This window comes from Macaca mulatta, chromosome 10 (genome assembly GCF_049350105.2).
Source record: "Macaca mulatta isolate MMU2019108-1 chromosome 10, T2T-MMU8v2.0, whole genome shotgun sequence".
Lineage (NCBI taxonomy): Eukaryota > Metazoa > Chordata > Mammalia > Primates > Cercopithecidae > Macaca > Macaca mulatta.
The window spans coordinates 85,981,585-86,052,359 of NC_133415.1; the positions used below are offsets into that span (position 1 = coordinate 85,981,585).

At 46.0% G+C, this 70,775-nt stretch overlaps 3 protein-coding genes across 8 annotated transcripts; all 3 read left to right on the forward strand.

Annotated features, from left to right (window-relative positions):
• Positions 1-5,021: 5,021 nt before the first annotated feature.
• Positions 5,022-21,999, forward strand: BPIFA4 (BPI fold containing family A, member 4). 4 transcript variants are annotated; one of them, XM_077948056.1, is made up of 10 exons: positions 5,059-5,156; positions 7,005-7,059; positions 9,669-9,784; positions 10,788-10,935; positions 12,997-13,101; positions 14,006-14,155; positions 16,648-16,729; positions 17,373-17,436; positions 19,269-19,348; positions 21,576-21,999. In XM_077948056.1, the coding sequence occupies exons 3-9, from the start codon at positions 9,685-9,687 to the stop codon at positions 19,307-19,309; spliced, it is 690 nt and encodes a 229-aa protein (XP_077804182.1). In that variant the 5' UTR covers positions 5,059-5,156; positions 7,005-7,059; positions 9,669-9,684; the 3' UTR covers positions 19,310-19,348; positions 21,576-21,999.
• A 102-nt stretch (positions 22,000-22,101) lies between these two features.
• On the forward strand, positions 22,102-39,160 carry BPIFA3 (BPI fold containing family A member 3). 3 transcript variants are annotated; one of them, XM_077948606.1, is made up of 8 exons: positions 22,102-22,400; positions 22,674-29,104; positions 35,187-35,337; positions 35,732-35,839; positions 36,475-36,624; positions 37,763-37,847; positions 38,284-38,347; positions 38,892-39,160. In XM_077948606.1, the coding sequence occupies exons 2-8, from the start codon at positions 28,981-28,983 to the stop codon at positions 38,969-38,971; spliced, it is 762 nt and encodes a 253-aa protein (XP_077804732.1). In that variant the 5' UTR covers positions 22,102-22,400; positions 22,674-28,980; the 3' UTR covers positions 38,972-39,160.
• An 8,206-nt stretch (positions 39,161-47,366) lies between these two features.
• Positions 47,367-54,650, forward strand: BPIFA1 (BPI fold containing family A member 1). The gene is made up of 9 exons (XM_077952233.1): positions 47,367-47,421; positions 49,107-49,281; positions 49,450-49,606; positions 51,169-51,276; positions 51,608-51,760; positions 52,781-52,865; positions 53,452-53,515; positions 53,904-53,979; positions 54,469-54,650. Exons 2-8 carry the CDS (start codon positions 49,122-49,124, stop codon positions 53,942-53,944), a joined length of 768 nt encoding a protein of 255 aa, XP_077808359.1. The 5' UTR covers positions 47,367-47,421; positions 49,107-49,121; the 3' UTR covers positions 53,945-53,979; positions 54,469-54,650.
• Positions 54,651-70,775: the final 16,125 nt, after the last annotated feature.

Sequence of the window (70,775 nt, forward strand, 5' to 3'; positions counted from 1 at the left end):
GACCTCAAGTGATCCACCGCCTCGGCCTCCCATAGGGCTGGGATTACAGGCCTGAGCCACCTCGCCCAGGTTCTCTTTTTCTAAACATGCCTCACATAGAGTGTCTCCAAATGCAGCTATGTAAAAGAGAACCAAAACTTGAGTGACTGCTCTGAATAGCTATGAGGAATTCTTTGTAAGAACCGCTGAAGGCAATCTGATTTAAATGCGAAGAGGCAGCTAGGTATTTAAAGTTTCCCCAGATATCTTCACCTAAGTGATACCTCCCTTCCTAAGGCTGACCAAGGCCGGTTGATCCTTTTAAATTAAAAATAAAATGTCCCATGTAAAGGCTGGAGGAGTGTTTTATCAGAATGCCTTGCCTTTCTGAGGTTCCTTTCTATTAGGTCGAAGGTCTATGCTCCAGGAGGAGAGAAAGCCCTCTTCATAGGAATGCTGAAGGGATAGCAGGAACTGAGCTGATTCCAGGCTTCACTGCAATTTTATATGCCTGTTGGTCAGTTTCTTTTAGGGCATTCTATATTTTGCATTCTGATGTACCTAAGAGTTAAACAGTTGTTAAAAAGATCATGCTTGTGAGTATTCCTCTCTCATTTTGTACAATTAACCAAACAAACAAACAAGGCCTACGAAGCCCTGTATTTGCCTTTTTTTTTTCTTTTTTCTTTTTTTTTTGAGATGGAGCCTTGCTCTGTCACCAGACTGGAGTGCAGGGGCACCATCTCGGCTCACAGCAACCTCCACCTCCCAGGTTCAAGCAATTCTGCTGCCTTAGCTTTCTGAGTAGCTGGGATTACAGGCACATGCCACCACACCTAGCTAAGATTTGTATTTTTAGTAGAGATGGCGTTTCACCGTGTTGGCCAGGATGGTCTCGATCTCCTGACCTCATGATCCACCTGCCTTGACCTCCCGAAGTGCTGGAATTACAGGTGTGAGCCACCGCACCCAGCCTGTATTTGTCTTTTTACTACATGGATGAACTCTGTCATATGAATAAATACCGTACTAATCCATTTTAAGGGAGCCTTATTTTGGAAATATTTCAAACTGGTGCCAATGGAAAAGGCTTTTTTCCTTTTAAAGCTAAAGACAAGAATGTCATGCTATACAGGTACAACTTGATCTCTGTTAATAAAAACCAATGTAGATATAGACATTTTACCCTTTGAAGTAGCTGTATCCCAACCTGTCGCCATTGATTTTTTGGAAATGGCTTTAGAAATGTCCAAGTTGGGCTGGGCACAGTGGCTCACACCTGTAATCCCAGCACTTTGGGAGGCCGAGGGGGGCAGATCACTTGAGGCCAGGAGTTCGAGACCAGCCTGGCCAACATGGTGAAACTCTGTCTCTACTGAAAATACAAAAACTAGCAGGGCATGGTGGCACATGTCTGTAATCCCAGCTACTTGGGAGGCTGAGGCAGGAGGATCGCTTGAACCCGGGAGGCAGAGGTTGCAGTGAGCTGAGATCGTGCCCCTGCCCTATAACCTGGGTGACAGAGTGAGACTGTGCCTAAGAAAAGAAAGAAAGAAAGAAAGAAAGAAAGAAAGAAAGAAAGAAAGAAAGAAAGAAAGAAAGAAGAAAAAAATAAAAAATAAAAAGAACAAAAAGAAATTTCCAAGATGTCCTTGAATTGTCTAACCATGGACATTGGCGGTTGTCTCCTTTCTATCATGTAGAATACTTTGACTTAATATTCTTCCAGATACAAGGGGATACTTGCTTGTTTTTCAAAGTGTTTATTTACTGCTGCTACTATTTGATTACAATGTATTAAATTTTAAAACCTGCGGAAGTGACGAGGTGGGGAAGAAATCCTGTAGTGGACCTCATACACATTTATCTCATTGAATTAGGATTTTTACTGAGTGATCCAGTGAATGAGTCTTTGGTTAGGTGTGGCAACTCAGGGTCAGAGAGGTGAAGTGACTTGCCTGAGGCCACATGGCTGGTCAGAGGCAAAATGGCATTTAATCGGAAGTTCATCTCCTCCATAGCTTTTCCCGCTAGCAAAAGATGAAGGATGCGAATTTTCCTTACTGACTATAATTTGTGGCAATCCAATCCCACAGAAAATACACAAGGAGGTGCTCAAAAGTCAGGGCTTCTTTTGGGCAGGAACTAACTCGGGTCAGTGCCAAGCCTTAGTCCATGCTGTCCCAACCACCTCGGACACCTTTCCTTCTCCCTCACCTGCTGGTTAAATCCTCCACTGCTCAGGAGTCACCACCCAGCTGAGCAGGACTGCTCCTTAATGTTTCCAAAAATGAGACACTGTATTTCTCGACATGCAGGTCTAACCAAGCTACCTTGTCACCAGCGTCCAATGCAGAGAGAACACTCAAACATCATCAGTTCTTAATAGCGTGGCTTCCACTCTTCTCGTTCACCCCTCTGCCCATCTGCCTGAGGGCAGGTGCTTCACTCCTCAACAGCTCCAGTGCCTAGCAAAGGTGCAAGCAAATAACCCATGATGAATGAATGAATGAATGAATGAATGAATGAATGAGTGAATAAATGAATGAGCCTCTTCTTGACTGTACACAGACACCACCTCTGGGGCAGCTGAGTGGGTGAGTAAGCAGGAAAACTCTAGCAAACCAGGATTAGGGGGTATGGGAGATCTGCATTATTTTCTGTTAACCAGAGACAGATAATGGAGGACAAAATTGATAGACTATGGACCAAACGCATGGCTCCTAGCTGCATGGTGCCAGGCTGTGGAGGGAGTAGGGCCAAGATCACCAGGACCCACTGATGACTGATGTGGCCAATGTGGAGTGGGGGAGTGTCCCCTCTGTGAGCCTCCCTGGGGCCAGCTCTGGCTTCTTTCTCACCAAGCCCAGAACTTAAAAGTGGGGATGTGGTGAGGGCTTCCTGGAGGTGGTGATGTCCCACGAAGGAGGCTTTGGGGAAGAGGAGGATGCTTTGGGAGGGAGAGGGACATCTACCATAAGGGGATATGTGGGAATAATGAAGGCACAACCTAAGTGGACATGAAGTTATCCAGAGAGTAAAGCACTCAACTCTAGTGCAGGCTCTTTTGAAGCCTTTATTCAGTTAAATCAATGCTGCCCATTCATATGGATCTTTCCAATGTTTGCTTGATTCATACAGGATAACATTTCAGCATCCAAACTGTTAACTCTATGCCTTGGAACATTTTGTGACCCCAGGAACACATCATGAAATATTTACCAAACTGGATCTTTCTGTTTACACTACGATGATAGCGTGTACCTATTTCACTACATCTTTGCCAGCAGATGGAAACCTTTACTGTAAATATTTGCTCTGCGAATGGGAGTAGAATAAATTTCATCACACTGGAAAAGCCAAAGTTCTCAAATTAGGGGAGTCAATTGTTACACCAACTCAACAGACTTGTTTTCTGGGCATTTTTTAAAAATGGAAAAATAACTGTAGTTTCCAGCTGGGTGGAAATAAAGATCTAAGAATTTGCTTAGCTGGAATCACAATGATGCAAAAAAGTGGAACTGAGAAAAAAACTGAAAAGGGATGCCAAAATTTGACAGAAGTTTATTCGTTAGATGTGACTTACTTCTGTGTTAGTGCATGCAAGAAAAAAATGCATTTTCAAAAAAAAATAGGAAGGTTGTTGAGTATCTAGCTGAGCCAAGCCTGTGCTGAGCAATTCAGAGATGACCTAAGCAGTGCCTCTCCAACCTCAGCATGCAAGGAATGTGTTCCTGCTACACTTGTTGCAGGGACTGGAGGGACTGAGAGGGGAAGAGGGCAAGACCTGTTCCCACCATCAAAAAAGTACAACCTGTTCCTGCTGCAATAACAAAATATCTTAGACTGAATAATTTATAAATAATAGAAATTTACGTCTCACAGTTCTGGAGGCTGGAAGTCCAAGATCAAAGTGCCAGCAGACTTGGTGTCTGGTAAAGGCTTTCTATCTGCTTCCAAGATGACACCTTCTCACTGCAATCACAAGAGAGAAAGGACGAAAGGGCAAAAGGACAAATGCTATGTCCTCACATGGCAAAAGAGAAGTGGAGGGGCTAGGCAGCTATCTGAGGCCACCTTTATAAGGACACTGTTCTATTCATGAGTACAGAACCCTTATGACTTAATTGATTCCCAACAGGCCCCACCTCTTAATACCACTGCTTTGGGGTTTAAGTTCCAACATATGAATTTTGGAGGGACACATGCATTCAAACCATGCACGTGCTTTAAGACATCTTTGCAATTAAGGCTTTAGTGGGGTCCCAACCTTTCAAATGGTTGAGCACATCTGTTCTCAAGTCTTCAAGGAACAAACCTCTTCAGTAAGATAGAGAACAGTTACCCCTACCCCACAAGGAAGTCACAGCTCTGCTCTAAAAGGAGGAAATTGTGATGTAGTGTGAAGGTTACAAGCTTTCATAGAAGGTAGAACTAGATTCAAATCCTGATTCTATTATACACTAGCTCTAGGACCTTGGGCAAGATTTGTCTTCTCTTGAGTCTTAGTTTCCTTATCTGTAAAATCAGGTTAATTAGTTCTTGCATGATAAGGATACATTTGTGAAAACTGACTGTCAATGTGAGCTATTATTTTTATAGATGGAGAGACGGAGACCCGGAAAGGGCTTGGGAGCTGTCCAGCATCAAACAGCAAGAAATGGGCAGCGCCATGCTGGAGCTCAAGGGTCTGGGACCACAGACCAGTAAACTGAAGCTAGGACATCCTCTGCCTCCCCACTCACAGAAGACCGAGCGGCTTCCTTCCTCAGAGTCACCAGACCCATCTTGCTTATTGTACAGATGAGAAAAGCAGCTCAGAGCGGGGCAGGGATGTGAATGTGACTCCTGCACACTGTCTTCCCGCTTGCAGCCCCTCTCGGTGCTCTCCATACTCTCTGCACCTCTCCATTTGATGGCATTCGTGATTTACAGATTCAAATATGTTGTTGACATTTTCCCGGGCCTTCCAGGCAGGCATGTTTGCTTTGGAGGTATTGGATAGACGTGGTAAAATCAAGGGCTTTCCATCAGCTTCCTAGCTGTCCATCACCCAGTGCCACGTCTCCCCCAGCAATGGGATCACTTGCCATTTATACAGTCTGCTCCCCTACAGAGTCATCGAGAATCAACCTACAGAGGCCAGAGTGTCTCGACAGCACACCAGAGAAATCCAGGTAAGCACAAGGCAATGGCACTCTTCAACCTGCCTTTTCATCAGATGCTGAACCAGACTAAAGCTTTTGATACATGTTACTGGTTACAAATTGTGTTCGGTTCTAGCACAGAATATGAAAAACTGTGGCTTCCGTCATGATGAGAAGCCCAGAGTTGGGCTGGCGGAGCCTGCCATCTCCTTCCTTGGCTACCCCTAGCATGTAGCTTTCATCTTCCTTCTAGTAAGATAACTGCTAGGCTCCAGTCATCAAGTCTTACATGTAATCAGGAAAAGGCAGGAGAGGAAAACAAAAGCATGCGCTTTGCAGCTGGATCAGTCACTCTAGAGAACGTTTTAAGAAGCCCTGACCTACAATTTCCATTTATATCTCATGGACCATCCCTGGTTGCAAAGAAGGTTGGGAAAGATAATTTCTTTGTTAAGCACATTTCTTCCTTCAAAAATAAAAGGATTCCTCTATAAATAAAGAGGGAAGAATGGGCATGTGCCCTCAGCTCTCCAAGCTTCCATTTCCTGCTCTGTAAAGGAAGCATGTCAATAACTGTCTCATAGGATTTGGGATGTTGTAAGGAATCGGGGCACTCCTCCAGCACCCAGCAGGAAAGATGCTTCCCAGCCACCCTCCCCTCCTTCAGACTGTCTGTGAGTCTTCCAAGGGTACTTACTGTCAGAACCAGGGAGGGATAAGAGGAACTTTAATTTGCAAATTCAAAATTAACTTCTATTTAGTGGCACTAGGCTAAACAATTTTCAAAACGCTTGCTGAATTCTCCTAGTAGCCTTTTTGAGTGAGATGCAGAATCAAGTATAAAAAACGTACAGGCGGGAGAGCCAGGTGCTAGCCACTAACTACAGCTGGCCTTAAGAAAACTTAACCCTGACCCGAGCCTCTGTGTCCCATCTGTAAAATAGGTATTGGGCTGGGTGCAGTGGCTCATGCCTGTAATCCCAGAACTTTGGGAGGCTGAGGTGGGAGGATCACGAGGTCAGGAGTTCGAGATCAGGCTGGCCAATATGGTGAAACCTGTCTCTTCTAAAAATACAAAAATTAGCCAGGCATGATGGCGCATGCCTGCAGTCTCAGCTACTCGGGAGGTTGAGGCAGGAGAATCGCTTGAACCTGGGAGGCGGCCGTTGCAGTGAGCTGAGATCATGCCACTGACTCCAGCCTGGGTGACAGAGCAAGACTCCATCTCAAAAAAAAAAAAAAATGGGTGTTGGGTGGGTAGGAATGAGTCCAAATGACTCCTTTGCTCCCCCCAATCTCCTTTAGCTCCATAGAGAACTTCTCAGAGTGACCCTGAAGCTGACTCTACTTAGCTGGTATCCCACGGGTACTGCCCCAAGACGCTGAAGGTCGCGGGCCTCCTCATCCTCTGTTGGTTTCTTGCCCTGTTGTCTGCTCAATATTGGAATATTTGACTTGCCTGTGGATTTATTATGTTGTATATTTTAATTTCTTGGCCTTTAGTCCCTTGGTCATTTTTTAAGCATGCATGCCTTGTAAATTTTTATTGGATGCTGAACACGATGGTGAATGACATTATCTTTTTTCCAGAAACGAAGATGGCAGAAAGATAGAGCAGAAATGGATCATGACCCTGCCTAGGCTTAGCTTTGTGTTTTATTATGTAGAACTATTTTGGTCTTGTTCTTACTTTTAGAGGGAGACTATTTCTAGGGTGTGGCCCTTTCTCCTAGAGCATAGTCTTTTGTGTCTTCACTGAGAGCTTAAGATGTGTACCAAGGTCCCTCCCATCAAAGGGGCCCACCTCCAACCAGTGCTCCCTTCCCCAGCATCACACAGCGGAGGTGCTGATGTCTCTGTTCACTTTTTAACTTTCAGCTGCTGTTTTCTGCCTCAAGCCTGAGAGTCCCACCCTGCAAGGGCGCAGCTTAAAAGCTGAGATTTCAAGGCTCCTTCCCTCGGGACCTTCCTCTTTGGGATTTTGCCCCTCAAGTCCCAGCCACTTTGGTGGCCCCAAATTCCAATTCCAATTTTTGTCTCCTCATCCCTGTAAGACTAGCTCTTTTTGCTTGGACTCTAGTTGATACGTTGGAAAATGACCTCAAGCAAAAGCTGGGGTGAATATGGAGCCCACCTTGAATGATGTCTCTTTCTCAAGAATCACAGCTTTTCAAATTGTGGCCGTGTAGTTGCTCATGGATGTCCTCCTTTGTTTTTATAGATTTCCATCTCTTATAGTTGACGTTAGTTGGGAGGGTTAGTCTGATGCAAGATACTCTGTCGTGATCAAAACCAGAACTCTGCAGATGGAACTTGAGCATAGATTTCACAAGGACTGTGAACCCTCATTGCGGTTCACGGATAGGGTGAGAAGGATGAACACAGAGAATGCTTCCATACTTATAAAAACAGGCCAGGCGTGGTGGCTCACGCCTGTAATCCCAGTACTTTGGGAGGCTGACGGGGGCAGATTACCTGAGCTCAGGAGTTCACGACCAGTCTGGGCAACATGGTGAAACCCTGTCTCTACTAAAATTAAAAAAAAAAAAAAAAATTAGCCGGCTGTGGTGGCTTGCACAGAGGTTGCAGTGAGCTGAGATTGCGCCACTGCACTCCAGCCTTGGTGACAGAGCGAAACTCCATCTCAGAAACAAAACAAAACACCACACATGCGCGCGCGCACACACACACACACACACACACACACACACAAAGAACTTCAGGGTTGGTTATTCCTGGAAAATGCTTCATGGGTTATAATGTGGCAGAGAAACGCAGAAAACCCCTAAGGATGTTCCTGCCGGTGCCATCTGGGGTAAAAACATGAAAATTGCCCAAAAGAGGAGACATTCCACGAACATAGGTCAATACATACCTTAGAAAATTCTGCAGACGAGGAGGTAGACAGTCCTGATGTGCTGCTACTTGAATAAATGCTTCTGTAGAAGCATGACAGGCCAATCCTTGTTTCTCATCGTGTTACATGAATGCACACCTATGGAAAGAAAAACTTCCAAAAAAAGACACAACAGAAGTTATCTCTGTGAACTTATTTTTATCTACTTTTTCTGTCTTTGTACATATCTTTATTTTCTAATTTCTCTACTTGCCTAAAAACAGATCTCCCAAATTAAAATGTTAAACCATGAGGTGGTTCACACCTGTAATCCTAGCACTTTGGGAGGCCAGGTTGGATGGATCATCTGAGGTCAGGTGTTCAAAACCAGCCTGGCCAACATGGTGAAACCCCATCTCTACTAAAAATACGAAAAAATTAGCTGGGCGTGGTGGTGGGTGCCTGTGATCCCAGCTACTTGGGAAGCTGAGGAAGAGAATTGCTTGATCCCAAGAGGTGGAGGTTGCAGTGAGCAGAGATCACACCACACTGCACTCCAGCCTGGGCAATAGAGTGAGACTCTGTCTCAAAATAAATAAATAAAATAAAATAAAATAAAATGCTAAACCAAATGGGCTATGAATTTACATGAGAAAAGTGACCAGGGACTGGACTGAGAGTCTCCTTGGAATCCGTCAAGTGTCTAAGGAGAGAACCGGCCCCTACCAGCCTCTACCTGTTAGTCTGAGGTCCCAGTGGGGCCATTTGCACTGACATTTGGTTGAAGTCCCAGGAAACCACACGAACACCTGCATGCACCTCCTTTCCGGGAGGGGTGGAGCGTGTGTCAAGGTCCCAAGGGGCACTCCCAGACCAGGCAGTGTGCCGTTCAAACGGGCACAGTAGATGGGCCTGTAGTGTCCACATACTCCAGCCCTAGTCCCTCAGCCTGGGCCCTTCTTGTCCGTGCTGCGGAGCCTACTCTCTCCCACCAGCTCAGGGAGGTAAGCCCTTGAAAATGTCAAGTGAAAATCATGATCATAATGATGCATCGGCACAGTGGTGACCATTTGTGAAGCACTTACAATGCGCAAGGTGCTGTGCTAAGTGCTTACAACAAGGACAAGAGGAAGGTATGCGTTTGTATCCTCTGCATTTTCCAGGTGAGGAAAGCCTCAGGTATCCAGCAAGTAAGTGGTAGAGCTGGGATTCCATCCCGGGTATGTCTGTCTGAAGCCAGGGCATATCACCACCACCATTTCACTGTAAAATGAGGATAGTGTGTCCTGCATAACATCGTGTGGTGAAGCAACTTGCACTAAATCCCACAATCCCACAGCTGCTAACAGGTGGGGGATTTCAGAGACCATTGTCATAACTCTAACGTTAAGCAGCCTCTTGCAGCAGCCGTGAGCAGCCCTGCTGGGGAAGGCAGTGTCCCTGCGGGAAAAACCATATGTCCAGCTTTTGGGCATAAATACAGGTTGTGTGGCCTTGGGCAAGTGACTTCATCTCTTGGACCCTCTGTTTCTTGCTCTAAACTCTGAGGAAAAGCAGGTCCCTCTCTGAGCCTCAGTCAACCCATCTGTAAAATGGACATAGGTGAATGGGTCCACATGAGTTCTGTGGCCACTTCAGACCTAAGCTCTGGGAAGACCCTCTCAGAAAGTGTCCTTGCAAATGACCTCTTTTCCCTGATCCTCCACAGGGACCTAACCCAGGATGCTGAATGTCTCCGGCCTCTTCATTCTCCTCTGTGGGCTGCTTGCCTCATCTTCTGCACAGGAGGTCCTGGCTGGAGTTTCTTCCCAGCTCCTTAATGGTGAGACTGTCCTGCTCTGGGTCATGCAGAACCCTGAGCCAATGCCAGTGAAGTTCTCATTAGCAAAGTGCCTGGGACACAATTAACACTATTAATTGTTCGCTGTCCTGACTGCAACATCGTTTAATCCTCATTTTCCAAGAGCCCCCTCTTTCCTGTTTCCTTGCTGTGCTTTATCTATCAAGACCCACCATCAAAGGAACCAGCTCTACATGGACTGGTCCCTGTCCCAGCCTTTGTACCTGCTGTTCCCTCTGCCTGGAACATTCTTCCCCTACCTGTCAACATGGCTGCCTCCCTTCCTTCAGGTCTCTGTTCAAATGCCACATTTGCAGAAAGCCCTTCCTTGACCTCCTGCATAAATGAATCCCTCACCCTGCCGTTTATTTTTTCGTCATAGGATGGACTGCTATTCAGTGGCACGGTCATCATGGTTAAAACATTGAAATTTTGGGGTATACCATTTGGGAAATACTTCCTGCTTACAGACTCTCCTGGTGCCCCCCATTGCCCCAAACATCCCAGCTTCACCCCCAGAACTCTAGCTTCCCCATGAACTAAACAACTATGCAGTTAACACCTGGCACAGCCTGGGGACCCCAGGACCTTGGTCCAGAGCTATGGCCAGTGCCCCTGTTGAGCTCGTCGCTAAATACTTTGAAACCAACCCCTTCACAGCACTTGTTTGCACCTGAATCCTGCCTGTCCCTTTATCCTCCACTTTTTCATCTGTCTCTCCTCAGCCCCGTAAGAATGCCAGCTCCATCAGGGTGGTGCCCAGGGTGGTGAACAGACTGGATGCATGGCCCAGGTGCATAGTAGGCCCCTGTGAATATTTGCTGAATGATTATGTCTGGAACTTGGCCCAGAGCCCAGCGAGCCAGAAATAGCTGATCGACAAATCAGAGTTACATAGGGGACATGCTCGGAGATCGAGGTTGTATCTGGGGATCTTTGGCATCTAAATGTCTACATGGGTTTGGGGGTGGGACATTCTTTACAGATTTGACTCAAGGACTCCTCAGGGCAGACTTTCTTCCCAGCCTGCAGACAATCAGCCTCCAGAAATCATTGAGTAGTGCCTTCGACGTTGTATCAGGCCTCCTGGACATCTTGGGGCCTCCACTCACCAATGAGATCGACACTGTTAGGTGAGTGGTCCCTGATCACCAACCACCCCCAGTCCAGGCTGTCCTGGTTTGTTGGATAGTTAGAGCTCTCCCCACATTTCCTGACCTCACAGAGGCCCTTCCCTTGCAAAGAGCCTTTCCAACTCTGATGGCCTGAGATCCTCAGGTTGGGAGAAACTCCCACTGCAGGAGGCTAGGGGAGGGGCTAAAGACACAGGGATTCAGTCCCCTTGTCTGGGAAAAGGATGGCTGCTCACCAGCTGTGACAGCATCACCAATCTGCCCCTTTCTCTGAGCCTCAACATCTGCCCTGTTCAATGGGGAATAATAGCATCTACCCCCATGGGACTGTTGTGAACATTAAGTGAAATAATATGTGTAAAATGTTTGCACATCTTCCTCTCCTCAGTAAGCATCCAATCACAGGTAATAAAAAACAGCAAGAATGTGATAATCCTAATACTAGATGATGCTGGGCTTTCGGGTTAGATTGGCCACCAGAGTATAGAAGACCTGGGTCCCTTGTCTTCTTAAACTCAACATGTCCAAAACTCAACTGCTGACTCCCACCTTCATCCCTGCCCCAACCTGTGCCTCTCCCTGCCCAATCCATCTTACCTAATGACAACTCCATCCATCCAGTTGCTCTGGCCAAAAATCGTGATGTCCTCCCTGGCTCCTCTGTCTCCCTTGTACCTGCTTCCAGCCTGTTGCCAAATCCTCCCTGTCACTTCTGCCTTCAAATCACACCCAGGCATCTCACCACTTTTTTTTCCCACCTCTGGTGGTCTGAGCCACCATTATCTCCCCGCTTAACTTACAGCCGCAGATTCTCCTGCTTCTACCCACCAGCCCTCATCTCCTCCATTCTGTTCTGCCAGTATCCAGAAAAATCTTCCTAAGAAGCGGAGCCAACCCTGTAACTCCCTTGTCCAAACCCTCCAATGTCTTATCTTCACCCTCAGAACCAAGTCCAAAGTTCTTACCACTGGCCCTCAAGGCTCCACGCAATCTGGCCCTGGCTACCTCGCTCACCTCTTCTACTAGTCTCGCCTCACTCTCTGCCTGCTAGCCACACAAAGCCCGTTGCTGTTCCTCAAACACACAAGCCACATTTCAGCCTCAGGGCTTTTGCACTTGCTCTGCCTTCTTTATTATTTCTACTATTATTATTGTTTTGAGATAGGGTCTCGCTCTGTCTCCCAGGCTGGAGTTCAGTAAGTGGTGTGACCACAGCTCACTGCAGCCTCAACCTCCTGGGCCCAAGCCACCCTCCTGCCTCAGCCTCCCAAGTAGCTGGGACCACAGACACATGTCACCATGCCCAGCTAATTTTTTGTTTGGTTGTTTGATTTTTTGTTTTCCTTTGTTTTGTTTTTGAGACAAGGTATTGCTCCATCACACAGGCTGGAGTGCAGTGGCACAATCATGGCTCACTGCAACCTTGACTTCTCAGACTTAATTGATCTCCTGCCTTGGCCTCTCAAAGTGCTGGGATTACAGGCATGAGCCATGCACCCAGCCTTGCTCTGTCTTAAGCCTGTCCTTTTCTTCTCTTGACTATCTGTGTGACTCATTCTCTCTTCATTCGTGACTCTGCCCAAACGTCAACTCCTTTGATAAACCTTCCCTGACTACCCTGTCTGAAATTCCACTCTTCCCAATATTACCTTCCATTGTCCTGATCCTGTAGGGCCTTTTTTTTTCACCATGCCTATCACTTTCCGTATGTATTTATTTACTGGATTTATTCTCCTATACATACATACCTGCTCCAAGCATCTGCTGTATATGGCTTTCGGTCTTATTCACTCATTGATTCCAGCCTGCTTGGTGCTGGGCAAAGTGCTGAACATGATTATTCTGAGATGCATTAAGATAAGAGCTTCTTTTTGCTCGGAGATATATTTCCAGTGCATATAACACATAGTAGCTTTGCAATAAACTACCTGGTTAATGAATGAGTAACCATCTTTGCCTATATTCAGCTTCTTCTCTGCAAGGGACCTGCCATTGCACAAAGTGAGGTCCACCTGCAGCAGGAGCCACAGCCTCCCTGTGTTGTGCTGTTTCTTCACCCAGGATACAGGTGAAAAATCCTCAACTCCTCCAAGTCTCCATCGAGAGCACCCCTCAAAGAAAGGAGGCCACTGTACGAGTACCATTCATATCTGAGTTGATCGTGCAGTAAGTCACAGCTATGAGTCTCGCAGGTTCCATCGGCTTTTGCACAGGAGTTGGGGGTTGTGGGCAGGAGCGCTAACCAAAGGACTCAGCAACAGACTCACTGTGTGGTTAGAGCAAAACATCCACCCTCTCTGGGCCTGAGTCACCCCATGTGTAGAATGAGAAGCCTGCAGAATACTTGAGTGCTCCAAGCTTGGGGCCCCTCTTGAGAAAGCAGAAGGGTTGAGCAGATTTCCTCCCCCTACCTCTTCCAGACAGCCCCCACCTTCATTTATTTGAACTTCATGAGTCTGCTTAGTTCTGATTGAATGTAACTGAAGACAAGAACATCGAATCACCTCTGGACCCCAATTCTGTGACACTATTGCCTGGAGATCACCCCAGGAGATGCATCTGGCCCACTGATAAATTTTGTCTGGTTTGCATGGTGCATCTGCAGAGGCCAGGCATTCTCCAGTTCACCACAGCCTTTACCTCTCCCTGTGAAACTAACTGCCGGTCTACTTCATTCATTGCCATTTCAAGCCTGGTCATCAAGGCGATGGATTCTGAGACCTCTAGAAAAGGACTTTCCAAGGTCAGATGCAGTTTTCTAGTTTTGATAAGATGCCATACTTAGAATCAATATTTTCCTTCCTAACTGTCCCCAGAGCCAGAGGTAGCAAGTATTAGATTCCCTGAGTGCAGAACCCTCTGACTTAGCTACTGGCTGGATGCATGACTTGGAGAAAGCCATTCCCATTCTCCAGGACTGAATGGCCTCTTTTGAAAAATGAGAAAATGACCTTAACAGGGTGGTTTTGAAGATTCTGTGGCAACATGGGGAACGTCGTTCTAGAAACAAATGGGGATGTAGTGAGCTCTGAGCTTCTCTCCCACCTGCCTTACCTCTTCCCTCCCACAGGCTCCTGACCTTGAAGCCCTTCACAGCTAATATGCAGTCAGATATAAAAGTCCAGATTCGTTTGGAGAAGAATGTAGGTGGCAGACATGAACTTGCCTTTGGGAACTGCAGACTCTTGCCTGAGGCTATCTGGATCCAAACTGGAGCCCAGTGAGTTCTCCATCTGTCTTTCTCTGTGTCCAGCTGGTTATGATGATGTTCCCAGTGAGGTTTCACCTGAAAGATGTCACTAGAAAAACAATACCCTACAAAATTAGGCTTTTGTGTGTATGGTGATGTGGGTATAATAAATAGGACTTTCTGTGCCTTTAAAATTTTGTTTTTTACAAAAGTAATAATTCTATCAACATGAAAAGAGACTTACCAAATAGGACTGAGCAAAAAAAAAAAAAAAAAAAAAAAAGGATTGCTTGGCCATTTGTTGATAGGTTATTTCTAAACTTTTTGGGCCTAGTGAGGTGGCTCATGCCTGTAATCTCAGCACTTTGGGAGGCCAAGGCAGGCAGACAGCTTGAGCCCAGGAGTTCAAGACCAGCCTGGGCAACACAGCAAAACCCTGTCTATACAAAAAATATAAAAATTAGCCACATGTGGTGGCAGGCGCCTATAGTCCCAGCTACTAGGGAGGCTGAGGTGGGAGGATCACTTGAGCCCAGGAGGTTCAGGTGGCAGCGAGTCATAAGCATGCCACTGCACTCCAGCTGGGGCAACAAGCAAGACCCTGTCTCGAAAACATTAAATTAATTTAAAAGATAAACATTTTGCTATCATAAATAACCCAGAACATTTTGATATAGGAAAATGTTCCAAAAATAGAATTATTTTCTTATTGTAGATTTTTAAGATTATTCCAAAAGTATACACAGTTCTACAACTTCTAAGTTTTCAGCACTGCCAAACCACTCACCAAATACCTTACCAATGGAACTGAACCAAGTGGCATGTCTCTAGCTGATACTGGGCAGTTTTGTCCCAAATACAATAAATCCCAATTATTCTCTTTTTCACAACATTTATTCTTTTATACATACATACCTTCCCCAAGCATCTGCTATAGATGGCTCTCATTCTTACTCATTTATTTCAGCCTGCTTGGTGCTGGGAAAAGTGCTGAATATGATTATTCTGAGCTACGTTAAGACAAGATCTTCTTTTCACTAGGAGGAAAATCCCACAAATGCTATTATTTTCATTACTTTGACTACCAGTAGAAAAAGATTTCATCATTTCTTAGTCTCTGATATTTCCTCTTCAGAGAAACTGTCTTCAGAGATTTTGCTCTTTTATTAAGTAGAGTTTTAGTGTTTACTTCTAAATTTATAATCCTTTTTCAAAAGTCTTCTTTTTAAATATTTTTTTTGAAATGGGGTCTCACTCAGTTGCCCAGGCTTAAGTGCAATGGTGGTACAATCTTGGCTCACTGCAAGCTCCGCCTCCCCAGCTCAGGCGATCCTCCCATCTAGGCCTCCTGAGTAGCTGAGATTACAGGCGCAGGCCAACATGCCTGGCTAATTTTTGTGTTTTTTGTAGAGACAGAGTTTCACCATGTCTCCCAGGCTGGTCTCAAACTCCGGCACCCAAGTGATCTACCTGCCTCAGCCTCTCAAAGTGCTGGGATTACAGGCATGAGCCACCACATCTAGCCCTTTTTAAAGTTTGTTTGTTTGTGTGTGTGTTTGTTTAAATTAAGGCTGATATCCACATTTAGCTGAATCCAGTGGTCATCACCAGTCCATTTTCTATCTTGTTTTCTTCTTTCACGAATTCTCTATTTTGATTCATCTCAGTTGCTCGCTGTTTCAGGAAAGCTCTGGGTGTGGAATGCTTTCTGCACCCTTGCACACCTGGTCCTGTCCTCCTGACATGCTCAGACACAAATGAGAACCAGGCCAGATTCACAGCCCATCTCCCCTTCTGAAAACTCTGCAAATACCTCTCTCTCCCGTGATATGCTAAAGAAAACATGGCCCTCCTTTGTGAGGAATCTGAGACCTAAGGTTGGAAGCAGTAGATCATAGCTGATTTCTATGCACACTCTTTAAAAAATAAAGACATAAACCCTTTGCCTGAGAATAGGACAGATTTATCTTCACATGTTAATGATTAGGGACTGAGTCAGGAACACAGAACACAAGGACACCTTTATGCTATTTCCTGCTTCTTTCTCCTGCCTCCCAATTAAAGAACGATGCTATACTGTTCCTTCCATGAAAGCACTGGCCCTCCGGCAGAAGAGATAAGTTCCGCTGTAGCATCAGGTAATCAGAGAAATGAGAAAGTGAGAAGGAAAGAGGGAACTCAGAATTAGCCAGGATGATCAGGAAGAGCTTTCTGAAGGAAACCAGTTGGCTGGGCCTAACAAGAATTTGAAGAAGGCATCTCCAGTGGGAGATGCAAAATAGTCACAGAGAAGATAACGGTGGGTAACAATGATAAGGGCAAGGTGACTTAAACTTGGAAGATTGATTTTGAGGAGCCCTAGAGTGTGGACTGGAGCAGTAGGACATGGCTGGGTGATTCAATGCCGTGGAAACAAAGAGTAGACTTGAAGAAGTTCACGGTCATTGATCAAAGAAGTGATGTGGAGAAAGGAATCCGAGAGAAGTTAATCTGTTCTGCGTATTTTCTGCCTCTTGATTTAGACTCGCCCCAGCAGCAAAATTTGTTGTGGCAAACATAGAGAGAAACCTGAAAAACATAGTAGCCCATGATATGGGGCAAAAGGTAAGTATGCAAACCCAGATTACTTCCGTTTTTGAGCTGAGACTCAGATAACGAGGGATTGGATCTTCTTAACGAAGTGGGAGGAAATCTTCCAGGAAGGAGAGCTAGGGAGAGATGGAGTGGCGTCTATTAAGCTCCCATTCTGCAATCGGACACTGGTGAAGTGTTTTACAGACATTCTTTAATTCTTCAGGTCAAAATCAGCATCCGTGTGACCAGAAGTGAGTTGATAATTCTCTCCAAAACTCAGTTTCCTTATCCATAAAATGGGGATAAGTAATCACAAAATTAACATTCACTAAGCACTCAAACACTATGCTAAGTATCCGAATTTTCTTATCTCATCCTCCAAACAATCTCATACTCCAGGTAACAATATCATCTTCATTTTCCAGATTTAAGAAACAGTCCCAGGCAGGGCCAATGACTTACTCAAGTCATACAGCTGCCAAGTGGCTGAGCTGGCTTGTGACCCTAGGGCAGCCTGAGCTGGCTTGTGACCCTAGGGTAGCCTGTCCCCAAAACCCATCTACTTGGTTGTCCCCAGAATGGGTTGGCTTAGGAGAACTTGCCTTGCTCACTCTTATTTAGGCTTTATTAACGAGCCCTCCTCCTGACCTTTGCCTATTTCCTTGTCTTTCAGGTGTGTCCTGTGATTAATAAATGGCTCTACAACCTGGAGCAGCATGTGGTTAAAGAATTGATTAGTAAGTGCTGGAGGTGGGAAGGGACAGGAACACTCCAGAAGAAAGTTCAGACTCCTCTGTCACCCTTTGTATCTCATTTCCCCTTACCTCACCCTGGCACTTCTCCTAGACCAAAAATCTCTTTCCTGCTGAAGTAGAATGGTCCCTAATAATCACAACCTTAATAAACTCAGCTGACATTTACTGAGGGGACCCAGTGTGCCAACATGAAGCACTGTGCCTGCACTAGCAATTGAATGTGCACCTTTAGCTAAGGACATGCTTGTTTCAATTCTATTCTTGCCCTCAGCCTAGAGCAGCTAAGATATGAATGCAGGCTTCTCCAGGGGAGAAAATCTGCCCAATTCTCCCTTTATTCTCCTCTAAAATTGTATGATGTTGATTGATGGGCAGGAAATTGGTCTGGTTTCAGCCGAGACAAAGACTGCCTCCTTTCAGATGTCTCTACCTCAAGCATCCAAAGTTTTCATATCTGCTAGAATTCAAAGCAAAAAATGCAAGATTGAATCTGAGCAGCTCAGGCCCCCATCAGGACTTCAAACTTCCCCCACAAAAAAAAAAAAAGCTGAATTGAAAGGTATATGCCTTCATTCACTGAATATTCACTAGTCCTGCCAAGTGCTAGATGCCGGAGTTTCTAAAGTTCTCTCTAGTGGCTCTCCCAGCAAGCAATTTTCTGACCTCTGCTTATATACCTTCATTGACTGGGAACTCACTACCTTTTTTTTTTTTTTTTTGCTTTTTGAAATGGAGTTTTGCTCTGTTCCCCAGGCTGGAGTGCAGTGGTGCAATCTCAGCTCACTGCAACCTCTGCCTCCAGAGTTCAAGTAATTCTCCTGCCTTGGCCTCCCAAGTAGCTGGGATTACAGGCATGCATCACCACACCCGGCTAATTTTTGTATCTTTAGTAGAGACGGAGTTTCACCGTATTGGCTAGGCTGGTCTTTAACTCCTGACCTCAAGTGATCCACCTACCTTGGCCTCCCAAAGTGCTGGGATTACAGGTGTGAGCCACCACGCCCGGCCAGAACTCACTACTTATGAGGTAGGAAGCTTGAGGCAACTAATCTGGATGAGCCTAAAAATTCCCAAAGCTTGTGACCCCAGGCCCATGCAAATGAATGGGACAGCTCAACCAACACCTTCACTTTGTTATTGGGCCATTGCTTCAGAGAGATGACCAGATGAAATGAGACTCCAACTGCAGTAATGGCACCTTTCTGCACTGTCTCATTCCAATGTAGGAGCTCTTAAGTGATTAGCTTGGAAGGAAGTGGTTGTTCCTAATCTATAGATAAGGAAACCAAGATCCAAGAACTTTAAGCAATTTATCCAAGATTGCTTAGCAAAAAATAATAACAATTAAATCTAAATGCATATTAGGTGCTTTACTATGTGCCAGACTCTTTGTGGACTTTACATATGTTAACTTGATCAGTCCACACAACTCCATGAACTAGGTATTATCACTATCTGCATTTTAAAGATAAGGAAACAGAAACAAAGGAAGATCAAAATGTTTGCCCATATTTCCATGGAAGAAAGTGTCAGAGCCAGAGTGAACCCACATCCTCCAGCTACAGAGCCCACACTGGTAGTCACTATACTGCATGGTTATCCATGCAGTATCCATGCAGTATCCAGAACTGTCCACAAAATCATTCAAGACAGCCAGCAGCAAATCAGAGCTTCCAGCCTCAGACCCGTCTCCACACCTTGGGCTCATTCCCCCTCCCCATTCTGCTCCCAGTGCTGCTCCAAGGGGGAAACCTCCCTGGTCTCTCTGATCCTCCCCCACCCCCACTGTCTGAGGTATCTGTTTTGCATTCTAGATCTGGTCCTGCTGCAGGAAAAGTACCAAGTCACCATCTAAATGTCCCCAAAGTGAAGGAGCTATGTGTGTACCAATCCGGTGAGAAACCAGAGCATGTTTCCATTCCTTAGTGATGACCTTTGGCCTTTAGGGTCATTATAAGTGTGTTACTCATTCATTTATTAAATTGTAGTTAAGCCTCTACTATATGCTAGACACTATTCTACATGTTAGGAATACAGCAGTGAAGGAGATGGACAAGGAATCTGATTTCCTGGAGCTTGTATTCTAGATGGGAATACTAACAGCGAACAAAGAAATAAATATATAGTCAACTAAATTCCAGAGGATGATGGGTATTCAGAAGAAAACAAAGCAGGAGGATGTGGACAAAAGTAACTGAGGTGGGGACAGAGAGAGGCATCAAATTAATATAGTCAGACAGAGACTCTTTGGGGAACAGATATTTCGGCTGAGCCCTGAATGATCAGGCAGTAGGAGTTGTGCCAAGACCCAGGAGAAAAGTATCACAAGCAAGAGGATGAACACGTGCAAAGTCCCTGAAGCAGGAATGAAGGAACTTGCCTTTTTGAAGTAAAGAAAGGAGGTTGACGTGGGCTGGAGTGTGCAGGGAGCTCAGTTTTAAGAGACATCTTTACAAGAGTGATATCTGGCAGATAAAAGGAAGGAAGTTTCTATGAAAGGAGATGTCATTATTCATTCATTTATCATGTATGTATTTGCAACAATTCTGTGCTGAATACACTCTGCTCAGGTGTCACCATCTCAAGTCTCTCAAAAATGGCACATCCACCACTCTCTTCCCTGTTTTATTTTTCCTCATAACAGTCATTATTATCTTACTTCCTACTATATTATCTGTATCTTTTCTCTTCCCCTCCCAAAAGAATGTACACCTCATGAAGTCAGGGACTTCATCTTATTCCCTGTTTTATCCTAAGTTCCAGGATTACAAAAATGAATCACACATGGCCCCTGATCTCAAGATCCCCCAGCCTAGCAAGAGATAAAACAAATAAATAGGCAATTTCTTGTGCACTGAGGTGATCAGTTGAGGTTCTATGGAAGTAGACAAGACCCAGTAGCCTCACCAGGAGACTTCCAGGAGTCTTTGCAGAAGAGGCAAGATTTAAACTGGGTGTTGAAAAATGATAAAGACTCTTTTGGTGGGAAAAGACATTATAAGCAGAAGATACAGCATGTGCAAGTACACAGAAGCAGGAAAGGGTCTGATGCTCTGGGCAATGGGGAGAAGCTTTGGGTGACTGCCCATAAGAGTCATGGGGGATAGATGTATTCTCCTCTGAGGAGTAAGGATAAGTATGTAATAAGCTGCGCTGTACACATGCTTTGTGAGAACAAGGTCACATGTGATGAATCGAGCTGTAATAAGGTACAGTCCATGACGGGGACACAAAAAATTAAGTGGCCAACACCATAATGGAATCTATGTCCTTGAGTTAATTAGCTTAGTTATGTCATACTCTAAACCATTGTTATCCAATGGAAATATAACAGGAGACACACATGTAATTTTGAATTTTCTGGCAAAGCCATCTTTGAAAGGAAAAAGAAACAGATTATATTAACCTTACTGGTTTATATTTACCCACCATATCCAAAATATTATCATTTTAACATGGAATCAATATAAAAGTAATAAAATATTTTACATGTTATTTTTGCAGTAAGTCTTTGGTCTGTTGCGTATTTTATACCTACAGCATATTTCAGGGTGGATTAGCTGCATTTCAAATGCTGATATCCATGCGTGACTAGTGGCTACCCTATTGGACAGTGCAGCTCTCTCTAAGTTAATTGGCTGGCAGTTGCAAAACGTTGAAAGGTCTAGGGCATCTCAAGTGTTCCTGGCAATATATCTAGGCTGTCACTTAGCACAGAAGTCCCAAATCTGTGACCCCCCATATTATATTCAGCTCACAGACATATTTGGTTTAGCCTATAAAGTGTTTTATACATGTGACTGAGTTGCCAATATTAAAAGTAAGAAATATGTTTTTTGATTAACTAGGGCACCTGGTGATATTTTGTATTGTTGTGCTGTGAAGTAGGCCAAGGTGACGAGGAAGAGCCACCTTAATTGATGAAAGGAAGTCCAGGGAAACAATGAGAAAACGTTATACAGAGAGAGGCAGTGGATGGGTGTCCCTACAGGAATAGACTTCAGCACCACGGACAGCAGTCTTACCAGCGCGGAGGGAGAGAGCAGGAAGTGGGAAAGGCTGTCAGTTCTGACCGGAAGAAAGGGTGTGAAATTTACTAATACCTGGATTATTTCACACAGAATCAGCTTCTGCATCCTAGTCTTCTCCCTGGAATGTTCTCCACATTCAGGACACCACCTGCGTAGATCGTGTTGATTATTCAGCTGATGCCTGGAACTGCATGACCCACCCTGGACCCAAAGATCCCATGCTTCTCCGGGTACGGAGGTTATTTCCCTGTAAATCCTCACCAGAACCTCTGTGCTGATTCCCTGTAATCTTCCCACAATAAATTTTTAGCAGCTCTGAACTGCAAATTGTCCACCTTCCACAGCGCTATGTAGATGGGGGCAACGTAGCCAGAGACGGTGGTGGGTCTGGCCATGATAACTAAAGTTTGGAAAGCAGGGGAGGATACGTGGGTTGATTTATCCATTATCTTATAAACATCTGAACACTCTAGCATGATGTTTCCCTAAAGCTAATTAAAAATTTTAAAAGGTTTCCTGTCTTGTCTGGTATGTTTTCTGAACTGATTTTTTGAGCTTGGGTGGCTCCATCCTCTTGGCCACAGTCTCCTCACTGTGCAGTGGGAATGTTGGTCTCATCTTCCCAGCACCCTCAGGCAGGAACAGCCTACAAAGTTGTGATTTATGGGAGAAACCTTATCCTGGCCCTGGTAACTCCATTTTTCTTCCCTGTATCACCAAACTTCCCAAAACAAATGCTGCTATTCACTGCCTCTCCTTCCTAACGTTCATCCCCTGCTTATTTCTTTTTAAGATGGAGTTTTGTTCTGTCTTCCAGGCTGGAGTGCAGTGGTGTGATCTCGGCTCACTGCAACCTCCGCCTCCTGGGTTCAAGAAATTCTCCTGCCTCAGCCTCCTGAGTAGCTCAGACTACAGGTGTGTGCCACCATACCCAGCAAATCTTCATATTTTTAGTAGAGATGGGGTTTCACCATGTTGGCCAGGTTGGTCTTTAACTCCTGGACTCGAGTGATCCACCTGCCTCAGCCTGTTAAAGTGCTGGTGTTACAGACGTGAGCCACTGCAACCGGCCATTTTTTTTTTTTTTTTTTTTTTTTTTTTTACAATCTGGCTTCCTTCTCCAAAGCACTATTCTAATTTAATTCTCATGATAAACCTAGGAAGTAACTGTTATTTTCTCTTGAATAGGTGAGAAAACTGAGGCTCGAAGAGGTGCAGTGATGTGTGCAAGCTGCACCTCTAAGAATGAGAGAGTCAGAACTCAAACCACATCTGCCTTAGAATGAAAGTCTGGGTACTCACTGGGCCTGTGGGCACACTGTTTGTGTCCATATGCATGTTCCTGACCCTGTCCCCATCACTTTCCCCTTGTCTCACTTGCTCTGGTCACACTGGCTTTCTTGTGCTGCCTCCTCAGCTTGTTTCAACCTCAGAGCTGAACACTGGACTGGATTTTTATCTGTCCTGTTGACTGCTTGGCACATGGAGGGGCTCAGTGAAACCAGCCAACTCCCTGATAAACGCTCCCTCCTGGGAGCTGCCACACACTGCACAATAGCATGGAGAATGTCACCCCCAGAGTCACACAATCCCTCTTCCAAAGACAGGTCCCCAATTCCCAGAGGATCCAGGTGAAGAAATTTAGTGTTGTAGCTATCTCCAGCAACCATGAGAATTTAGGATCAGCTAAAGCAAAATGAGCAAATATTGGGTGACACATGTTGGAGAAAATTAATAAAAGGGGGATTGGGATCCAAAAGTGGAAAATGGAAGAAGACAGAAAGCAAGTTTGGTCCCTTTGAGAAAGGCAGCAGGAAGCAGAAGAGAAGCCAAGTTGCTTGAAGAATAAAATTAATGATCAAACAGGTTGAATGTGCATTTTTAAAAGAAGGACCCATGCCCATTTCCTCTTCTTATTGGCTGACATTTAAGGGCAGGTGAGGCTCTGCCTGGCTGGTTATCCTTAATGACCTGCCTTCCTTCTTTCCTCCTGAGAACACTCCTGCTAGGTAAGCCCCGGGGCTTGACAGGTTGGTTCCTGCCCCCTTGTGGTCCAGAGTGTTCATGGTTATGGTGAGATCTGCAGTCTTCGGTCCATCTGGTGGGTCAACGCACTGAAAATGTTGGTATTGGCCATATGTGTCCCACGAATCTTAGTAGCCTCTGTAGTATATAAGAGGAAATGCAGCTGGACAGAACAGGCTTGCAGACCCCGGGGGCGGGGGGGAGGTCAAGGGCTGTAAGTGAATTTATCCAGAACAAGGTAGAGCCGATTAGAGCCAGACGGCCCAAGATCAAATCCTAGCTCCACATTTACCAGCTGTGTGTCCTTACACAAGTGACTCCAGAGTCAGGGTTCAACATAGGTCTGCCCTTGTTATTCTTCCTGCCTCTCCTTGCAATGCCTGTGGCTGGGGAAAGCAGGGCTGAGGATCATGTTGAGCAGCAGAATGGGGTGTGGGATGGAGCAGTTGGTGGGGAATGAGCAGCAGCTCCTCGGAGCTCCCTCCTGCAGGCCTGGCTACCTGGTTCCCATCCGAGCCCCACCCCTCCCCAGCTGGGTAGATTTGGGGATTTTACTTAACATTTCTGTGCCTCTGCAAAAGGAGGCCAATAATAACAGTACCTACTGCAAAGGGTTGTGTTGAGAATTCAGTAAGTCATTACAAGTAAAGCACTTAGCTTGCCCCTGGAGCTCAGTCAGCACTCAATAACTGTTAGCTGGTATCACTGGTATTATTTCAGCTAAGTGATCTTCACACACTGTGTGCCTCAGAATTGTCCAGAAGCTTATTCCCAGGCTCCCCCTCCAGAGAGTCTGACTCAATGCATCAGAAGTGACCTAAGAATCTGCATTCTTACAAGTCCCATCTCTCCCTCCAAAATTTGGTGATGCTCCCCTGGAAATTCCAGTTTTTCCGCTTTCCCTTTGCCTTCTCCAGGCCACCCTCAGAACCCAGAATCGGTCAACTCTTCCTTTGTCAAACCCAATAGGCCATTCAGAAATGGTCCCCACTCTGTCCTCCCCTGCCACTTTAAGGAAATTCGTCTTTGGATTAAAGTTATACGTGTATATACACACATACATATATGTACATATATACACACACATATATATTATATATATAAAGAATGGAACAAACGAATGACTAGATGAACAATGAATTCCATTCCTTAGAAGAGTAATTCTCAAAGTATGGACTGAACCCCCTGAATCATCTCTCTAGGGTGTTCATTCCAAAGGCAGCTCCCAGCACCTCCGCCAGCCCCTTCTAAATCAGATTCAGGAATCTGCATTTAATGCTTCTGCCTTCTCTGCTGTTCCCGGGAGTTTGGGGACCTCTGCCTTTTGCTAGGGACCTGGAATTTCCTTAGGGCCCCAAGGAGAGGAAGTGGACACCCCAATTGGCCATTGGAGATCATAGGTGTGCATAAGCCTGCTTGGCCCAGAGTTCTGCCAGGGGAGGTTCCTGCCTCCTTGTCCCACTGGACAGCTTCTTCCTGCAGCCAGGGATGTGAGACAGGCCCTCTCCCTGGGCACATGGGTACAGACTTCTCACCCCGTAGATCCAGCCACTACTGTCTTCCTTTCTTCCTCCAACCTGCTGAGCCCTTTCCCACCTGAGGGCCTTTGCCATCGTGGCTCCCTCTGCCTGGCTCCCCTTCCACATTTTGATACTCAAGTCTGGCTCCATCACCTCCTCTCCTCCTGGGCTCTGCTCGAATGTCACCTGAGACCTTCCCTAGCCCCAGTCTAATGTGGCCTCCTTGCTATTTCCAATCTCACACTAAGCTTTTTCCCCTTAATACAATTTATGGTTATTTGGTTTCTTGTTTATTTCACCTTGTTCTGATTCCCTCGCCAGATGATAAGCTGCTGGTGAACAGGGTGACTGTTATTCCCTAGAGTCAAGCACAGTGCCAGGCACATAGTTGGCCCACAGTAAATAATGGTTGGGTGGATGGATAAACGAATTTTTTTCAAAGTCAAACTCCTTGAAAGCCAGTTTCCCAGGAGAGCAAGTGTTTTACCATTGAACCCATGGGAATGCCTTAAGAGGTCCATGGCAATCCTGGTACTGTGTGCAACATTTTTTAGCTTGGTGCATTTTTTTTTTCTAAAAGACAAACCAAAACTTCCAGTGCATTTTCAAAATGTCCCCCAAGAAGGTAAAGAAGCTTGTTTTAAGGAAAGCTATTTGGAATACTGAAAGAGGCTGCTAATGCGTGAGGCTCAGTGGTGCTCCACAGCTCCAGGGCCTAAGGAAAACAGTATCTGAGGCAGTGCTGGGGAAGGCAAGAGAGCCCGCTGGGATGCCAGCTCAGCCCCTTCCTGGCTGGGAGCTTAGGCAGCTGCTGGGTTTCTCTGGGTCCCTGTCTCCTCACCTTTGTAGCGTGAGGACAGCATAAGATAGACCACAGGGCAGGCTTAGCACGGGGAACGGGTCCCAACGGAGAAACACCAGCCCCGCCAACCTCCAGGTAGTTGCTCATTAAGGAGCAGTCCTCACTCCACCACCGTCCTCCCTGAAAGCACCAGCGTGGGGTGCCCAGCCAACTCGGGCTTTTTCCCTTGAATGTCAGCTGAAGCTCCACCTCCTCAGGGAGGTCTTTTCTCTGACATCCCTTTTCCCCCATTGACCAAGTATCCCCTCACTGTGCCCTCCCACGGTACCTCCCACCTCCTTCACCGCTGGGCCATACTTCATAATCCTATGCTCAGTTGCAGGGATAATTGAAGACTGTGTCTCCCCACTGGTATGTGAGCTCCATGAGGACAAGGACCCTGCCTGACCAGTCTCTGTGGGATCCCCAGAGCCCACGGCTCCTGGCACTCAGTGCTCAATGATTTTAGTGGTTTTATTCATTGAATGAATGACAGCAAAGCCCACCATCTGAAAAACCACGCTCAAGCTCACTCCAGGACCATCACATCCTCACTACCGTCTCAGCCTCTCTGTCATTCCTGCCTGCCTTCTGCAGTTGCATTTCATTCGTGAAAGTACTTGATACAGGTGACTCCCGCATTCGTTGCACACGTGTCCCAGGAACCATCTCAGGACTCTCATGCTCCATGCCACTGACTCCATCAGCTTCCCTGGTTTACAGGTGAGGAAGGCTCAGAGGAGTAAGGACAAGGAGGAGGATCATCATAATAACATGGTTTTGGAGCACTGGCCCAAACATGATTCGCTTTAATCCTCGCTATAGCTCTGAGGTCTGCGCTGTGATCCTTTTACAGACCTGGGAGCTGAGTTTGCCAAGAGACAGAGTCAGGAGTTGAACCCTGGTCTGTGTGACCCCAAAGCACATGTTCTGGACTGCATGTGATCCTGCACTGAGTTGGCTTCAAATCCAGTCCCCAGCCCCTGAGCAGGGCCCTCTCATCCCTCCAAATCTGCTCTCTCGTCATGCATCAAGCTCTGAAAATCTATACCCTCCACGCTGTCCTTTCATTAGGCTCTGTGGTCCTGAGAACCACAGCCTGTGATGAGGAGGGACCAACAGCCCCCGCCCCGTTTTAAGATGTCCAAAGAGCCAAGCACAACAGATTTGTTCCTCCCGACAGTGCCCACTCTTCTGTTTTCTTGACAAAACAAACAAACAAACAAACAAATTCCAACCACTTACATAAGACCAGGAAGGCTAGAAAAATACATTTTGAAGTAAGTGATATTCTACAAACATCCCAAGGGGAGCATGAACTCCACGAAAGGACCTCAATAGGGAAAGCCAACACCCTGAGCCACGGCTTTCTCAGTGCGGTCTCTTACAACACCACAGTAAATTGCCCAAGAACAGCCCCAAGGCTTCTGTGAAATTTGCAAAGGACGTTCCCATCCCTCCTCCACATGGGGCCCTCTACATCCCCCGCAGTATGGGGAAACAGCACAGGGACAGTGACAAATGCCTTTGTCTCAGAGCTCACAGCAATGGCACCATGGGGCCCAGACCCCCAAGACCTGTGCTGCTGCAGTATAGTGGGTAAGAGAGAGCTGCAGGCAGTGCGGTCCAAGAGGATGCAGGGACCCTCCTGGGCCTGGGAGGTGTTGTGTGGAAAGTGGCTTTTGCTCTGTGTGCAGTAGGAAATGCTGGAGGGTTTTGAGCAGAGGAGTGGCATGGTCTACCTTACATCTTTTTTTTTTTTTTGGATGGAGTCTTGCTCTGTTGCCAGGCTAGAGTGCAGTGTGGTGTGATCTCAGCTCACTGCAACCTCCGCCTCCCAGATTCAAGCAATTCTCCTGTCTCAGCCTCCCAAGTAGCTGGGACTACAGACGTGTACCACCACACCCGGCTAATTTTTGTATTTTTAGTAGAGACGGGGTTTCACCATGTTGGCCAGGCTGGTCTCGAACTCCTGACCTCCTGATATACCCGCTTCGGCCTCCCAAAATGCTGGGATTATAGGCATGAGCCACCGCACCCGGCCTATCTTACATCTTAAAATGACTGTCCAGGCTGCTGTGTGGAAGAGATTGTAGGCGGGCACAGTTAAATGCTGGGAAACCAGCCAGGACCCACTGGCAATAATTCAGACCAAGCTGATGGTGGCTGAGGAGTAGTTGTGAGACGTGGTCATGTTCTGGAAGTGTCAGCAGAATCTCCTGACAGATGGGTTGTGGGAGATGGGAAAAGGGGAGGAAAGGGCAACTCCATGGGCTGGGACTGGAGCAACTAGATGGACTTGGCACCACTTCCTGAGAGTAAGGACAGGGGACTTAAACTGAATTCTCTCTGAATCCCAATCCCAGGGCTCCAAGGTCAACCTGCTGCTTTGGCTTCAAGACTCTGTAAATCTTATCCAGAAAGATAAGACCTATCCATCCAGTCATTCATTCATTTGTAGCATTAACAAACATTCACCAGTACTTACCATGTGGCAAACATAGGAGGCACTGTAGACATGAGGATTAATTAGACTCATACCCTGCCCTCAAGAAACTCATAATTTGGAGGAGATTCAGAGATCAGCCATCTCCATTTATCAATTCAGTCGTTTGGTCACACAACAAACATTCATTAGCACTCAGTTTCTGACAAGCAAGTGTCATGGTAGAGATTGAAGTGGTTGGTCTTGCCCTTAAGAAAGTCCTAGCCCAATTGGAGAGCCTGGGGTTAGCCATCCTCACTCAAATGTGTTCATTCATTGGTTCACTAAAGAGTCACCAACATCCAGCCTGTGCCAGGGTCTGGGAGAGGACTCCTGTTGGATGATCCAACAATAGGCTCTGGTGAGTGTCTCCAAGCAACAAGGCCTTCCTCTGGAGCCCTGGCCTCCCCCCAGGGTTCCACCTGTTGCTCTCCCAATGTGAGCAAGCCCTGGTGGCAGCTGCCAGGGTCCAGTGTACCCCCTCCCCACAGCATGCTGGGGGCTAATTCTGATGTCATCTTTCTGCAGAAAACCATGAGCCCATCCCTCCAGACTGCCACCCTCAAAGCCATCTGCCCAGGCCCCATCTGACACTCTTGACATCCGCAGGTCCCAGACCCTACAATGTGTCCACTCTGGAGGCTCCTCATCCTCCTCGGGTTGCTGGCCTTGCCCTTGGCACTGCGCAAGCAGCCTTGGTCTGGCCTGGCCCAAGCCCACAGAGACAACAAATCCACCCTGGCAAGAAGTAAGCTAAGCCCCGGGCTCTGCCTGCTGCCCACAGGGTCGGGGAGGTGGGAAGGTGCCATCTGGGCTCCACCGCTAACCTGCTGGGTGACTTCAGGTTAGTCACTTACCCTCTTTTTTTCTTAGACCTCAAGTACAGAAAATTGAGGTTGTGTTGATTATATGCCAACTTCTAGCACATCCTCATTGGCACAAACTACTTCAAGGTCCCCCTTTTGTTTTATTTTCTTATTTCCCCCTTTATCCCTTATTCTCACTCCCGTATCCCTACTGCCTTGGCAGGCCCTGCAGTGTGTTTAATGGATATATTTAAATATGCCTGTGTCCTTGTATGTTCGGTACTTTAATTTACATAAATTGTATTGCCATATATATCCCATTCTGGTTTTTTTACTGGTTTCACTCAGCACTATGCTGTTGACATCTATGTTGCTTCAGCTGGTGCAGAAAGAGCCATAAGATTCATCCACCCCAGTTTATTTGGCTGTTCCCCTCTGGATGAACATGCAGGTTGTCTCTAACTCTCCACGATTATAAAGTACACTGAGATGAACCTCCTTGCACGTGTCCCTGTTACGGCCTGTGGGAGAATTTCTCTGGGATATACCCAGAAGGAGAGTGGCTGGGTCCTGAGGTAGAGGTAAACTCAATTTAACCAAAACTGCAGGAATCCTCTCTAGAATGGCCACGTGGTCTACACGTGCTCTGGTAAGAAATGACTATACCTGTCTCCCCATGTTCCCCAGCACTGCCGAGCACTGAGCTGTATCAGTCAGCTAGGGCTGTCCTCACAAGATACCACAGACTGGGAATTAAACAACACATATTCCTTTTCTCACAGTTCTGGAGGCTGGAAGTCCAAGATCAAGATGCAAGTAGGGTTGGTTTCTGGTGATGCCTGTCTTGCTGGTTTGCAGACAGACACGTTCTCCATGTCTCCATATAGCCTTTTCTCTGTGCATGCAGAGAAAGAGATCGCTTCTGTTTCTTCTTATAAGGACACCAATCCCGTCAGTTTAGGGCCACATCCTAATGACCTCGTTTAACCTCAGTTAGCCCTTTAGAGGCCCTATCTCCAAAGACAGTCGCACTGGGGGAGGAGAGGACACAATTTGAACTGACATTATTTTTAGACTTTTTTTTTTTGCCAGTTTGATATGTAGTTGAGTGATAACTACTTGTTTTAGCTTGACTTTATCTGGTGAGTGGGAAGTTTGAGCATCTTCTACTTTTGTTAACCATTTTGACTTTTTTTCTTGGAGACAGAGATTCTTGCTCTGTCGCCCAGGCTGGAGTGCAGTGGCATGACCTTGTCTCACTGCAATGTCTGCCTCCCAGGTTCAAGCGATTCTCCTGCCTCAGCCTCCTGAGTAGCTGAGATTACAGGTGTGTGCCACCATGCCCGGCTAATTTTTGTATATTTAGTGGGGAGGGGGTTTCATCTTGTTGGCCAGGTGGTCTTGAACCCCTCACCTCAAGTTATCTACCCACCTCGGCCTTCCAAAGTGCTGGCATTACAGGCGTAAGCCACCATGCCCAGCCCCATTTTGACTTCTTTGAATTCCCTGTTCTTACCTTTTGTCCGTTTTTAAATTTGCTTTTCTGGGTTTTTTTAATCCTCTTTGATTTGAAGAGACATTACTTAATTCTTGATATTAGCCCTTTGTCAGATTTATGCATTGTGAATATTTCTCCCAAACTGTCATCTGTTAACTTTGCAGGTCCTTCCCTGAACAGAAATATTTTCAAATTCATCAATATTTTGTTTTATAGTTTGTGTTTGGAGAGTCTTAAGACCTGGCTCCTACCTCAGACATATTCTACTTTGTTTTTTTCTCATAGCTTTATAGTTTTACCTTTCACATTTAAGATTTTAACCCATCTCTGGAGGCTATCTTTATGTATGCCTGTGTATGTAAGGCAGAGATGCAGCTTCTCTTCTCTCCATGTGACTCAGTTTCCCTAACTCATCTACTAAATGATCAAATTCCCAAAAATGAGGATTCACTGCTAAGCTCCCTGTGCTGTATCTGTACATTTGTTTTACGCCAATAACATAGTATTGTAAATACAACATCTTTGTAAAATGCTGTTTTATCTGACAGACCTATATTCTTCCAAATGAGTTTTAGAGTGTGTTGAGTTCCTTTAAAAAATTCATCTGGTGGGGCATGGTGGCTCCCTAGCACTTTAAGAGGCTGAGGTGGGAGATCACTTGAGCCTAGGAATTCAAGACCAGCCTGAGCAACATATCAAGATCCTGCCTCTACAAAAATAAAATTAGAAAATTAACCAGGCATGGTGGCACATGCCTGTAGTCCCAGCTACTTGGGAGGTTGAGGTGGGAGGATCACTTGTGCCCAGGAGTTTGAGACTGCAATGAGTTATAATTGTGCCACTGCACTCCAGCCTGAGCAACAAAGACCCTGTCTCTTAAAAAAAAAAAAATCAGGCCAGGCACAGTCACTCACGCCTGTAATCCCAGCACTTTGGGAGGCCAAGGAGGGCGAATCACGAGGTCAGGAGATCGAGACCATCCTGGCTAACACAGTGAAATCCCATCTCTACTAAAAGTACAAAAACTTAGCCAGGCATGGTGGCGAGGGCCTGTAGTCCCAGCTACTCAGGAGGCTGAGGCAGGAGAATGGCTTGAACCCAAGAGGTGGAGCTTGCAGTGAATGGAGATCACGTTACTGCACTCCAGCCTGGGCGAGAGAGCAAGACTCTGTCTCAAAAAAAAAAAAAAAAAAAATCATCTGGAAATTTGATTGGAGTTAAAATGAATTTGTTAATTTAAAGGGAGTTGATATTTTTTACTTCCCAATCATAAACTTAGTGTATCTTTTCATTTATTCAGATTTTACTATATATCCCATAATATAATTTTAAAGTCCTATCAATGTCTCAAGCATGATTTGTTAACGTGATTCCTAGAGAATTTATAGTTTTCATTGCCATGTAAATGCTACCTAATCTTTTATTATATTTTCTAGTTGGAATTGCAGGTACAGATGGAAGGAAAGCTGTTGACTTCTTCTGATATTCAAAAGCCTTGCTGACCTCTTATAGTTTTATTGTTTTATTTATTCTGTGAGTTTTTCTATCTAGAGTATTATATTGTCTGTAAGTAGTAATAGCTTTATCTTTCCTCTTCTAAGCCTTACACTCCCTGTGCCTTTTTCTTATCTTGCATTGTAGCCAGAGCCTTCTACAGAAATGGAAATGAATCCAGAATTCCCCTCCAAGCATATTTTCTGTAGGTTTTTGGAATATAGTGTTTATCACATTAAGCTTGTTCCTTATGCCCCTAGTTTTATGAATTTTTCTTAATCATAAGTCAGTATTGACCTTTAACAAAAGTTTCTCTGCATCTAAAAGTTAATCACTTTTTTCCTCCAAACTACTAAATGATAAATTGTATTAATAGATTTTTCTGCGGTTGAACCTTGCCAACATTTCTAAAATGAACGTTTTTATGATGTACTAGTAGTTTTTTTGTGTGTGTTTTTGTTGTTGTTGTTTTGTTGTTGTTGTTGTTGTTTTTGCAATGGAGTCTTGCTCTGTCACCCAGGCTGGAGTATGGTGGCGGGATCTCAGCTCACTGCAACCTCCACCTCCCAGCCCAGGTTCAAATGATTCTCCTGCCTCAGCCTCCCGAGTAGCTGGGATTGCAGGTGCCCCCACCACCACACCCTATGGATTTATTTATTTTTAGTAGAGACAGGGTTTCACCATGTTGGCCAGGCTGGTTTCAAACTCCAGACCTCAGGTGATCCGCCTGCCTCGGCCTCCCAAAACATTGGGATTACAGGCGTGAGCCACTGCGCCTGGCCAATATTTCATTAACTAATAATTTGTTTAGGATCTTAGCAAACTTTTCATACATAAAACTAATATGTAACTTTCTTTTCTTGGTATTGTCCTTGAGGCTAGGAAAGTTATACTAACCTCAGAGAATGAATTTAACATCTTTCTGTTTTTCCATTTTCTTTCACAGTTTTCTCTTTATGAAAGTTTGATAAAACTCTCTGCAAAATCTAGGTCAGAAGCTCTTGGAGAATGAGATCTTCAATCACTATTTTTATTTGTTAAGAAATTTCTTAATTTCTTTGGTTATGAAGGTTTTCTATTTTTCCTCATCAGAACTTGGAATGTTGTGGTTTATCATAAATGTATCCTTTTCATTTAGGTTATTGAATATATTGGTGTATAATTCTGAACCCAGGTAACCTCATTTATACAATGAGTGCGGTTAGAATGTTAGTTCATGAAGCTGCTTTTCAAACTTAAATGATGAAAAGTATGTGAAAAGTGCTTTGACTGTGCATATGTTTATTGCTATGACCAGTAGCAGCTTCTCTGCAGTAACCCAGAGTTCTCGGCGAAGGGCCTGATCTCAGGTAGGGTCAAGAAGTGAAATTATATTATCAGTTAGAGTACTTAGCAGCAGGCAACAGAAAACCCAACTCAACCTGGCTTACACAATTAAAAAAGTTGTCATTTTACATAACTGAAAGTCAGAGGTAGGACAAGCTCCAGGTTTGGTTCAGTCATGAGTTCAAAGCTTACCTCCAGACTAGATTTTGTCTATTTTTCAGCTCTGCTATCATCATGGTTTTATCCTCATGCTGGTTCCCAGTGTGGTAAGAAAATGGCAACCCATGGCCATTGGCACTATAGGCTGTCTTGCTTCTTTCTGATAGGAGAAAGAGAAAAGAATTTTCCCCTCAAACGTGAAACATGAGCTCTCCTGTTTGGTCTGATAGAGCCAACTGGGTCATGTGCCAACTTTGAACCCAAAACAGTCAGTGAGGGTGAGGCACACCTGATGGTTCAGATAATCAACAGCCTCATCTAGACTAGGAATTTAAAGGAGTACTTGAATCAAATCAGGGTTCAGATGAGGAAGATAGAATGAATAAATGGATAAGTGGATGGATGAATGGACAGATGGATGGATGGATGGATGGATGGAGGGATGGATGAACATTAGACTGGCAACCACTGGTATCTGCTGCTCACAAATTCCTAAGCACCACTATAATCACGAACCAAGAACTACTAAGAGCTCTGGCCATACCTATAGGTTCACTCTATCCTTGAAACTATTTGTTTAATATTTATCTCCCCTAGTAGACACAAAACTGGTTTGAATCCTCAGTGCCCAGTTTGGGGCCTGACACCCAGTAGATGCTCAATAAATATTTGTTGGATGAATGAATGAATGGTCTTAATATTCCTCACAAGGACCCTGTGAGGTACTGCCCCTGTTATACAGATGAAGAAGCCAAGACCCAGGGAGATGATAGAGCCAGGATTTGAATCAAGATCTGCTACTCCAGACACATTCTTGTTTGTAAGCGACAGAAACAAACATTGCTGAAACAAACAGCTCCAAGATGCTGTCTTGGAGGAGGGGGATGGGGTGTGACAAAGGTTTCTGCTACTCTGCAGTAACCCAGAGTTCTCAGAGTGGGACCTGATCTCAGGGCAGGTAAAACTAGTGAAATAATGTGCCCTGTGGTACACTCTGATGTTCATCAGAGCTGGATCCTCATCCCAGGCAGGAGGGTCTAGAGACAAAATAGGCAGGACTTAAGCATCTCCAATAGCTTTAAAAATTCCTTCCTTTGGGAGATTTATTCTTTTCTGGTGGAAGCTTCACTGGGTCCTGCAATTTATTCTAGATATGGTGTGGAGCAATTTACATCTATTCTCTCCACACTTACCCATCTAAATTTTCTCTTCAACCAACATTGACTCTGATCTACATCCTGTATGTTAGCTCCGTGCTCCAGACTGAAATACAGTGTTGGGTGAACTTTCAACCAGGATACCCCTCTTTGAGCAGCTGTTTCTGCCAGACCCTCTGCAGGTTTTTTTCTTTATTTCTCACATCAGTCTTGCAAAGCATAATTTCATTTCATAGATGAAGAAGGTAGATCTCCATGGGGAGGCGGTGACATGCACCACTCACTAAGCAATCAGAGCTTGCACCAGCCTGCAACCCAGGTCTCTGAATCCCAAGCCCCCCACCTTTTCCATGACACTGTGCAAAGTCAGTGGTCCTTGTGCATTTCCAGTTATTGCTCAGGGCCTCATAAAGCACAACGCAGAAAGCCGAATCCAGAACATCCACTTTGGGGACAGACTGAATGCCTTGGCACAAGTGGCCCCAGGGATGGTGGGCTGGCTAATCAGCGGCAGGAAACACCAGCAGCAGCAAGAGAGCAGGTGAGACCCTGAGTTCCATCCCTGGCCCTGGAACTCTTTATAGAGCTCTAGATCGAAGGGTGGAGCTGATGGGGGGCTGGGGAGGTTCAAGGCCTGTAAAGAGGGAAGGTAGGAAGATTGAAAGAAGAGAAGGTGGAAGGCCCACACGAGGAAGAGTGGGGGCCCAGCTGCACAAATCAAAACTGTGTGGCACTGTTAGGGCCACTCTGGGGCAGCTTGCAGTCCAGGGCTCCCGCACCTGACTCTTGCCCTCAGAGCATCTGTAAAAGAATCACACTCCAAATCCCATTGCCAGGCCCTCTTTATAGACGGGACAGTCTTGTTTCTCAGCAGGAAGCCTTACCTGTTCTGAGGTCCCTCACCCTTGCGGGGCCTCTGCTCTTTCCTTGTGCAGCATCAACATCACCAACATGCAGCTGGACTATGGTGGGATCCAGATGTCATTCCATAAGGAGTGGTTCTCGGCAAACATCTCGCTTGAATTTGACCTTGAATTGAGACCGTGAGTCATACAGAAGCAGCATCTGAGAGGTGCTAGCCCTCCTTGCAGGGAACCTGGGAAATCCAGATCTTTCTGATCCCAACCTAAATTCAAATCCTGGCTTCCAAAGCCACTTGCTGTGTGACCTTGGGCAAGTCACTTCGCCTCTCTGAGCCTTGGTTTCTTCACCTGAAATGTGGATTACAATCATTAGTCAGTGGAAGGAAGTCATTTGCTCATTCAAACCTATGAGAGTTCACAACAACTGGGCTTGATAAAAAGAGAAAGGGAGAACTGCTGTAATCATCTCATCGCCCCTGCTCACCATCCTCCTGTTCAAACTATCCTTTGACATCCACTGCCCCCAAGAAAGGGAGGATGCAGCTAAATGGGAAAGATTTTTGAAACAGAGATTAGCTCTCAACGTTTGAATTTCCAAAGGCCTATTTAAGGGATTTTCAAAGTTACTCTGGCTACAGCTGTTTTCTCTTTAATCATTGACTTCGGGATTTAACTGGGCCTAGTTTGTTGAAAGGACTCAGAGTGCCAGGGGAAGCCCTGACAGTGGACAGTGCCCATCTTTGCCAACACGGAGATTTCTACTCTTTCTCTACCTCCTCCCCTTGCCCTTCCTGCTCCTCCTTTCTCATCTGCAGGCCCTTCGATAACAACATCATAAAGATGTGTGCACACATGAGCATCGTTGTGGAGTTCTGGCTGGAGAAAGACGAGTTTGGCCGGAGGGATCTGGTGATAGGCAAATGCAATGCAGAGCCCAGCAGTGTCCACGTGGCCGTCCTCACCGAGTAAGACCCCAGCTGCCCCTCCCCAGAGCTGGGCCTCCTTCCTGACAAGCCCCAGCTGCAGCGTCACTTCCTGACCATCTCCTAAATTAGTCCAAAGCAGATCTTATCCTTCCCCCAGGATCTGCTCTTCCTCCCGTGTTCCCAACCGTGATGACCCTACCACCCTCCCAGAAGCCAGATTCTTCTCCCTCCCTACTCCTCAGGCCCATCATCACCAGTTCCCATTAATGACTTCCTAGTAGCCCTCAGGTTCTCTCTTTCATCTCCATCTCCTACTCCACTACCCGGAGCACTACAAGAGCCTCCTCCTGGCTTTCCCGGATGTCCCCTCCTACTCTCCATTCCCCATCCTGCAGCAGAAATAACTTTCTAACACAGAAATTTGGCCATGCCCAAGCCCCTTCTCCAAAGCCTCCAGTGGTTCCCAGTGCCCTCTGGATAAAGAGCAACTCCCAAATTTCACTCAAGGCGCTGCTTGTCCTCCCCTGCCAACTTTTCAGCCCTTTGTCCTCCACCACACACCACGCATTTTTACACCACTGTGCCTTTGCACATGCTGATCCTGTTGCCTGGAATGCCCTTCCCATCTTCCCTGAAGCTCCTCCTTATCCCTCATTCATTTGTATGTTTCCCAAAAATCTACTGTATGCCAGCACCACACCTGATGCTAGGGATACAGTGGTGAACAAGACACAAAATACAGCTTTAATAAAGCTCCATAGATTGGCTGACCAAGTCTTTCAATTTCAACTGACTGTAAGTCCCTTGAAGGCAAGATTTGTGCCTGATTTATCTCTGTAATTCTGGAATGCTGAAAGCAATGAAGACCTCAGTGGATGTCTGATCATTTGTTCATCAGATATTCATTGTACCAGACATTCATGGGAGGACAGTGTAAGGGAAAGACTCTGGAATCTGGTGCTCTATTGCCATGTTTCTTATATAACCAGCACTTATTAGCTGTGTGACCTTGGGCAAGGTCCAAGCTACCCCTTTGACGATCACTGACAATGATACTTCTGGCATGGGGCTGAGTGAGTATTAAAAGACTGTGGAAGGCATACTCAACACATACCTCCTGGCTTTAATGTTGCCTAGATTGCTCTGTTCTGTTCTGTACCTCTACCTTTCTTTCTAGGGCTATCCCACCAAAGATGAAACAGTTCCTCCACAACCTCAAAGATAACCTGCAAGAAGTTCTCCCACAACTGGTAGAAAGTCAAGTAAGTTTAGAAAAAACTTTGCATCTTGAGCAATCTTGAGTCCCAGGGTCAAGGCATATCCACTGGCAATTTAGCAAAGGATTTCAAACATTGGGTTTTGGAGCTTGAAATATCTCAATTTGAAACTTCAGGTTGGCCATGAGTTTTGTCAGGCTATCCTTGAGCAAGAGACTTTGCCTCCCTGAGCCTCAGTGTTCCCACCTGTAGTATGGGAACCACCACAGTCCCTGTCTTATATGATGAGGATTTGTGGAGACAAAGCGTGGAAGTGTTGTGCATGACACTGAGCAGGTAGTTGGCGCTCACTACCAGGGAGCCACTCTGGCCATGATTCCTACTAGAAAAATCCCATGGATTTAAAGTCTCCTGCCACAGGCACTTCAGTTTTCCTCTTCCAGCCCCTGACCTGATCCTTCTCTCTGTGCTGATGGTCCAGGTATGTCCTCTGATCGGTGAAATCCTCGGGCAGCTGGATGTGAAACTGTTGAAAAGCCTCATAGGTGAGTGTCTGGTCCATCCAGTGAGGACTCCTTAGGACTGGCAAGGGGCTGAAAGAGGTACCCCTGTCCCTGGAGCCCCCAGGGAGGCCTGCTAAGGGGCATCTGCATGTGCTGTGAGAACACTTTAGAGGTGACCATATTATGATGACCACACTGTCCCCCAAGAGAGCTGGGACAGCAGAACGTACCCCTACCAAGCAGGCTGTGCCCTGCCAAGTCGCTGAAGTCATCAGGTTACCAGGGATTCTAGCTTCTCCCAAGATCTCCACCCAATCCAGTAGGGAGCACTGGTCCCACCCCAAACCTGAGACCATCTCTACTCCAGTTACAGATAAACAGTTACAGTCCCTGCTCATATAGAGCTCATAGACTAGTAAAGTGAAGACACCAAGAAGCAAATAATTCAGCATCATTTGGGGAGGGTTTTCATGTGAACACTCCCGACACCCGCCTTTGGTCACCATGGATAGATGATGGTTTCCCTTCAGTGTGGGAGTTGGGAGGTGGGCACGCTGGTGACAGATGCTACCTTTTCTCTTTACAGAACAGGAGGCTGCTTATGAACCAACCCACCATGAATCCAGCCAACCCTCTGCATGCCAGGCTGGGGCGCCCCCCAGCTGACTACTGCTGATCAGAAGGAAAGTCCACATCTTGGGACCTTAAGTCTCCCTTAGAGTGGGGCTTCTGCTACCCTAAAAACTTTGCCCCAGACCCTGTGGACATCCCATCCTCTCCCACAATAAACTCTAGCTCTGAAGGATGCACAGGTCCCTCCCACCTGGGCCCTGGGGTTTAGGTCTAGAAGTCAGACCTGATGAAGTATCCTCCTGAGAACAAATATCCCTACGGTTGCTCATCAGCCCAGAAATGCCGACAAAAAAAAATGCAGGGAGGGGCTTGTTGAGAGTTCTCATTCTCTCATTCTTTCATTCCATATTTACTGGGCACCTAATATGTGTCAAGAATACTGCTGGGCTCCAAGGGGGTGTAGAGAAAGGGTGAGAGAGTGGAAAAGTGAAACCATGGGTGCCAAACACACCTGAGCTCACCTTCAATTCGGCCCAACTGGCAGTTCCATGAGGGTGTAGGTGCCATGCAGCATGGTGACCCATGCCCCAGCATACAGCTGGCACAGAGTGCGTGCTCAGTAAATATTTGTGGCTCAATGAGTGGTTGGATTCTAGTCTTAGGCTCCACTAGCTGCATTTGGGACAAAGCTTGTTACCTTTCTGTCTTCATCATTTGCAAAATGGGAATAGAAATCTTGCAAGATGTGGAACAACAGAAGCCATCCAACGCTGCTGGTGCGAAATCAGTTCTACCACCACTTTATAAGGCATCTCTTAAAGTTAAACATAGGCTTGCTTTACAACTCAGCAATTCCACTACTTAGTGTATTCTCAGCAAAAATACATGCACGTGTGGAGCAAAAGGCAAGGAAGCTGGTAGCAGCAACGTTCATCATAACCCCAAACTCAGCATCCCCCCATGCCCATCAAAAGAATGAATAAATAGAATGGGCAAATATCTTGTGGGATGGGCACCCACTGGAATCTCTATAGTGATGGAAATGACCAAAAATTGCCCACAGCCACATGGACGAATCTCATAAACAGAATGTTACATGAAAGAAGCCATAGGCAAAAGGGCACGTGTTGCATCTCCCATTTATGTGAGTCCCAAAACAGCAAAACTAATCCGTGCCACCAGAGATAAGATAGTGGTTACCTTGGGGCAAGGGTTAGATGCTAAGAGGGCATTGAAGGGGGCTTCAGGAGAGCTTATAACATTCTGTTTCCTGATCTAGGTGCTGGGTATGGGAAGTGATGTTTGGTTTCTGAAAACTCATTGAGCTATTTACATATATGCATTTTTCTTACGTGTAATGCACTTTAACAATTTTGCAATAAAAATATTGGCCGGTTGTGATGGCTCACACCTGTAATCCCAACACTTTGGGAGGCTGAGGCTGGAGGATTGCTTGAGGCCAGGAGTTCGAGATCAGCCTAGGCAATGCAGCAAGACCCTATGTCTACAAAAAGCTTGAAAACTTAGCTGGAGGTAGCAGCACGCATCTGTAGTCACCACTACTTGGGAGGCTGAGGCAGGGGGATTGCTTGAGCCTAGGAGTTCAAAGTTACAGTGAGCTATGATTGCAAAACTGCACTCCAGCCTGGTGATAGAGCAAGACTTTGTCACTCTAAAAAGTCCATATATGTATTTATAACGCAGGATGCTTGTAAGGAGTAAAGCCATGAAAAACCATTTGCAGTATATTTCATATGTGATGGGTTCATGGAAAATGCTTATTAAATGTCACTTAATCCAGCCAGGCACAGTGGCTCATACCTGTAATCCCAGCTCTTTGCGAGGCCAAGGTGGGTGGATCATTTGAGCTCAGGAGTTTGAGACCAGCCTGGCCAACATGGTGAAACTCCGTCTCTACTAAAAATACAAAAATTAGCCAGGCATGGCGATTTTGTTGCCTGTAATTCCAGTTACTCAGGAAGCTGAGGCAGGAGAATTGCTTGAACCCAGGAGGCAGAGGTTCAGTGAGCCAAGTTCATTCCACTGCACTCCAGTCTGGGCAACAGAGTGAGGCTCCATCTCACCAAAAAAAAAAAAAAAAGTCATTTAATCCATTGTTAATGATTTGACTGTTGATTATTCAATTATTAAATATGGATTCCCACTCTCCTCCAACCAAGAGTTGAAAAAGCAACCTGAGAAATCAAGGGAAAATAAAACACACATATTAATCACAGTAGCACACACATTAAGCACTTGTTATATCCAGAGCTTTTTGGTGCTCAGAGCTTACATCCAGCATCTTATCAATGCCTCCCAGCAACCCCACCAGATACAAAATTTCAGCTCACTTTATACATGAGAAGCCTGAGGCTTGGAGAATAAAGTCACTTGTCTAAGGTCACACTTAAGGAAATGGCCACATTGACTGCACTCAGGCAGCCAGCTCTAGAGCCCACGCTCTCAACCACCGTCAGTCCTCCCTCCCAGTCTTCCCTTCCTTCCAACACCCCCCACCCAACCACACACACACTCACGCACACACACACACGGTGGGGACTGATGAAATATGTGTTCAGTGGGACTGACAAGCTCAAATAAGGAAATGTCAACAGCTCAGAGATGAGAATAGGGCAGGAGAATCTCACATCTCTGTCTTTGAATTCAAGCTCCCTAATCCGAAATGCTTCACCGGGGATTTGCAACCCTAAACGCTAATGTTCCCCTTGCCAGCCGTGAGCTTGTGGGGTTCTTCCTGCTCATGATTCAAAGAGCAAACACAGGAGGCCCAGGCCTGGTCCCCAACAAGGCTACCTGGTTCACTGGTGAAGGCAGCTTTTGTCTGCCTTCCTCCTGACCGTTTCTGGGCTGGCGCAGGGCTCCCTGTAGGGACCTCCTTGGGTTTCTGGCATTCTGTTTTCATTTTAAGGTTCATGGAGCACAGACTCATTACATTTCCTCCTGGAAGGGCTTGTTGGACAATGGACCTCTATTAGGATACTGGGGTTCACACTGGGGGATGGTTTAAGGCTCCAATTCAGCCCCAAATGTTCAGAACCTCAGTCCTGGCTCTGCCCTTCTGTGCCTTATAACTTCCATGCCCTCCCACTACCGGGCACTGACTCTATGCCAGGTATTGGACTGGGAGCTACATGTGTTTCCCCAAATTGGAGGGGGTGCAACAAATCAGTTCTAGAGATCTGTCATACAACATTGTGCCTACAGTTAACAAGGCTGTGTTGTACACTTAAAACTTTGTTAAGGCCAGGCACAGTGGCTCACGCCTGTAATCCCAACACTTTGGGAGGCTGAGGGGGGCGAATCACCTGAGGTCAGGAGTTTGAGACCAGTCTGATCAACATGGTGAAACCCCGTCTCTACTAAAAATATTAATACAAAAATTAGCTGGGCGTGGTGGCACACACCTATAATCCCAGCTACTCGGGAGGCTGAGGCACAAGGAATCACTTGAACCTGGGAGGCAGAAGTTACAGTGAGCCGAGATTATGCCACGGCACTCCTGCCTAGGAGACAGAGCAAGACGAGAGAGAGAGAGAGAGAGAGAGAGAGGGAAGGAAGGAAGGAAGGAAGGAAGGAAGGAAGGAAGGAAGGAAGGAAGGAAGGAAGGAAGGAAGGAGAGAGAAAGAGAGAGAGAAAGGAAGAAGAGAGAAAGAAAGAAGGAAAGAGAGAAAGAAAGAAAAGAAAGAAAGAGAAAGACTGTTTAAAAAAAAACAAAACTCAGTGGCTCTCATGTTAAGTGCTCTTACTACAATAAAATTTCTTAAGGCTGTGCACGGTGGCTTACACCTGTAATCCCAGCACTTGAGAGGCCAAGACAGGCAGATCACTTGAGCCAGATCACTTGGCAAAACCATGTCTCTACAAAAAACATGAAAATTAGCCAGGCGTGGTGGTGCACACCTAAAGTCCCAGTTACCTAGAAGGCTGAAGCGAGAGGATCACCTGAGCTCGGGAGGTCGATGCGGCAGTGAACTGTAATGGCACCACTATGGTTCAGCCTGGGCGACAGAGTGTAACTGTCTCAAAAGAAAAATGGGGGGTTTGGCAGGGGAAGCGCTCCATCAACGGGAGGGCTCCAGGGAAGATGGGCAGGTGCTTTCTGAACTGAAAACTGTGATACAAACTTGCACTTAAAGTAAGGGCACTGAAGCCAAAGATGACAGTCCGACTTCACCTCTTCCCAGCTGAGATGACCCTGGGCAGGTCACTGTCCTCCCTGAGCCTCAGTTTCCCCACAGGCTTGTTATAGGTGGCATAAAGCACTAGTGTCTCAAGAAAGGTTGTTTATCATTAGTAGTAGTATTTTTATTTTTATTTTTTATTTTTTTTGCACTTTAAAAGCAAGCGCAAAGATTAATCTCAAAAGCAAGGGAAGCTTGCCTGAAGCAAACCCTACTTGATAATATATATTTTTTTCATCTAAGTTGGGGTTCCTGGCTCTCTGGGAATGCTCTGGAGCTTCCAAGTCCATCTGAAGACCCTCTCTAACTCAGTCCCCACCCTGAGCTTTCTCCTGGGGAGCAGATCCCACATCCCATTCTCACATTCTGGAGAAGAGACCTTGCATACTAGCATAGGTCACAGCCCTTTGAAAAATCAAACCAATTCTGCCCTTTAGAAATGGATCTTTTGTTTGTTTGTTTGTTTGTGACGGAGTCTTACTCTGTCACCCAGACTGGAATGCAGTGACACAATCTCGGCTCACTGCAACCTCCACCTCCCAGGCTCAAGCAGTTCTCCTGCCTCAGCCTCCCGAGTAGCTGGGTTTACAGGTGCACACCACTAATGCCTAGCTAATTTTTGTATTTTTAGTAGAGATGGGGTTTCGCCATGTTGGCCAGGCTGGTCTTAAACTCCTGACCTCAAATGATGCACCCGCCTCGGCCTCCCAAAGTGCTGAGATTACGGGTGTGAGCCACCACACCTGGCCAGACATGGATCTCTTGATTGACAAAACACCCTCAGCAAAGGCTTCCAAACACAACTGCAATCTGAGAAGCAGGAAGGAAAGGCATCACCTACAGTTTCTGAGAAACACATGGGGAGGGTACTGATGTCACCAGTGTGGGGTAAACCTCTTAAAACGTTCATGGTGTGTCCTTCCATTTGTTTCCTGGTGCCTTGAGACCTTTCCCCTGTTCAGGGCATGGAGCATGCAGTCCCTGTGGCCACAAGGGAGGGCAGTTTCAACAGAAGCAGAAACAAGGCTCTTGACTTTCAGGAGCCTGAGTTTTTGATAAAGTGGTAGTGGTAGTGACAGAGAACAAACAGGCGGTTGCCAGCAGATGGGGGCAGGGGGTGACTGTAAAGGGACCCATGAGAGTGCTTTTGGGAGGATGGAACTGTTCTGCACTCTGATTATGATGGTGGCTGACTATACACGTAGTAAGACTCAAAGGACCATACCACTAAAAGAAGTCAATTTTACTGTAAGTTTTTTTGTTTTTATAGTCTTGGCTTTTGACTTGTCAAAATCAGGGCATAGGGGAGTCTGAGAACAGCACACACATAATGAAGTTGAAGCAAAACTTCCTGCCCACAAGACTAGAAAATGCCCTATGTTGGGGTGGTGAAGTGTGAGGGTCCAGGAGAACTGGAAGGAGCATAGTTCTGGTGGGTTCTGATGGTGACTTAGTCCCTTGCTGTTCCCAGGCAGACCTGGGTGTGGGAGGAAGGGAACAGAATCCCAGGCACATGTGTGGGATCCAGGGACAGAGGGTGTCTGTGTCCACGCTCGCTCCCAGAGCCTGAGCCACAGGAGAGGATGAGACCCCGGGGAGAGAAGGGTAACGGGAAGGTCTAGGTGGATCCAGGCAGGTGGGCTTGGGCAGACCCTCACAGTCCTGTATCAGGCCCAAGGAACTGGCGAACAGCAGAACAATTCTGTGTCTTACGAAGCAGTTGAAAGTAAGTGCTAAATCCGAAGGGACCTTTCACCAGGAGGGAAGTACAGTGTCTCCGCAGTCTAGGAGCAGACGGCACATGGCTGTCTCCGTATTGCCAGCCAAAAACAGGGACAGGCAGCCCCCTTGGCACAAATGAAGCCCCTAGCACAGACATGAAACCCCAGGGGGGAATGGGGACATTTCTGTTCCTGAGCAAAATGGTATTTGAAATGGTAAAGTATAGATAAATCAGAAAGATGTGTGGACGCCCGAGTTTATGAACTGTGATTCATACCAGCTCCCCAGACATCATCTCCCCATAGCCCTGTGAGGCGGATTTTATTCTCCCCAAATTTTACAGGCGAGGAAACTGAATGAAGTTCAGGGGACTGGACTGACTTGCCCAGGGTCGTAGGATTTGAACCAGAGCCGTTTGAGCCCAAATTCACCCACTTTCGGATGCAGTACAGACACAGCCTCCCGATCTCAAACCAGAGGGTGTAAGCTTTCATTAACTGGCTGCACAAACTCTATTAATTCCTTGCCTTATCTGCCTCAGTTTTCCCACAAGGATAGTAGCAACCTGACCCGACCCACAAGAGTCATACGATGGGACCACTGTGAGGATGACTGCCGTGTACAAGATGTGGGCAGAGTCCAGCAAGTACCTTGAATGGATAATGAAGGTCAAAGCCATGGCCCCAAAGCCTTGGAGGCCCCACCCAGAATCTGGAGAGCAGTGGAGCAGGCCGGTAAAGCCCAGTGTGAGGGAGCAGTGTGGCCCACTGATTACCAGGGACTCAGAAAGACATGGAGGGTGGCGGGGTCAACTGACTCCAACACTCACTCGCTGTGTGTCCCCAGGAGGCAGTCACCCTTTCTGACCCTCAGCCTCCTCATCCAATGTATAAGAGACAACAATACCAACCACTCCTGAAGAAGATGAAGTTCAAATATGGAGAGCACCTGGCATGCAGTCAGCGCTTAATAAATGCATATTTCTTCCTTCTCTCTCCACTTTTGCTTATAAGATGTTAGGTTTTGCTGCGCTCACTGGTCCAGGACCTTGGCCTTCCTGTGTCTTCATCTTTTCATCTGCTAAACAGACTCCAAGGGCCCAAGTGGTGGGGATAAATGCCTGATTACTCCACTTAGGGAAAGGTAGAAGAAAGGGTAGGATAGAGACCACCAGGCCTGGGAACCCAGAAAGTCTTTTCCAGGATATAAAAGAGAAGTGGCTCAGCACTTTGGGAGGCCGAGGTGGGTCACCTGAGGTCAGGAGTTCGAGGCCAGCCTGACCAACATGGTGAAACCCCGTCTCTACTAAAAATACAAAAACTTTGTGGGGTGTGGTGGCACTTGCCTGTAGTCCCAGCTACTCAGGAGGCTGAGGCAGGAGAATCGCTTGAACCCGGGAGGTGGAGCTTGTCGTGAGCCGAGATCGCACCACTGCACTCAAGCCTGGTTGACAGAGCAAGACTCTGTCTCAAAATAAAATAAAACAGAATAAGAATTAAGTGAAAATTTAAAAAATAAAAAGGGAAGCATGAAAGCATAAAGTTCACAGGTGGGGAAATCAAAACGGCCAGCAAGTGTGGGGAGGCACCTTCGTCTCTTAGCACAGTGATACGGGGAAAGGACCAGAGTGTGGATCTCACCCCAGGCCAGCAGTGCATCTCTGGACAGCTCGCCTCACACTCAGCCTCAGTTTCCCCCTTGTAGAATAGGAGTACGGGGCTGTGAGGATTTTGTGAGATGCTGCATGTGAACACGGTGGCAGGCTGGGCATATAGCAGGAGCTCGGCCAGTGTCTGCTGTTGGCACTGTTTTTGTTGTTTTCATTCTCCAGTCAGTTGCATTCTAACTGTGCTGCATCCTCTCTGGGTCTTTGAGCACTTGTCCCCACTGGATCTCAGTTTCCTCCTCTATAAAAAAAGGAGCAGTAACCTCTCCCTCTCAGGGTTCTTGTGAGGACAGAGAGCTCCTGATGTGCAACAGGGGCTCTGAAAACAGGAGACCCACTGTGTTTCACCAACATGGTGAAACCCCGTCTCTACTAAAAATACAAAATCTTTGTGGGGTGTGGTGGCACTTGCCTGTAGTCCCAGCTACTCAGGAGGCTGAGGCAGGAGAATCCCTGGAATGGAGACACACCCCAGATGTCGGATGCAGTGTCTCTTTTGACACTTTAGGAGAAAGAATCCTCCAACAATTGTAGCAAAACAATTAGAGCAGGAAAGGAAAGAGTCCAACAGATGAGACTGAGGTCCCTTCCTGGGCTCTGACTGGCTGGCTGCTCCTTTCAATGCTCGAAGCTACCTAGGGAGCGTGGGTCCCCAACCTTGGCCCCGCTCAGGAAACCATAAAGTCTTGAGTAACATCCCATCTCAGGTTTTTCTGTTTATCTTGTCGACCAAATAGTTTAACCATCCCACCTGCTAATGTGATTAGCAATTATTTGCTTTGGAGAGCCCTGAAAGACGCCGCCAGATTGCAGAATTCTCAATTATCTAGAAACCCATCACCCAACACACGCTTCCTGGTCCCCATACTATAAAAGAGGCTGCCTCCTCGGCAGAAGTGAGTGGGGGAGACAGAGGAGACCAGAACAGCTGCTGAGACCTCTAAGAAGTCCAGGTAAGAGCTGTCCATTCTGCAGCCCCTCTGCTACCCTTGACAGCAGGGATCTCAGGCTCCTCACTGTGGGGCAGGCAGACCATACTCAAGATCACTCACTGGGGGCCATGCAAGAGAAACAGACCTGGCCAATGTCAGGGATGTGGGAATGGCCATTTGCTCTGCTGTCCTAAGAGACCAGTAATATTGATATAAAATGAGCACTATTAATGCCCTAAATCAAAACCCCTAAGGCAAAAGTTTTAACTTGAGGTTACCAATGTGGATACAGATGATCCAGAAAGCTCCTAAAATTCTTCTCCCAATTTTAAACACTTTGATGCATTTTTCGGAGACTAGGATCTTTAGCTTCCACTGGATTCATAAAGGGTCTGTTGCCCAAAGGAGATTCGGAAGCTGTGGTCAAAGTTACCTCCCTAAGAAGGGCGCAACTGGCTCTTTGGACCAAAAGACCTTTCATTTCCAGCCTTCCACCACAAGAATGGAGCTTTAGCTGAGTCAGCCAATAGATGGAATTTTGCACAAAGCCGCCAGTTGTCTCCAAAGTGTGGGTACTAGTGCTGGCTCTGGACAACTTCGCTGGCTGCCAAATAGACCTGTGAGAGGTCTGCGAGCCAAACCTCAGGGGGTGCCCAGAATTCCTCCAGGGCAGCTTGAAGAAGAAGAGAAAGGTGTCAAAACGATAGAACGCATGTTTGTGTCTTGAGTGAGGGGAGGGTTGGGAGACCTGCCTTCAACCACAGCTCTACCATCAATTTATTCTATGACCTTGGGAAAGTCACTACCCCTCTTTAGTCCTCTGGTTCTTTGCATGCAATGAAGACTCTGATGGCCCCAGGAATTTCCCAACACAGGTCTGCATGAGATGGTGGCTGTGGCCATGCGATCCCTATATTGTGTGACTTTCAAGGGCATCCACCAACCGTCAGGCCAAAGGACTGAACGGGGATGATGCAAAACAGCTCAGTTCTTCAGCACTTGCATGTTTAACCCTTCTCACTTGCTTTGTCTGAAGAGCAGCAATGATTCAAGCCATTGAGGCAAGCCCGATTGGAGGATAAATCTGATGGTTACTTAATTTAACAGAGTGTTCACCTGGCTCTAGCTTCCAATCCTCTCTCCACTGTGTACTTGTGACCTTGGGGAAAGTTACCCACACTCAGGCCATGAGTACTTGGGTACATGAGTGGTACTTGGGTACATGAGTGGATTTCAAGAGGTGATGGCAGTACATTTGAAACTCCCAACTGGAAACTCACTTGACCTCTGTGAGCCTTGGTTTCTCCTACTGGAAAATCAGACAATACAACTGTGGGCAAGATGGAGTGAGGTGAGGCTGGGATTCTTGGCAAGGAGGAAAAAAACCCTCTTCCTTGGAATGTACTGGAGCCAGATACCAGTGGGGCTGTCTCCTTTTTAGGCCCCTGATCAGTGGCCCTCACCTGTGCAACGCAGGTAACAGGTGCCCATGTCTTAGGGTTGTGATGAAGATGAAATTGTGTAAAGCAGTCAGCCTGCTGCCTGGCAAGGAGAAATTGTTCAGCAGTGTTAGCTATTACTAGTGACCCCCTGGTGTTCTGGGGAGCAAACGAATGACAACCCCACCCCCTAGGCGGCAGGGGCAGGTGGTGCATAAATTCCTCTCTGATATCCATGCCCTGTTGGACTTGTCATTCTGTCCACAGATACTAAGAACAAAGATGTTTCAAACTGGGGTCCTCATTGTCTTCTACGGGCTGTTAGCCCAGACCATGGCCCAGTTTGGAGGCCTGCCTGTGCCCCTGGACCAGGCCCTGCCCTTGACTGTGAATCCAGCCCTGCCCTTGAGTCCCACAGGTCTTGCAGGAAGCTTGACAAATGGTGAGTCTGTGACAACTTCTTTCAGGGGTGTGTGTGTGTGTGTGTGTGACAGAGAGAGAGTGTGTCCAACCCTGCGAAGCGGGGAGGGACAGGGCTGGATGGGGGAGGGGGCCTGAGGATCTGGAATTGTCAGATCTGACCCCCAGAGACCCTTATGCCCATTTCCAGCCCTCGGCAATGGCCTGCTCTCTGGGGGCCTGTTGGGCATTCTGGAAAACCTTCCGCTCCTGGACATCCTGAAGCCTGGAGGAGGTACTTCTGGTGGCCTCCTTGGGGGACTGCTTGGGAAAGTGACATCAGTGATCCCCGGCCTGAACATCATTGAGTGAGTTGCCCTAAAATAGAGCTTTGATCTCCGCCAGGGAACCCCAGGTGAAGATCTGCCAGCCCCAGGCAGTGGCACTGAAGCAGTGAGGTGGCAGCCTGAAGGGGGAGCCAGGACTCAGTTCTGAGACCCATCTCCAGTCTGGCAAACCAGCAATGCCCTCAGTTCTAGGCATGTCCTGAGGCCCCAGCATCATCTGTAATCCTCACAACTACCCTCTGAGGTCGATTTAATAATCTTCAGTTTGCAAATAGGAAAACCAAGGCACAGAGGTGCTTGTGTTCCCGCTGCTAGAGTGATGCCAAGTGAGTAAGGCTCTCACTCTACTTTCCTAAGTCCAAAGCCAAGGCTCTTCCCACTACACTGTGGTCATTTTGTTCTCTCCACCTGTGAAATCCCTTAGAACACAGATGGCCTTTGATGTAAGCGAGAGTGATATCACCAAGATATCACCTTGATGATATCAATGTGATGAAGAACAGTGTGATGTCCATGGAAAGGTCTAATGTGGTGTTTCCCATGAGACAGCCAAGAGCTCGCAAAGCAAAAAGCAAGAATGGAAGATTGATGCCAGTGAGCTGGGAAAGCCTGGGTCCTGGATAGGACTGGATCAAAGCCATTTCCAAAATCCTACCCACCCAGGGTCTCGCTCCCTGACTTGGAGACAGACAGACTTCTTGACTTCGATTTTCAAATGTACTTGTTGGATGACCTGGGACAGGACACCCTGTCTCTCCGTGCTTGGTTTCTCCATCTGTAAAATGTAGATTATAGAACCCACAGAGGAAGTCTATTGGGAGGACTGGAAAAGGTGTAAATCACCTGGCACAGAGGCTGGCTCAGTGAATGGCTTCACCCATCAAATGGCTTCCCTGCTTGGTGGGTGAGGTCAGACGGCTGGCTTCTCCTGGAGACAACAGGGTATGATGATGGATGGATGGTTGGAAAGATAGGACAATGGGAGAAAGGCTTCCTTCCACCCTCTCTGCACTCTCCCTGACTTCCTGCTCCTCAATCCCCATGATAAACTTTGGTGATCAGCCACCTGACAGGGTGGGTGATTCTTACCCATAAGTGTTTGTGCAGGTTTACTTCCAGTTGCACCTGCGTCATTCATTCATCCACTGACCAATCCATCATCCAGTTATTCATCCTTCTACCTAATCACTTACTCTTCCATCCATCCACCCACGTATCCGCTATCCACCTTCTCATCAATCCACAGTCAACTAATATGAAGTAGCCACTTTCTTTGTAAGGCTCTTAGCTGGCATACAGGATGCAAATATAATCCAGACACAGTTGCTCTCCTGAATACATCATAGACTGGAGATGAGGAAAGGGCACTGTGTGTGTGTCAGATCTGTTCCAGGGCAGAGGCTGGAAAAGACCTGATGTGTGACTCAGACTCATGTGGCTTAGGCTGCAAGACTCCCCTCCCGTCTCCCTATCCTGGGTGGGAAGTTCTACCTCTGGGATGAGTACTGTTAGGTTAAAGATGGTTTCTGGATTTGGAGTTAGAAGATCTAATATTTCCCCCTCCAATATTACTCCCTGGACAGTATAAAGGTCACTGACCCCCAGCTGCTGGAACTTGGCCTTGTGCAGAGCCCTGATGGCCACCGTCTCTATGTCACCATCCCTCTCGGCATAAATCTCCAAGTGAATACGTGAGTGGGTCCCAAGAGGGGGTGAGAGGATGGCTCACCAAGGGAGACCCTGGTGACCATGGGTAACCATGGGTAACCATAACAGGGGTATTGGAGTCTAACAGACCTAAGCCTCCAATTCAGCTCATTTGCTGCTATGCTGAGCAGCCTTGGGTCACTTGGGAAACTCACTTGACCTCTTAAGCCTTTGTTTCTTCTGCTAGAAAATGAGATAAGTACAACTGTGGGCAAGATGGAAGGAGGTGAGGCTAGCATTCTTGGCAAGGAGAAAATAACCCTCTTCCTTGGAATATGGTGGAGCCAGATACCAGTGGGGCTGTCTCCTTTGCAGGCCCCTGGTTGGTGCAAGTCTGTTGAGGCTGGCTGTGAAGCTGAACATCACTGCAGAAATCTTAGCCGTGAGAGATAAGCAGGGGAGGATCCACCTGGTCCTTGGTGACTGCACCCATTCTCCTGGAAGCCTGCATATCTCTCTGCTTGATGGGTGAGGCCAGAGAAGCAGCTTCTCCTGCCCAGAGATGACATGGTGTGATGCTGGATGGATGGTTGGAAAGCTGGGACAATGACAGAATAGATGAGTGAGAGGCTGAAAGGGTGGGAAAATGGATGGGAAGGAGGGAGGGTGGAAAGATGGATGGATGGATGGATGGATGGATGGATGGATGGATGGATGGATGGATGGACTGACAGATGGTTAGTTGGTTGGGTGGATGGAGAGAAGGATGAACAGATAGATGGATGGATGGTTAGATAGATAGATAAATACATAGATAGATAGATAGATAGATAGATAGATAGATAGATAGATAAGTAGTCGCTTATCCCTTCTTAAACCAAGATAACCAATTTTATGCTGGATCTAGCAACAAGAAATTGGAGTTTAAGCCCTGCATATTACATAGGAATGGGGACAGAGGGCTTCCTATGTGAACTTGGGTAGTGCTTCTCCAATTTAGTTCTAAGTTTACTTATCTGCAGTATGGAACTGCATTGGAGTTATTGACAGAATCTACCAAGATAATAGGTGTGAAAGTGCTTTGTCCTAGTAAGGGGTAAAATAGACATGGATCCTAACTAGGTTACTTATTTCAGTTACCTGTCACATGGGGAGACTGTGTCATACCTATTATGCAAAAGTTGCCCATGTGGTTAACTTTTAATGAGCACATACATTGGGCTTCACATGTGTCATCTCATTGGATCCTCATGACAACTACATACTAAGTAGTATCAATTCATTTATGGACTCTGCAAAGCCTTATTGACACCTGCTTTTTCTGAGAACCATGTGTTTATCCTACACATACCTGTGTGTGCACTGCTGTACACAAATGTAACTCCCTTTCAATAGGACCCTTGCTGTTGGCCTGCACACGGGTGTAGACAGACAAAGCTCTGCTTTAGTGACTGAGTGTTGAGACTCTGGGGTTCACAGTGTCCCCCTCTGGAGACTTCTCCACACCAACTCCAGGTCCCTGCATCACCCATGGCTTTTCTCTTTCAGACTTGGCCCCCTCCCCATTCAAGGTCTTCTGGACAACCTCACAGGGATCTTGAATAAAGTCCTGCCTGAGTTGGTTCAGGGCAAGGTAAGTGGGCAAGGTGGGGATCCCCTGATCTAAACCAAGTTTTAGAACTTCTTGCACTGAAACAAAGCCCTGGGCTGAGTGGGTCCAAGTCCTTCAATTTGATAAGTAACTTCCATTCATCAATCTATTTGTCCATTGATCCATCTGTCCATATTTCTTCTTTACATCTTTCCAAATGCATTGATGAGTCTCTGCTCTAGGCCAGGCCCTGCCTGTCCACACTGAAGCTGAAAAGGATTGGCCCCTGTTCTGAGAAGTTGGAGAAGTTCCCTGCCCAGCTTTCTATGGCCACAGACAGTCTTCTAACCTATGCCTGGGTGTCTTCTATAACCAGAGCACTCCACTTTACTTAGAATCAGATGTGATGTCACAGAGTGAACACTGGGCTTGTGTGATTTGGGGTCCTTCACAACATCCCTCATGCCTCCAGTTTGTCCTCGTGCATGTGTGGTCATTGATCTGTGGGATTGCTTAGAATCACTTTCACACTGAAAAATGACAGGAAATTTCCCCAGAGAACCCCCGCTGGGGATTCTGCTGCTCCAGGGTGCCACTCTGCCTAACTCACCCCTCTGCCCCTGGCCAGGTGTGCCCTCTGGTCAATGAGGTTCTCAGTGGCTTGGACGTCACCCTGGTGCATGACATTGCCAGTAAGTACCTGCTTTCCAGCCCTCTGTCCCCCTCTGCAGGAGCAGCAACTTCCCCCAAGGAGTTTTTTTCCTGCACACCCTAGGATACTAGGTCCCTCTGGCCTCAACTCTCTCCATTTTGGGCTTTTTTTCCCCGGAATAATCCAGATGATTTTGAGATAGACACTGTGTCTCCTGCCTCAGCCCTGACACTGAGGACAGCTGGGCTGGTTGGTAGAAGGAGGCCTGGCTTCCTCCAAGCATGCTGAACACAGTCGGATCTCCAGAGGCCTCCATTCCCTGGCCCCCCACCTTTAGGAATGTGGACTCCTTCACGTTGAGATCATGACTGTGGTCTGTTTTTTTTTTTTTATTGTTTGTTTGTTTGTTTATTTGTTTGTTTTTCTAGACATGTTGATCCACGGACTACAGTTTGTCATCAAGGTCTAAGCCTTCCAGGAAGGGGCCTGTCCTCTGCTGAGCTGGTAAGTGCCCCTCCCCACACCCCAGGATTTTGGGGGCTGGCTGTTCTTCTCCTGGTAGAAGGCAGCCGGCAGCTTGGGACAATGACATCCAAAGAAAGAGACAAACATCTACAGAGGTACACACAGGGATGCACAGAGAAATCCACAGAAAAGCTGACAGAGGTGGAAGGATGCAGGCAGCACAGCTACCAGGAGAAACACACACACAAATGCCCAGACACATGGCCACTGATACAGACGCACACACTCTCACACCAGCATACTCACACACGCCCACATCGGTGGACTCACCAAACACAAGTACACATCGATACACAGACACACACTCACTCAAACACACACGCACGGAGCCCTGACCCCAAGCCTGATGCCTTCCCCAGGGTCTTGGCCTCCTCCTGTCCCTTTGAGGCATGAATTTGATGATGAGTCAATACCAGTAACACTCACTGACCTTGAGTCTCCATCCTGATTCGGGTCTTCCCCCAACAGAACTATTTCTTGCTGCTCAATCCATTCCCTCTGGCCCAGCTTCCCAGTGCTCACAGATGACTGACCCATGTGCTGGAAGATGACACAGTCGCCTTCTCTCCGAGGAACCTGCTCCCTCTCTTTTCCCACCAGGCGTGTGTAACATCCCACGTGCCTCACCTAATAAAATGGCTTCTTCTGCATCAGGGACCTTGTCATCCTTCACCATCACTTGAGGGCTCCTGGGTTGGAAACAGCCCTGGCCTGGGTGATTGGGGCCATGGCACAGAGTTTGGCACCTACTTTGTAGATCTGAATAGTCTTGAGCAGGTCAGGGAGGTGTTCAAGTGTGTGTAGATTTCAGAAGGCTTTCCCAGGCATCCTTAGAGAGGGGGGATAAGGCGTTCAGGGTAGATATAATACTCCAGGTACGGTTAATGACACACAAGCTTGCCACACCAGGAATGAAAATGGCAGATTTGTATTAGGGAAATGCAAATTAAAACGACAATGAAGGCCAGGTGTGGTGACTCACATCTGTAATCCCAACATTTTGGGAGGCCAAGACAGGCGGATCACTTAAGGGCAGACGTTCAAGACCAGCCTGACTGATATGGCAAAACCCTATCTCTACTAAAAATACAAAAATTAGCCAGGGGTCATGGCGTGTGCCTGTGGTCCCAGCTACTCGAGAGGCTGAGGTGGGAGAACTGCTTGAGCCCAGAAGGTGGAGGTTGCAGTGAGCCAAGATCATGCCACTGCACTCTAGCCTGGGTGACAAAGTGAGACCCCGTCAAAAAAAATTAAATTTAATTTTTAAAAACACACAATAAGATGCCATCTCAACCAGTCAGAACAGCTATTATTAAAAGGTCAAAAAATAGCAGATGACAACGAGGTTGCAAAGAAAAGGAATGCTTATACTGCAGGTAAGAATGTAAACTAACTCAGCCACTGTGGAAAGCAGTCAGGAGATTTTTTAAAGAACTTAAAATGGACCTACCATTCGACCTGGCAATCCCATTACTGGGCATATACCCAAAGGAATATAAATCCTTCTACCAAAAAGATACACACACATTCATTACAGCACTATTCACAATAGCAAAGATATAGAATTAACCTAGATGCCCATCAATGGTGGACTGGATAAAGAAAATATGGTACATATATACCATGGAATACTACACAGCTATTAAAAAATGAGATCATACATGGTGAAACCCGATCTCTACTAAAACTACAAAAATAAGCTGGGCATGGTGGTGCGCACCTGTAATCCCAGCTACTCAGGAGGCTGAGGCAGGAGAATAGCTTAAACCAGGGAGGTGGAGATTGCAGTGAGCCAAGATCACGCTACTGCACTCCAGCCTGGACGACAGAGCGAGACTTCATCTCCAAAAAAGGAGAGATCATAGCCTTTGCAACAAAATGAATGCAGGTGGAGGCCATTATCCTAAGAGAATCAATGCAGGAACAGAAAACCAAGCATCTCGTGTTCTCACTTACAAGTGGGAGCTAAACATTGAGTACACATGGACACAAAGAAGGAAATAATACACACCAGACCTATCTGAGGGTAGAAGGCAGAAGGAGAGTGAGGATTGAAAAACTACCTATGGGTACTATGGTGATTACCTGGATGACACAATTATCTATACAACAAACCCCCACAACACACAGTTTACCTGGGTAAAACATGTACCCCTTGAATGTAAAATAAAAGTTGGAAAGAAAAGAAAATGGCAAATTTGAAAGATGTTCAGAAGGTGGATCTGGAAGGATGTGGGCGAGGGCGTGGGTGAGGTGTGTGTCCAGGTGTCAGGCTGAGGAGCTGTGGGTACCTGGGGATCTGGGAGGATGAACTAATTCCAGCAGACAAAGTATGCCCTTGGCTGCGGCTACTCTGTGTGGAAATGCCTGGGACACCCTGAGGATCCAGCCAGGAAGCCAACGGTACACAAGTCACCTACCGCCCATTTTTTGCTTCCTTGCATGCAGTCATACTGACCTCTTGTCAATTCTGTAAGTAAGAGGAGGACGAAATGAAAAGGACAAACTGGTGCAAAGTGTTCACTGCTGAGGGTTTGAGAAGGACAAACATAGAGAAAGGGTCACTGGAATTGTAAGTAAGCAGCAGCTTCTTGATATCCTGGGTGGGAGTCATATTGTTGGAGGAAGAAGCCTGAATTTAAGGAACTGAGAAGAGGAGGGGAGGTAAGAAAGTTGAGTCTGTGTATTCAGATAAGATTTATGAGGCCAGGCACAGTGGTTCATGCCTGTAATCCCAGCACTTTGGGAAGCCGAAGCGGGTGAATCGTTTGTGTTCAGGAGTTTGAGATCAGCCTGGGCAACATAGGGAGATTCCATCTCTACAAAAAAAAAAAAAAAAAAAAAAGACAGAGAGAGAGAGAAAGAAAAAAAGAAAAATTAGCCAGGCATGGTGACATGTGACTGTAGTCCCAGCTACTTGAGGGACTGTGGCAGGAGGATCGCTTGAGACCTGGAGGTCAAGGGTGCAGTGAGCCATGTTCACGCCACTGCACTCCAGCCTGGGTGACAAAGCAAGACCCTGTCTCAAAAAAAAGAAAAAGAAAGAAAAGAAAAGATTTATGAAATACTGGCTGTGAGAAGGAAAAAGAATGGGGCTACCCAGACTGAAGAACACTGACCCCCTCAAATAAAAAGTACATACGCTCTCAATGTTGAGGTCTTTAGGGACTAGTCCAACTCTTTCATTACACAGATGAGATACTGAGGCCTTGGGGTTGTGTGAATGACTTGCCCAAAGCCACAGGGAGACAGAAAGGCCAATCAAAGACTGGAAACATCCCAGACTTTACAGAAAACCATGTCACTTGCTCTTTGGAGACCTTGTTGACCTTGTGAGAATGAGAAGATTCAAGTTCATGTTTTTCAAATCTTTCTGATTCTAAGAGTAATAAACGAGGGACCTACCCATTCCCCAACCCCTGTCAAACATCAATCATCAAGTCCAGACCTGCCACTATCTCCACTTACTGTTGCCTCCAATCAACATGGCATCCTAGAAGGACAGTCTCATAGCTCAGACTTCGAGATTTGTTGTGTGACACCATCATGTGTCTTCAGGGAGAATTTAAGACAGGAAGCATATTCCACACCACAAAAGTTCTCTGAGCTCAGGTGAGTAATTAAATCCCAGCAAGCAGCTGAATGAGCACTGGGAATGTCCACCTAGGCACTGACCGGAAGTGCAGAAGGACCTTTCAGATAGGAAGCCAGCAACTGCGGCTTCCTGATTGTGCTAGAGAGGCTCCAGGAATCAGCTGCCTTCAGGTCCTATCTGGGCAGGCACTGGGTCAGCACTGAGAGTCCCCTGTGTCTGAGGTCCCAAGAACCAGGGTGGATGGAGCATGGGGACACACATCTAGAACCATCAGCGCTGGGCCTGCTGCCCGCTGGCCGTTGTGCTGAACCATGTTCCTGCCTCACACCCTTCCCCTGGCCATCTCTGGATATGATTTTCCCCCTGCCCCCCTGGACTTCTTCCTATAGTCCACAGAAGAGTCCTCCCCTCTCTGACAAGTTCAATCTCTAACTAGCTAATCTAGAACTCCCCAGGATACAAGACCTCCTGCCAGGTCAAAACACAGTTATGCCCTTTAAAGAGTGAAAACACTTTCACATTTAAAAAACTCTCTGGGATTATGTCAGTGAAAGTGGCAAAGGAAAGGTCTCTGAAAATTTTTTTCTACATAAAAGCAATGAGAAAACTGACAGAAAAGGTCTTAACTAACATTTTCAGAGCTCTGGAAATTAACCAAAGCTTGTAGCAATCTGGGGAGAGTTTATTCAATACAAATTATGGAATCTCAGCAAGAACAGAGAGCTTTGTGGCATTTTAATTTCTCCCATCTCCCCATGCTCCAGCCCCATAGCCAACTTGAAAACGAAAAGCCCACAGTGAAAGCCAGCAGCCCAGTAGCCACTGGAGAGGTGAGGAGGGAGTTAGAGCAACTTATTCACAGAGAATTGTCATTGTTTGACCGGCCCATTGGTTTCCCAGGAAGACTCATTCTCATGGTTGTCATTACTTGACCTGACACAGAGTTTTCCCCTGGTCTGAACAGCCTTTTCCCCAAATACATTTGTCAAAAAATAATCAGAGGCCACAACATCACAGCTGCCTGGGGGGATGTAATATTTGGAGCAAACAAAAAACTAACCAAAAAGCTGGGGAATAAGGTATCTATATGAGCTTTGAAAATCTCCAACATACTCCTAGGACTCTAGGAGGCCATGTGCTTACAGGGAGCTGTGTTTATGTAAGGAGTAAAGATTAAGGCAGAATTGTGTTAAATAAAAATTAGAAAAGGCCACTGTTTTGCACTGAGCTCCTGCACTAGGTCCAACAGACCAGACCAAACCAGAATGGAGCCACTCAGGCATGAGATCACGTCATCAAACTAAACTTTAAAAACAGGCCAGTTTTCCAACCAAGCAGAAGGGGCCCAGTCTACCTGAGCCAGAGGGTAAGGAAGTTCCCTCTTCCTTAACGCTACAAGGAAAGTAACTTTGATATGATCAATCTGCTTTTTGTTCCCTGCTTCCGCTTCTTTTATACCTATAAAGCCCATCTCTGCTCAGCTCACAGGAGCTCACAGGAGCCTTTCCAAATCTTTAGATGGGATGCTTCCCAGTTTGCTAATCTATAAGAAAAGCCCATTAGAACATATTCCTATGTTTAAGGTAAGCTTTGTGAACAGGGTATTCAGTACCTGTGGATCTGAACCCACACGGAGGGTCACACTCTTACTGGTGCCCCCATCAGATTGGCAACATGTCACATGTGGACTATTCATGCCTGGAGGGAAAGCTCCAAATACACAGGTGGCAGGTCCACAGTGCTTCAAATCCGCACCTACTGCTGCCACTGCTAATCTTCACCAGTGTGTTGTCAATCTAGGCACTACTGGGCACTCTAATGAAACAAAAAGGGGAAAGATTTGCTTCCCCATCCTCTACCCTCTTCTCATACTTTGTGGCTGGAGGTGTTTCTATTACCTGCAGTGCTGGCTGTCCAGGTATTGCACCCCAGGCTGTGTGTCCGTATCCTGAGACTACCTCTGTGGACACCCATTGCTCTTCCTGCTTGACCCAGAACTTTCAGCCTCAATTGTCCAGTCCAGGAAGGGAGATCATGTACTGCAGAAATTTAACAGGTCTGATAATGTTGCCCACCTGAGTGGAAGGATCAGATGTCCCTGGAGCCACTAATGGGACCCTAACATCCTGGTACTCCTTGGTCTCATCCACTATCCCTGTGGCGTCCCATAAAAGAGAGGTGCGTCACCACCAGATTAGAGTTAGGGGGCCCCATCTGGGGTATTATGACACCCTGAACCACAAACTACCCCAGAGACATGCACTCCATAGGGAAAAGGAAAAAAGGAATGGTTGAGAACACTGAGATTGGAATTTCACAGGCACAGCCTAATCAAGCATTGCCCAGTCCATGTCCACCTCAAGCCCCAAGAAGCTCAGTGTTTCCCAGCATGTGCTGCAGGATTTACTGTGCACACTGCCCTAATCAGGCAGGGGTACCAGCCCATTAGCAGACCACCTTAATGTCCTTTCGTCAGTTGCTACTTGAGTCAGCCACTCCATCATTCATTGGCTCCATTGGCCTGCAGGAGATAGGGTGCACATAAAGTTCATCATATGTCATGAGTTCGAGCCCATTGTTGTGTTGCTTGGGCAGTAAAATATATTCTTTGGTCAGAGCAAAGTCCCACAGGGCATCCAAAAACATAACATAGTTCTTTTCAAGAGCATCCATGGTAGTTTCAGAGTTCACATGTTGGTCTAGAATGGTAATACCACAGCCTGAGTAGATGTCAATGGCAATGAGGATATGAGTGCCCATGACAGGAGGCCAGAGGCCTGTTGTGGCCAATCTGCCACACCAGGGCAGTTTCTAGCCCTCAGTTAATGTATCCCAATTCCTCTCTTAGAACCATTTGTGCCCCTTGGCAAGAATCACAAGATTATACTGTGTCCCTAGTCTTGGCATCTTCCAGGATGCTCGTTCTTGCATCTGAGGCGGATGTCTGAGTCCATTTTGTGTTGCTATAAGGAAATACCTGAGGCTGGGTAGTTTCTAAAGGAAAGAGGTTTATCCAGCTCACAGTTCTGCAGGCTGTACAAGAAGCACGGTGCCAGGATCTGCTCAGCTTCTGGAGAGGTCTTTTGTGTGGTGCCACAACTTGGCAGAGAAGGCAAAGGGGAAGCAGGCATGTACTGAGAAGGGCCAAACCCGAGGGGTGTCCTGACTTTGTAACAACCCTCTCCTGTGGGTGCTAATACATCCTCCCAGAACCAATCCAGTCTTGTGAGAGCAAGAACTCCATCACTACCAGGAGAATGACACTAAGTCATTAGTGAGAGATCCACCCCCATGACCCAAACACCTCCCACTGGGCCCTACCTCCCAACACCATCACTCTGGTGATCAAACAAACGATATCCAAACCATAGCATGGACTTTCAGTGGTAAATTGTTGCTGGCTGTTGGGCACAAGCTTAATTGGCACAAGACTTCCATCCATATTCCATTTCCAAAGGTCCTTTGCTATGAGCATCCACTGGAGTGACAAACATTTGTCCCTTCCAGGCAGCAAGCTGCTGTCACTGTTTTTGTTCCCACACAGGGGATCCTGTGATGGTTCATTCACTCAGTTACCATTCTCCTGACAAGATGGCTAGGCTGTTGGCAACGGCCCTTGAGTCAGTGAAAATGTAACAAGATATGGGGGCAGGCATGGCCTCCACAGCTGTCATCACTGCACATAACTCAGCTCATTAGGCAGAATGTCCAGTTCCAATCCCAGCCAAAAAATGGCCATCTGCTGGCTGGGGGGCAGCTGCAGTCCGGTGGATCCCGTTTGCCTTTAGTTTTGCAGAGCCATCAGTAAACCAGGTCATACTGTCAGTAGGCACATCTTTGAATCCTGGGTCCCAGTTAGCCACAGGAAGTTTCAGAGCATCCCCCTGTGGGTTGCTTGGTGCTTCTGGGAAGCTGGCTATTTGTTCATGGAGTCTACTGGTCCTAGTTGACTTGGATGTACCATTCCCAGTTAATGACTGAACTCTGTTGAGCTTGTCTGGTTTTATTTGTGGGATTTGTAAGCACCCAAGTACAGGTCACAGCATCACAGGTGGCACTCCTGCCATAAAATGCTCACTCTCCTCTAGTGAGTGCCCAATAGCAAGCAAGCAGTTGCCCTTCAAAAGGGGTGTATCTGATGGCCACCACAGGCAAGTCATGTGTCCAATAGCTGAGAGGCTGGTGCACCCCAGTGGCAGTTTCCCATTGCCACAGATTCCAATCAGCATGCTTGGCGGTCACGGACGCAGGCAGTCTCATTGAGCTAGCAGGCTCCAAAGGTCCCAAAGGCAGTACCTGAGCCATGGCTTGTTGCACTGCTTCCAAGTCCTGCTGCCACAAGGGGCCCCATTCAAAACTGGTGGTTTTGTGGGTCACCTTGACTAAGAAGGCCAAAGGCATATGCCAGATAGGGCATATGCTGTCTCCTGTACACAAATAGGCCTATCAGCTATTGGGCCTCCTACTTATTAGTGTGTGTCACCAGGGCCAACAATTGTACTGGGGATACTTTTTTGGCTTCCTATACAAGCGACCCCTGGGAAATACATCTATTATGCTGAGTCCTGGACTGTATCTGGATTTATAGTCCAGCCAACACCAACTATTGTATCAAAGGTCTGTTTTTCAGTAGGCCCTACTATCAGGATGCCATTTATGCAATGGGTGACTACATCTTCTATGAGGTCTTGGGCTTGTTGAGCGTCAAGCACCACCCACTGGTGGCATATCGCAGGGGAACTGAGGTATCTCTGCGGAAGAATAGTGAAGGTATTATGCAGAATAGTGAAGGTATATGCAGAACGCAAATTGATCACAAGGGGATTGAGTAAAAGCACTAACCCAGTTAATAACAGCATGCTAATCTCCAGTAAGGGTTCCCACTCTCTCAGTGACAGTGATGACATCTGACACCTCATGGGCCCAGGGCAAACCCCAACATTCAGCCTGCATTCTGCCTACCATCAGCCACCATACCCTGGAGGCTTTTCGATCAGCCAGACTGAGCTGTTACATTGACAAGGCAGTTTGTAACATTCCTACATGAGCACATCCCAAATTCAGAGTAGTATCCTGTTCTCCACTTGGTATGCAGTACTGTGTTTGTGGAATAACCTACTGAGGGTTGGGTAATTTAGGTGGCAGGTAGGAGTGGACACACCTCACTGCTATGGTTCAAATTCTCAGCTGTGAGGGGGAACACCCTCTCAGACAGCGGTGATGTTCTGTGCTACAAGCAGCCAAAATATCAATGCCTGTAATGCACTCAGCACAAGGAACTGTGGTCAACAGCACTCAAAATGGCTCAAAGAGCCTCACTCACAAGCACATAAGTACCACAAGCAGATAAGCACCATGGATCACCATGTTAACCCTCAAACCATCCAATGACATCAGTTTAATTTTTCCCCTAAGGAAATCCAGAAATATTGTCACATGGGCACCAGTATCCAGGAGCCCCGGAAAAGTCTGAATCTCTTTCTTTTCCCATTTATCTTGACAGGGGTATAAGATCACTGGTCTCCAGTGGGAAGCCAGGGGCCTTGGCCCCATTCCTAACTGTGCCATTCAGCCTGAAACATTTGAGTCTGCAATATTCCTTTATCAAACAAACGTACCATCCAGGCTGTATGAGACTTTCTGGCTTTTGTCCACATTTTCTCTTTTATTGTCTGATGTCCCCTTCAGAGAATGACCTCCTTTCAATAGTCTAGTTTTCAGCAATGCCTTCTGTCGTTCAGCACTTTTTGGAAACAGGCCTTACTTCAGGCCTGCAAGCAACCTGGACCAGGCAGGATTCCCTGCACAGGGCCCCCCATTCCCCCCAGACATCATCTGTTGTCTGGGACACCATGAGAGTTGACACTATGTTCCATTTATCCCTGTGCAGCCAGCACCTCAGTCAGTTTATAACCCCTCAGAGGAGCTGGTACCACCCCTGGGCAATGGGTCTGACGAGCCCTGCCTTTCCATCATGGTCTATTTCTTTGGCAACCCTGCACACTGTCAAACTGTGAAGCTGAACATCCTGCACCAGTGGCCAGTCCCAGGGGAGAGGAATGCCGTGCACGGGTTACCAACCCCAGGAGAGGGCTCCAAGCACTTCTGCCCATTTCATCTTGTTCTGGGAGTCACCAAGGGAAACAAAACACTTCACTTATGTAGAGAAGGAACAAAGCAAAATCAGCTTCAATCGTATGCATGTGTCCTCCAGGCCAGCAGATCCCCCCAACAGCCAATGCAAGGCATTTGGCTATGGACACCCCTCCCGTGCCACGGATGGACTCTGACCCCTCTCCTGCGGAGCTGGAAATACCAAAAGCTGGGGGCATATCTGAGGGCCATTGACATATACACTTAAGCAGAACAAACGGGCACACACTGAGCCTAAAACAGGGAAATAGATTCCCATGCAGGGCCTGGAACAGGCCGCACGAGCCCTTTATCTCTTGGTAAGGAAGTGTTCCAAGCCCAAGACACATTCTTTTTTTTTCTTTGTGATTTTTTTTTTATTATACTTTATGTTCTAGGGTACATGTGCACAACGTGCAGGTTTGTTACATATGTATACATGTGCCATGTTGGTGTGCTGCACCCATCAACTCGTCATTTACATTAGGTATATCTCCTAATGCTATCCCTCCGCCACCCACCCCACAACAGGCCCCGGTGTGTGATGTTCCCCACCCTGTGTCCAAGTGATCTCATTGTTCAGTTCCCACCTATGAGTGAGAACATGCGGTGTTTGGTTTCCTGTTCTTGCAATAGTTTGCTGAGAATGATGGTTTCCAGCTGCATCCATGTCCCTACTAAGGACATGAACTCATCCTTTTTTATGGCTGTGTAGTATTCCATGGTGTATATGTGCCACATTTTCTTAATCCAGTCTGTCATTGATGGACATTTGGGTTGGTTCCAGGTCTTTGCTACTGTGAATAGTGCTGCAATAAACATACGTGTGCATGTGCCAAGACCCATTCTTATATGGCTGAGTGGGGGTCGAAAGGCTGCATGCCTGAGACTGGCTTTCCCAACACAATCATTAGCTGACCACTAAGCTAACTAAGCAGACACTGCAGTAGCCACCCATGACAAAGAATACAGACTTTACAGAATTAGTTCAGAAAAATCAAGAAACAAACTACTACAAGAACAAGTAACAGCCAAAAACTCTGGAGAGGAGGGAGAATCCAATTTCTGAAACTGCCATGTTATATTATTTTAAACACCAGTGTTCAACAACAAAAAAAAATGAGATATGAAAAGAAACAAGGAAGTATGACTTCCCAAGAATTATGACACCCAAAGATAACTCTGAAGAATCTCAGATGTTGAACTTACTAGAAAAAGACTTTAAATCAGCAATTTAAAATACGTTCAAAGAACATATGTTTAAGAAACCATGCCTCAGAACTAAAGGAAAATATCAGAATGATGTCTCACAAATAGAGAATATCAGTAAAATTACAGAAATTGTTTTAAAGAACCAAATAAAAAAACTGAAGTTTAGAAGCATAATGACAAATAAAAAATTCAATAGAGGGGCTAACCAGCAGATTGTAGCAGGCTGAATAAACAGAAAACTTGTTTTAATTTTTTATTTTAATCTTTGTGGGTACATAGTAGGTACTATATATCTACATATAGTATATATAGTATATACATATATATACTATATACTCACACATATATATATTTATGTGTATATATATGGTACATGAAATGGTTTTTCTTTTTTTTTTTATATGGAGTCTCTCTCTGTCACCCAGGTTGGAGTGCAGTGGTCCAATCTCAGTTCACTGCAACCTCCAAGTCCCAGGTTCAAGCAAGTCTCCTGCTTCAGCCTCCTTAGTAGCTGGGACTACAGGTATGTGCCACCACACCTGACTAATTTTTTGCATTTTTAGTAGAAACAAAGTTTTACCATGTTGGCCAGGCTGGTCTCAAACAGCTGACCTCAGGTGATCCACGCACCTCAGCCTCCCAAAGTACTGGGATTACAGGCATGAGCTACCAAGCCCAGCCATGGAATGTTTTAATACAGGCATGCAATGCTTAGTAACCACATCATGTAAAATGGAGTATCCATCCCCTCAAGGATTTATCCTTTGTGTTACAAACAATCTAATTATACTCTTTTAGTTATTTTTAAATGTACAATTAAATTATTATTGACTATAGTCAACCTGTTGTGCTATCAAATGCTGGGTCTTATTCGTTCTTTCTTTCTTTTTTTTTTTTTTTTGAGACGGAGTCTTTGCTCTGTCACCCAGGCTGGAGTGCAGTGGCGCGATCTCGGCTCACTGCAAGCTCCGCCTCCCGGGTTCACACCATTCTCCTACCTCAGCCTCCAGAGTAGCTGGGACTACAGGCGCCTGCTACCACGCCCGGCTAATTTTTTTTGTATTTTTAGTAGAGACGGGGTTTCACCATGTTAGCCAGGATGGTCTCGATCTCCGGACCTTGTGATCTGCCCGTCTCGGCCTCCCAAAGTGCTGGGATTACAGGCGTGAGCCACCGTGCCCGGCCTATTCGTTCTTTCTAACAATTTTTTGGTCCTCATTAACCATCCCCACCTGCCCCCATCCTTGCACTACCCTTCCCAGTCTCTGGTAACAATCCTGCTGCTCTCTATGTCCATGAGTTTAATTGTTTTGATTTTTAGATCCCACAAATCAGTGAGAATACACAATGTTTGTCTTTCTGTGCCTGGTTTACTTCACTTAGCATAATGACCTTTAGTTTCATCCATGTTGTTGCAAATGACAGGATCTCATCTTTTTTATGGATGAATAGTACTCCATTGTGAATAAGTACCATTGTGAATAATATCCATTCATCTGTTGATGGACACTTAGGTTGCTTCTAAATTTTGGTTATTATGAACAGTGCTGTAACAAATTTGAGAGTGCAGATGTCTCTCCAATATCCTGAGAATCAGAAAACTTGAAGATTAGTCAATTGGGGTTATACAGTCTGAGGAATAGAAATTAAAAATTATAATGAAGACAATAAAAACAGAGTGTCAAAAGACTGTGGCCACCATAAGCATGCTAACATACACATCATAGGAATTTCAGAAGAAGAGGAGATAGAGATGGGGATGAAGAGAGAACATTTGAAAAAAAAAAAAAATACTGGGCCAGATATGGTGACTCATACCTGTAATCCCAGCACTTTGGGAGGCTAAGTGGGTGGATCACATGAGGTCAGGAGTTCAAGACCAGCCTGGCCAACATGGTGAAACCTTGCCTCTACTAAAAAAATAGCCAGGCATGGTGGTGCACACCCATAGTCCCAGCTACTAGGGAAGGTGAGGCATAAGAATAACTTGAACCCAGGAGGGAGCAGTTGCAGTGAGCCAAGATCACACCACTGTATTCCAGCCTGAGTGACACAGCAAGACTCTGTCTCCAAACAAAAAGAAAGAAATAAAGAAAGAGTGGCTGAAATTTCCCCAAATTTTATGAAAAACATTAATCTACACATCCAAGAAGTTCAACAAAATCCAAGTAGGATAAACTCAAAGAGATCTACATTTAGACACATAATAATCAAACTGTCAAGAGACAAGGACAGAAAGAATCTTAAAAGCAGCAAGAGAGAAGTGACTTGTCAAGTACATTAAAGCCTCAATAAGATTGAGAGTTGATTTCTTTTTGGAAACAATGGTGGTAAGAAGGCAGTTAAATAACATTCAAAGTTCCAAAAGAAAAAAAGACTGTCAACAAAGAATTATGTATCCAGAAAAACTAATATTCAAAAATGAAGGAAAAATTAAGGGATTCCTACATCAACAAAAACTGAGAGAATCTGACACTAGTAAACATGGCTTAAAGGAAGCCCTTCAGGCTGAAACAAAAGAGTACTAGCCAACGATTTAAATCCTAAGGAAGAAGTAAAGAACATCAGTACCAGTAACTAGATACTTAAACATAAATGACAGTATAAATGTATTTTTGTTTGTAACACTTTTTGTTCATCTGACTAAAAGACAACTATATAAAGCAATACTTAGATGTGTTGATGAGCACAGAAATGTATAAATATGTAATTTGTACGGCAATACCAGCATAAAGAAAAGGGGTAACAGAGCTATATAGGAACACAATTCCTATATACTATTAAAATTAAATTCACATTAATTGAAATAGACTGTTCTATGTTAATTATAATTCCTAGGGCAACTACTGAGAAAATAACTAAAAATATATGGTGAAAGAAATGACAAGAGAATTAAAATGGTGCACTAGAAAATATCTATTTAGATAACAAGAAGTAATAATTAAGGCATAGAGGTACATATAAGACATAAAACATATAAAAAACAAATAGCAAAATGCCATGAGTAAATCCTATTCTTTTCTATCAGTAATTTAATTAAATGTAAATGGATTAAACATGCCAGTTCAAACCAGAGATTGGCAGAATGGATTTTAAAAACATAATTCAGTTATTTTCTTTCTACAAGAGACACATTTTAGTGTCAAAGATAAAAACAAATTGAAAGTAAAAGAATGAAAAAAATGTATGCCATGCAAACAGTAACCAAAAGAAAGCTGGAGTGGCTATACTAACATCAGATAAAATAGACTTTAAGATGAACACTGTTACATGATACAAATAACATTTATAATGATAAAGGAGTCAATCCCTCAAGAAGACATAACAAGTATAAACATGTATGCAACTAACAAGACAGCCCCAAAATACATGAAATCAAAATTGTCAAAATTGAAGGAACAAATTAAAAATTCAACAAAAATAGCAAGAAACTTAAACACACAATTTTCAATAATAGATAGAATGACTAGACAGAAAATCAGCAGGAAGTGGAAGATTTGAACAGCACTACAAACCACCTAGAGCTAACAGACATCTATAGAACACTTTTTCCAACAATAGCAGAATGTACATTCTTGCCAAGTACACATGGAACATTCTCCTATCAGAATAGAACATATGTTAGACCATAAAACAAGTTTCAATACCTCTAAAAAGATGGGAATCATACAAAGTATGTTATCTGATCACAATGGAATGAAATTAAAAATTAGGCCGGGCGTGGTGGCTCAAGCCTGTAATCCCAGCACTTTGGGAGGCCGAGACGGGCGGATCACGAGGTCAGGAGATCGAGACCATCCTGGCTAACACGGTGAAACCCTGTCTCTACTAAAAAAAATACAAAAAACTAGCCGGGCGAGGTGGCGGGCGCCTGTAGTCCCAGCTGCTCAGGAGGCTGAGGCAGGAGAATGGCGTAAACCCGGGAGGCAGAGCTTGCAGTGAGCTGAGATCCGGCCACTGCACTCCAGCCTGGGCAACAGAGCGAGACTCCATCTCAAAAAAAAAAAAAAAGAAAAAGAAAAAGAAAGAAATTAAAAATTAATAACAAAAGGAAATTTGGTAAATTTACAAATATGTGGAGATTAAAAACACTGTTGGCTGAGCCAGATTTAAAGATGGGCTGGATACAATATGTGACTATCCGTTTCAGACTTCTGTAATAGAAAGCATCCTAGCTGGGTTGCTAAGCATGAAATGAAATTCTTGGTCAGGTGCAGTGGCTCATGCCTATAATCCCAGCACTTTGTGAGACCAAGGCAGGGGTTACCTGCCAAAGAAGCAAAACAAGGTTGGCCCCATGTTTTTTTCCTACAGCATATTAGAAGACAACAGAGTTCTCAATGGAGATGCGGAGAAGGCTGAGAGTAAAGGATTCAGATCGATAGTGTTTTCATATTGCTTACGAAAGTAATAAACAGGAATAAGCTATCAAGCTAAGGGTTTAAGGGATCAAAAATGATCCTATAGCTCTGTCCATTTTTAGAAAGCAAGCAATTGAGAAATGAATCTAACTTAACTTGTGATTGGAAGAGACATAGAACAAAAACAACCAGTGATGGTTTCAGGAACCAGTTAAAAACTGAAATATTTTAAAACTCCCTAAATTTGGGACAACACTACTACATGCCTATTAGGATGACCAAACAAACAAACAAGCAAACAAACAAACAAACCTGACAGTACTGAATGATGGTGAAAATTCAGGGCAAATGAAACTCATACATTGCTGGTGGGAATGAAAAACAGTATGGCCCCCCTGAAAGACAGTATTCTAGTTTCTTAAAATGTTAAGCAGATGAGAGATGGACATACCAGTGTCTCCCCTTGGAGGTTGTGGAAAGTGAGTCATGGACTCAGGTCATGGGGCAGCAGATCCACTATCACCTCACTCAGGTTCCCAAGGGTCAATCCAGGACCCAGCTCCACAGATCACAGCCCCTGCATGGCACTGCAGCCACCACAGGCCTCTGCCCAGTAACCATGGATCCCACAGCCACAGCAAAAACCAAAGAACACCCCAACATTCCACCTGGAACCCAGATCTCAACTAGAAGCCTGGATTGGTCTGTTTTATGGTCAGTTAGAAAGGAAAATTTAGGCCAGGTGCAGTGACTCATGCCTGCGATCCCAGCACTTTGGGAGGCTGAGGTGGATGGAGTTCAAGACCAGCCTGGCCAAAATGATGAAACCCCATCTCTACTAAAAATACAAAAATTAGCCAAGCGTGGTGGCGGGCACCTGTAATCCCAGCTACTCGGGAGGCTGAGGCAAGAGAATTGCCTTAACCCCGGAGGCGGAGGTTGCAATGAGCTGAGATTGTGCCATTGCGTTCCAGCCTGGGTGACAAGAGTGAAACTCTGTCTCAAAAAGAGAAGAGGAGAGGAGAGGAGAGGAGAGGAGAGAAAAGAGAAGAGAAAATTTAGAAATAAAATATGTTTTGTCCACTACTGCTAATGATCATTCTTCTTTTCCTTTCTCTTTGTTTTTGTAACTATATAAAATTAAAATGTAGTAAAATGTGCACATGTTAAATGCATTGCTTTATAGAGTTTTAAACTTTATGTTCTTTATAGTATACCACAGCCTTATCAATATATAGATCATGTTTATTAACACATAAAATATTTCCTTGTGGCTGGGTGCTGTGGCTCATGCTTGTAATCCCAGAACTTTGGGAGGCTGAGGTGGGTAGATCACATGAGGTCGGGAGTTCAAGACCAGCCTGGCCTACATGGCAAAACCCCATCTCTACTAAAAACACAAAAATTAACCAAGCATGGTGGCAAACACCTATAGTCCCAGCTATTCAGGAGGCTGAGGCACGAGAATCACTTGA

Bases quoted from the DNA above. Each gene is read 5' to 3' on its own strand.
- BPIFA4 (XM_077948055.1), top strand. From the start codon at position 9,685: ATGCTGAATGTCTCCGGCCTCTTCATTCTCCTCTGTGGGCTGCTTGCC. The intron at 9,785-10,787 runs GTGAGACTGTCC...CATTCTTTACAG, and splicing joins TTCTTCCCAGCTCCTTAATG to ATTTGACTCAAGGACTCCTC. The intron at 14,156-16,647 runs GTGAGTTCTCCA...CTCTTGATTTAG, and splicing joins TGGATCCAAACTGGAGCCCA to ACTCGCCCCAGCAGCAAAAT.
- BPIFA1 (XM_077952233.1), top strand. From the start codon at position 49,122: ATGTTTCAAACTGGGGTCCTCATTGTCTTCTACGGGCTGTTAGCCCAG. The intron at 49,282-49,449 runs GTGAGTCTGTGA...GCCCATTTCCAG, and splicing joins TGCAGGAAGCTTGACAAATG to CCCTCGGCAATGGCCTGCTC. The intron at 51,761-52,780 runs GTGAGGCCAGAG...TTTCTCTTTCAG, and splicing joins CATATCTCTCTGCTTGATGG to ACTTGGCCCCCTCCCCATTC.
- BPIFA3 (XM_077948606.1), top strand. From the start codon at position 28,981: ATGTGTCCACTCTGGAGGCTCCTCATCCTCCTCGGGTTGCTGGCCTTG. The intron at 29,105-35,186 runs GTAAGCTAAGCC...GTGCATTTCCAG, and splicing joins CAAATCCACCCTGGCAAGAA to TTATTGCTCAGGGCCTCATA. The intron at 35,840-36,474 runs GTGAGTCATACA...TCTCATCTGCAG, and splicing joins TTTGACCTTGAATTGAGACC to GCCCTTCGATAACAACATCA.